Source organism: Acipenser ruthenus, chromosome 1, assembly GCF_902713425.1.
Source record: "Acipenser ruthenus chromosome 1, fAciRut3.2 maternal haplotype, whole genome shotgun sequence".
NCBI classification, from domain to species: Eukaryota; Metazoa; Chordata; class Actinopteri; order Acipenseriformes; family Acipenseridae; genus Acipenser; species Acipenser ruthenus.
The window spans coordinates 83,309,178-83,370,125 of NC_081189.1; the positions used below are offsets into that span (position 1 = coordinate 83,309,178).

Sequence of the window (60,948 nt, forward strand, 5' to 3'; positions counted from 1 at the left end):
GATTAACCCCAATGTACAATGTCCTTTTAAGGGAGCCTAAAAATATATACTTTTAAAGCCATTAATAAAGAGTTTTGTCAGGTTCGGTCTGTAAACCCTGCCGCCAGATCCATGGAACGAATGCAATCTTCATGGAACCAGAATATTACAAAAATGTGTTCAGAAGTAGAAGTGCATTTTAATTGCAATTTTACATATCACACAACTGCCAGTACTTTTTGTCATACATTGATGTGATTATAAGTCATTTTCTTACAGTTGTATTCAACTTCATGAACCCAGACTGTATTAAAAATGATACACAAAATGCATGGTTTGTATGATGTATGATTTTGCCTTTGGCTGTTTAATATAAAGGTGGGGGTGGTTGGAGGTGTATCTAGTCTTCTCCTGTTTATTAGTATACTTGTATTAAGGTATCCCAATCAAATTATCTGAACAATCGACTGTGAAAACTTGACATTAAAACAATAAACAAACCAGGCCTAAAAAGTAAAAAGGCAGGTATTCGCCAAAATTATTCATAAGTACTTTCATACATTTCACTTACTGCATTCATCATTAATGCACCACATTCCTGCCTTAGATGGCTTTTTTTTTTTTTTTTTTTTTTACTGAAACATTCCGGATTGGTTAAATTGAAGCTGCATATAGAACAGCATAATAATACCTTCCTGCTAGACTGTACAGCAATGGTATAAGGTTCCCTTTGTGTAGACCTTTTATTGGAAAACTGCCTGCATAGCAAACAGAATATTTATTTGTCCATTTACGTGTCCATATTTTGTTTGCTCAACAGACCCCCAAGTAAGCTTTCCATTCCTCGTTATGTAGCTAGAAGGTTTGTATTTTAACCTGAATAACAATTAAATGTGTGATTTAATTTATAGTTCAAGTGTGATAACAGTATCATCATTCATCAGCACTGTGCATTATTAGTGGAATTTGCAAGCTGTTTCTAATGTAATCACATTGGTATGCGTTTGCACATTTCGACAGTACTTTAGTATTACTATGAAGATCAAACTGTTGGGTCTGTTTAGAATGCAATGTGACAAAAGCGAAAACCAAAGAGTTACCGGTACCTTTATCTGAAATAAATAAATAAATAAATAAGACAAAGGACACATCTGCTGCAATGCATGCATCTAATGAGGCATTGACACTGACTGTGTGTGGTACAGCATAGAGGTCTTCTTTTTATGTATTCCTTACATAAAGGGCGCATAATACTGCGATATGTTTCAAAAGAAAAAAGAAATGGAACGTACTGGACATTATTATAATTATATGAGTTATATTACAATGGTTGCCTTCATAATTGTGCTTTATGAATTTAATATGTGTTTTCATAACACTAAATATTATATATTTATTTTTGCTTTGAATCTTTATTGTGCTCACCTGGTTCATGCTCTCCGGGGTTGTCAGAGATCTCAAGGACAAGCAGCTCCCTTCCTTCATAGCTCTGGCCGATGGAATGAATCTTGGTGATGGACGGGCACTGCAACCATACCGACACGAGAGCTTCTTTGAGCTCTTCGTAACGGTGATACTCAAACGAAATGCCCCCTTCTTTAATAAATCTTTTATTTACATTCTCGTTCGTTTCTTCTCCTGATGCCAGGACAGCCAGCGCCCCACACATCGTTAATAAAAGAAGCGATTTCATTATTTTTTTCTGTATCTCGGACGCCTATTCTGCAAGCATAAATAGTCTCCAGCGTCCACAACGCTCTCTCTTACAGCACCGCCCTGAGTAACGCTGTACCTGCACAACACTTCTACTGAGCGCTGAGAATGAGGGATGTACGACTGGATCACTGAACAGACCCTGCATACATCTTTAAAATAAATGTTGGACAACCCCTAAGGGTGGAGCTAAACTTAAAACATAGTACATGTAGTACCGTTACATAAACACTAATTTGTGAGACATTTTACTGTATGCATGTGCGCTTTGCAAACGTGAGGATAAACCTATTTTTAAAATAATTGTTATGTTCTGACAAAGATGTATGGAATGGATGATTTGTTACGGTGCTCCACAATTAATTATGTTAATAGTATGGCCAGAGCTCGGATTCTAGTCAAGCTATTATTGGACTAATTATTTCCACTATCAATTAATACGGTACTAAAAAGTATTCTAATTGCTTAGAATTTGGTTTTCTGCATCTTTGCGATTGCCATAACATTAAAACGTTTTTTCAGGAAACAGACATTTCAAATATGACTAAAAAAAAAGCTATATATTTGCATTTAAAAATAAGTTATTTGTAAGAGAGTTAATCTTTGACACAAAAGGAAACAGGTTTAAACGGATACATGTGAGAGCTCAGGTAGAGGGTGGGCCTCTTAGGAAATCCCCTCAGCACTGTACTTGAATTTATTAGGCATGCTAGATACATAACCACCACCTGGAAGTTGGTTACTTATTCCGAAGACCACCAAATGAATGTCTGCATATTATTTTCCAATTATTAAATCAATCACCAGTACATACCACCTGTGTATATAAAGACTGCTTCAGAGGTCGTTTGAGTGGACGTTGTAAGCAGGTTTGAAAGTATTTCCCTTGTAGGGATTAAAACATATCTAAACATCACAGCAGGGTGGTGTGAACTCATGTGACTACCACTTTTTATAAACACCCAATTGTGTCTCATTACTACTAACACAATATCTGACAGTCAATTCAACGGCAACATTGTTCATCACAAGCCCTACAGAGGCAAGCACAAAAGCAAACATACTCTGAGTTTTGAGTAATCTACACTATTTTGTTGTCAAGAGAACATTCCCAACTCAATTGGGGGTAAAATGCAATGGTGGAGAAAAGGTATTGGACAAAGACCCTAGAGCTCTTAAAAAGTTGGAAAGTACAGCGCTGTCATGTGAAGTGCGCCTTAATTTTCTCTATTATTGCCTACTGCGCTTGTTTGGAACATTTTTCATAATGTTTCTGGTTCTTGTCTCAACCCAGACCAGTATTGCTTTAAAATATTCACTAAGGCTAGGAAGCTTTAGCACATTATTCAGATTGTCTTTAAACACAGAGCTGCTTCTGGCATTATAGACAAGTCGGAATTAAAAATGTTGCAGCTGCTGATTGTCAATTTTGTACATTTTGCAGAAGCTTGATAATTTTACTATATGCATCAGTAATAATGGTGTTACGAGTCCACATTTTATTTTTTATTGTTGACATATAACGTACTGCCTACTGCAATGTGACACATTGCTCCCTCTGGTGGATACATACAGACCAACAGTTATTACAGTACGGTTACAAACATATAGATTACATTTCCTCACCTGACAGACTTTGATGGACGTCAATTACAGCTTATGTGTTTAAGATTTAGAGGGGTAGATATTACCAATAATCATATTTTAAATATCAAACTATCAGTCCATATGAATTCTCTGGAGCTATTAAATAAATAAATCAGTCTTTGTCTCTAGCTAAAAGTGTAATATCATTATTATAGACTTATATATACATTTATGAACCTTGCTTTTAGGGTGGCGTGGTGGTTAGCGCTGCTGCCTCACAGTTCCAGGGTCCTGGGTTCGATTCTGGCCTCAGGGGTCTGTCTGTGTGGAGTTTGCATGTTCTCCCCGTGTTCGCGTGGGTTTTCTCCGGGTACTCCGGTTTTCTCCCACAGTCCGAATACATGCTGGCTAGGTGGATTGGCCTCTCTAAATTTTCCCCTAGTTGCCCTGCAATGGCCTGGCGTCCCATCCAGGGTGTAGTCCCGCCTTGTGCTCCTATGTCTGCCGGGTTAGGCTCCGGCTCACCGCAACCCTTTATAGGATTAAGCAGTTATAGATAATGGATGGATGAACCTTGATTTTGACTTTGAAACTGATCTAATGTCTATCTTAAAAGAAAAAAAACACACAGCTGCTTTCTCTGTATATAAATCAAAGGTAGTTGCCCAGAAATCACATCACAGTACTGCAACATGCAAGTGTATGTAACAGCATTTTTTATTAATCAACTTGCAAGAACTAATAAAAGGATATGTAGGCCCTAATCATCCTATTTTTTATGATTCTGCTCCTCGCCATTTTACATGACACTGTTCCTAATGCATTAGGATACAGTAAATGGACTGTAAACAACATGAAATATGAAATCACATTATATTCACATCAAATTTGCCAGCAAGATTGGTAAGCTGCACAGTATACTTACAATTACAGTGTTATTGAGATGTTATTTTTTAGCCACGCGAGTTTAAAACATTTTTTTCCCCCATGAAAACTAAAAATGTTGACTTGTTTAATTTTATATACTGTATCTCAATCACCTTGTTATACATTTTTTAGACAAGCATGGAAACAACCTTTTAATTTACAAATCTGATTTGAATCACCATGTTAACAACATAAGAAGAAAAACATACCCATCACAAATTTGATGCTGCCAATTGGGCAACCCTGGGTGCATCAATATATATTTATTTGTTTTTTAAATAGACAAACACACACATTATATATATATATATATATATATATATATATATATATATATATATATATATATATATATATATATATATATATAGTGCTAATCCGTTATAATTGGGTGAACGTTCCAGATACACAGCTGACAGCAAAAAACGAACATCTTTCACTGTTAACATGAAACTCGATGCGGTGGACAGAGCAAGAAAAGGTGAAACTCAAGCAGCAGTTTTAAAAGATATAAATGTTGCAGAATCTACATTGTGTGGATGCCTAAAAGAGGAAGAAAAACTAAGAGGTTTTTCTTGATAAGATTGACTCCAAAGAGGGCTGCTGTAGGAAAAAGATGCACTGCACTAGACAATGAATTAGACTCTGCTTTATTCACTTGGTTTCTGCAGGAACGTCAACAGGGAGGCGGGGACATGAAAGCATATAGGGGGATGCTCACATCAGCGTGGGCAGAGCCGAGCGAGACAAGCTTCTGTGTGAATGTGCTGCTGTGGGAGTGCAAAACTGTTGTTTTTGGTGTGGCCCAGGCTAACAGGGGCCGGGAATAAACATCCCAAAAAACAGTGGATTCGAGTCCCTGCAAATTGTGTGTGTCTCCTTCCTTCATTTTCCATCGTACACTAAAATATTAATTTGGCTTGTGGGCATTGTAAATCATTTCGGGAACAAAAATGCCAATATTCATTATAAGGTGAAACACAAATAACTCTGTCTCCTAATTATGGGTATAATGGGTAGCCATTATTAAGACACCTTGACCTACTAGAATATCACAGTCACTGCATTGTACAACGGTTTGTGTTTTCTCGGCTGCTGTATCAAATTTTATGTGCCATACTAACAAACTGGTCTACATCTCACTTATGTATCCAGACAAACCTATATAACACCAACACAAAGTCCCTTCAACTGTTCCTTGCCTAATTACCACTAACCTCAAGACATGGCTTGATTGGTGGCTTACTTTTGTACATGAAAAGGCACTGTTTTGTCTTTGTAGGAGTGGATTACAGTACTTAGAAAGTTACACATTTAAACAGACAGATGGAGACAGGGCACTAGAGAACGTACAAGTATGTCAGACATGTTTTTTGTTTGTTGTTTCAAAAATTGACATTTAGTAGTCATAGTAGTAGTACACCAACATTGCCCAGATCATTTAGGTTGATTTTGATCAGTTTCCAGTTTAGATTTAAGTCCCAGTCCCACAGGGAGAATTTATTCCACCCAGGTTATCCCAACAATTCAGATGGAATGCATGCAGTATTACCTTAAAACACACTGTGGAGCAAAAGAGAAAGAAAATCAAAACCAGAGTGAGTAAGATATCTGTTTGTTCCAGTACTATACTGTGCAAATAAGTAAAGTAGTCAGAGTATATGTTTATGTGTAGTTCCGGGAGCGAACGTATAAACTGTTTTGATTTGTATTTGTTTAGTTGGGTAAACGGCGTATCTGTCCTGACGTCAGACAGGGACCACACAAAGTATTGTTTAGTTAGTGCTCCAACTGAGAGCTAGGTTTATTTTGTTTGTTTTGTTTGGTGTATTAGCAGTTGTTTCCCCACTGCCTGTAAGAAATAAAACCAACACTGGTTTTAAACTGTAAATCAAGACTCCAGCCTGATCATTTACACTGTCCTCGACCACATCACATTATAATTAGCAAAAGTGCCTCCATGCATCATCAGTTTAAATACAGTATACAAATGTCAGTGGTATTCAATCACTGAGAACAATACATTAAAACAAGTCCTCGTGGGTAAGCAACTTGTTATTTGATCACAATTATGTTTACTCAAAGCTGCAGAATCCTATTTTACTACAGTATACTTGAGAAGCGATCGTCTCGCGAGGGTGCCTAGTTTAACTGTCGTGTGGTGTTACGTGTAATGGCCTTTGAATTAAAATGACATTACAGTACAGTATTTTACTGTCAGGACTACCACTGCATTTATGCATCTGTGGCTTACTTATTTTCAGTTGGGATGCAAATCTCAGTTTTTCATTAAAACAGAGATGCAAAGCTCTGCAATCCCACTCCCTCTACATGCACATCACACAATAACACTGCTATACTCAGTATGTATTCAATGAATGTGTGTTCACTTTATTGAAACACATTTTCAGAGAACACAAAAAAACATACCTGCAGAATGCAGTGGAGCACTCACAGTCTGATTGCAAACAATGCAGTGTTTCCTGTATCATTGCACGATCTATGCTGCATACGTGCCTAATCACGCGAGATGTGATCAAATTCAAATTCAAAAATTGCTTTATTGGCTGTTCACGTCATTGCACATGATACAGTACCGTATTACATGTAGTCAGTTTGCTCCGAAATTATTCTTATAAGCGTTGAGATCCACATGTCATTAGGTATGCAAATAAGGTGTTTCTAAAGTATATTAAAAACACTTGTGTTATCAAAATAAGTGCAACAAAATACACTAGATCACCGTTGGGAAATGCAGCAAGAAAATGTATTTCAAACATTGGCGAGCACTCCTTTTTATTTGCAATAATGTGATCTGTTTTTTTTTTTATTTACAACATCCATACATGTCTCACTACAGAAACCAAACAAAGGCTTTAGGACCAGAGAAAGGCTAGTAGTGCACGAATTCCACTGTCACCGAGGTCTCTTTTTTTATAAACCTATTAACTTACTGTGAACTCATGATGAACCTTGTGGATGTATTTGTAGATTCTTTTGTGATGATGCAGTCTGTGCAAGAAGTTGTGCCACGCAATAAAAAAAAATAAAAAAAATAAATAAAAGTCAAAAATACCAATCTAAACTTTGCTTGTATACTATTAAATATGTACAATTATAAAATAGATAATTTACTGGGTAATTGCTTACAAGTTTTAGTTCCTAACTTGTTTATTATATTCAGAAAATGTGGCTTTGCTCTTGCACTATTTGCTAAATAGGACCTGTTATTCATTTTTGCCAACAGATCTGGCTCGCTTTTTAATTTGAAAAAACTGTCTGTTCTTCAGCAAACAATTATATTATTATTACTAAAAATAATTACAGAAACATTGGGCTGTTTTAAAAGTAGGGCTGTGTCCGAAGGTTCGTTTGCTAGCCAGGGATTCGAAGATTGTTTTAAACCTTCGAAGGTTCGTCAGTCGCCATTCACACACTGTTTTTTTTTTTGTTTTTTTTCCTGTTCACAGAAACTGTTTGACAGTGTGTGAATACTATAACTAACACATTAAATAGCACCCACGTGCACAATTCGATCTTTTGATTTGTATAATGCATAGTAGGTAAACAAAAGTTGTTATTAAAATCTGCTACCAAATTGTTATACATATAGCAATTCTACATGGTGCCACTGCCGAGTATGGAGCAGGGTATAGTATCCAAAGCAGTGGACGGCTACCTCTAGTGGCTGTATTGCTTCAGTAAAATATGTGCCGAGTACCTAGTGTACAAGACAATGTAAAATGAAAAATTATGCAAATGAGTACCATCAAAGGTTTGAACGTTCCTTCGGTAATGTGTTCCGAACCTTCGAAGGTCAAAATGTACCCTTTGTGGCAGTCTATGGATATAGTAAATTGGAGTTATCATCGCAGCATTGTATCCCAGTCATAAGGAATGCCGAACTCAGTGAAGTGGTAGATTCCACAAATCATGGGAAGCTGAATGAAAAAGTGATTAAATAGCAGCATTATGAAGCATTTCCATTGTTTTTCCCATGTTTCTGGTTTATCCTGGAAAATATATAAAATACAGTATATACATATCTTTATCCATATTACCAAATATACCGTAAGCTTCAATGAACATAATATTTGTCATATGATAATCAAACAATATGAAGAAAAAAAAAAAAACACAACAGGCATACCTGTTGTACTTTATACTTTTGCATAAAAGGAACAAACTGGAAGAGGAATCCAGGAAGGCAGAAGAAAAAGTATATAAACTCATGAAGTATATAAACTCATGAACTATAAGGGAACCCCAAGCGGCAATCTGAAACTTGGTATAATTATTGAATGTAGTCCCAGGTGTTTTTTAAAGGCTGCTGGAGTGGATTGTCTGGTAACATGGAATCCACATCGTCCACAGCAAGGTAAGCGGAGCTCAGGACATTGTCATGCACTGCTATTGCTGCACTCCTAGCTGCTGTACTCTTTCCTTTGCCCTTCTCACCTTTCTGTTCCTGTGGAAAAGTACATCTGGTAAATCTTCTGTCTTAAAAAATAATTGATATACCGCTCAAAATGTTACTATACTTAAAAAACAAAAAAACAAACAAACACACATCAAAACAGTTAATCAGCATAACGGTGTACAGTAGAGTAATTACATTAAAACATAATATTTGTTTCATTGCAGTTCAAAATCAGACTACTGGCAAGCCTTATAGGTTTTGATGATCAAACTTAAAGCCTTTTAAAAAATTACATAGGATGGGTAACTTCTTTCCAACAGGACTCCTTTTACCATTAGAAAAAACATGAATTGTTAATAATAAAACAACAACAGTCGATAGGAAAACTTGTGTAGCATAGCATTAAGGAGACTGTGTGGTCCAGTGGTTAAAGAAAAGGGCTTGTAACCAGAAAGTCCGCGGTTCAAATCCTGGCTCAGCCGCTGACTCACTGTGTGACTCTGAGCAAGTCACTTAATCTCCTTGTGCTCTGTCTTTCAGGTGAGACGTAATTGTAAGTGACTCTGCAGCTGATGCATAGTTCACACACCCTAGTCTCTGTAAGTCGCCTTGGATAAAGGCGTCTGCTAAATAATAATAATAATAATAATAATAGCACCTATTAAACAGAGTCGTAATTCTGTCTGGACTCCCTCCCAGCCAGAAGTTTACAAACGAGAGGAGGCCATTCAGCCCATCTTGCTCGTTTGGTTGTTAGAACCTTACTTGATACATAGCACACTAGAACTTCATACAACTGTAGAATTGCATTTACTGTAAATATGAAAATGGTCCATACAGTGTTGTTTAAAACTATTAGCATAAGAATATAGATATTTGCAATTTAATACTATTAATTTAAGAGTTAGTAAAATACTAAACCTAAAATGGCAAAATACTCAGTATACAAAACACACAACCCTAGGACAGTCCAGCCACCACATTAATGGCTTCACTTTGGTCAAATAGTAAAATCTGCAGGACCACAAAATACAAAGACACCACCAAATGTCGATTCATAATCTTAATTTGTGTTTAAATAAAATTGACAAAAAAAAATGCTTGATGTTATTGAATTCCTAATTCCAATGCTTTATGTATTTATCATTCATTCTTTTACCAGGATAAAAAAATGAGGCATTTTTTTACATTAAACTTCAGTAAAATTAAACTCACAAAATATATCATTTAATATCAATTTCTATTTTCCTTTTCGTGCAAAGCATATTTTGCCACTTATTGCAAATATTCAGGCTGACATCTCATTACTGATGAAAAAGCTCAAGCTAAACAAGGCGTATATACGGGTACTTTCTGAATATAGTTTGTAGTTCATTCATCAAATCAAACACAACATAAGAAAGTTTACAAACGAGAGGAAGCCATTCAGCCCATCTTGCTCGTTTGGTTGTTAGTAGCTTACTGATCCCAGAATCTCATCAAGCAGCTTCTTGAAGGATCCCAGGGTGTGGTAACTAACCAAGTCATTATCCTTCCTATACTGCATTACGTTAAACAAACACGTTACATATTATAGTGGTGAACATCAAGTCATTGTTTACGATTAAATGCTACACCCCGGACACTAGCTATTTTGTGAAATTCAAGTAAATAACTTCTCATTTTGAACACCTGTTATAAATTAATTGTACTTCGATTCAATGATTTCGATGCATCACGCATTAATTCCAAATAGTCACCTCGACAACTTCCACAGGTAGGCAACTTCTACTTGAGCAGAGCTCTGCCGTAGTCAAAATATTTAAATCGGTTGCAGCAATGATTGGTTGGAGAAAAGTGGCAGACTCTGACGTACCTTTACAGAGTACGAGCAGTGATTGGTGCATTGTATGAAGTGACGCTAATAAGACGGCGAGACTCTGGAACTTTATCCAATCACCTTACAGAGATGTTTGTCGACTGCAACAAGGACTCGATGAAAAAGAATTCTGGATCGACAGCATGTTAGGTAACAGGAAGCTGAATCCAGTGTATTTACTGGGTGCGTATTTCATTTTCATAAATTAGTAGTTGATTTTATTTTAATATCTTTAAAAAGACACTGCCTAAAAAATAAAACAATTAATAAAAAGGAGACTTTTTTTAAAATATATTTTAGGAATTAAACTTGAAACGAAAAAACCCCCGCAAACTTGCAACGTAAAACATAATTACTCGTCTATTGTTATATTTTATAACCCCCAGATTATGATACTTAATACCTTGAGCTAAAGAATGTGCAAGTCTTAGTAAGTATCATTACAACTGGACAAGCTAGAATATACAGCACCTACACACATTATGGAAACGTTATTGATTCCTAATTGTGCAATTCTTAACATATAATAGCTGTTGAACCATAGCACACCTGCATAATTGTAATTGGTTACCCGTTCAATTGTGCATTTATTTGTCATTCAGTCATATTTTCAACCACTTTTGGTGACCACATTTGTTTGAATATATATATATATATATATATATATATATATATATATATATATATATATATATATATATATATATATCTTGGCTATTTAGAATAAACACGTTAATGTGTATAGTTGTTTATGTTACGTTTTAGTGTAATTATAATTGAACACTAGCATTCTAATTGTAATTGCAATTACAGCGAACCATTCTGCTACCATTGTAATTAATTGACCCCAGGTCTGTTTGATACACTCAAAGACTGGAGGTGGTGAGTTTGTTGCTCATTTTTACTCACTCAAGACCTATTACTTAAATATCCTGTTATTCCTGAACAGATCATCTCCTCCTCTTTAAAAACATAAGCATGCCATCTCACAAGTAGAATGATCCCTTTACTATGAATGCTGAATGACTAGGTGGAGCGTTTGAACTCTATTTCACCCAGTTCCTGAATGGTGACTGCTACAGTATTCAATGTGGTGGTGGTGGTGTCCTTAGCAGTTCTCAGCCAGAAACTACCCATTTCCAGCTGGAGAAAAAATACTGGAGATGGCACATGAGAATTAAAACTATCAGAAAGTAAAATCCTCATGACCTATATCCACTGTATGCAAAAAGGTTTGACATACAGATGGCTCCATTTGCCCCAATATACTGCTATTATCAATAATTAATGCTAAAGAATGTCCCATTTAAGTAGCATCTCAATTAAATAAAATCCTGTCTTAGTTATGTAAAACACACTGATCGGATGACTCCCCAGCTTCTGATACTCATCATAATAACTTGAGCTAAAAATATCCTTTTGAGGTTTCATGATGAATTAAGTCAAATACTAGGTGCTGACCACATAAGCTTTTAAGCTGGGATTTTAGTGGAAAGTCATTGAGGTTTTGCAAAATCACCCACTCCAGAAGCAATAAACTTCACTTGTCAAAACGCTTAACACCCATACATGTGTTTGTATGCATGTATAAGCAGTATAGTACAGTTCTCTTTCTATTAATTGTTGAATCAAAATACAAGCAGCATATTTATTTAAAAAACAAACAACAACAACAACTTCTTAAGTTAAGAAACATTGGTTCAAAGAGCATTGCACAACATTCCTATACACATACAATAACAGAAATAAGACCAATTTTATTGAAAGAAAAGCATTTTGGTCATTTTTATAAGAGATCCAATCTGTGATTCTGCACATCACAATCAGCATTCACTCACATACAGTAGTAGCAAAAACAGCAGCTAGAAGTAAATTAACTGTTTATGATAGCATGCAGATTAATTTCAAATCCAGGCAACCAATGTAAATCTGCATTTGAATTCATGCCATTGCATTCTCCAATTACATAAAAGAAAGGAATGCATCAAAACATGACCAGAATATGAAAGAAGGTAAAATACATATAAAAAATGCAAATATTAGATTGCATTTTTTGTTTAAACAATTTTGGCATTAAATTAATTTAAAATGTGCAAGGTTTTGCTCATTCTTCTTCACAACTGGCATTTAGTGTTAGGCAGACTCAAATAGCTACACATATATTTAAAAGAAAACACAATTATATAGGTTGATATTGTTTGCAGTACTGTGCCCCTGAAAACTGTATAAAAAGTCCACAAATGGTGCAAGGGATTGCCACTTAACAGCTTCAGCTGATTTTTTGTATAGAACTGGCTTCCTCTACTGTGAATACTGACATGTATTAGCTCATTGAGAGTTTATAAAAACGTTACAACTGTTAATGGTTATTGTCCACGTCTTCTCAGATTCTTCTGCATGATAAACCATCCTCCTTCAGATCTCACTAGGTCCATGTACAACTTTAAATAGCTGTAATTACAGTTGATTTTTTTCAATCAATGTGCACCTTCAGACTTATGGTATTCTTTTCCCACAAGATAAATGTCTGTGTTAAAGGCTAATCCCATGTAGTGCTCCCATTAAGTGCAAATCTTAAATGTCTCCACTCCTTGCCTGACATTTAAGACAGTACTGTCGTCCTCCACACTGCCTCAGAATGAAGCAGCTCAGCGAAGATGCTTTAGACACCAAATTACTTCAGCAACATCTTACTTCAGATTCAGAACAGCAGCAAATCCACGCCTAGTCATAACGGCTTGTCAAGTATTGCAACACCTAAAAGGAAATTCAGCATGAAAAACCATAATGCCACTGTTCAAGTTTCATCAACTGTGTAAGCGTTTTTTTTAGAAATACAGTACAGTATATAAAAAAAAAAAATAATGGACTAAACCTTGTGATTATGATACACTTGTAACTTGAGCTAAAGAATGTCCAATAGCAAGCTTCATCACAATTGGACAATAAGATCTCTTGAACTCTACAGACAGATTGTTGGATTGACTCCCTATACTACCAGAATATTATACACTCAAAAGATACTTAGCAAGGTTCAACACAATTTGACAATTTGTTCTCTATATACAGAGAATTGACATAAGTACAACTGTTTATTCTGGAACCATACATAGCACTGGAAAAATATTAGTAGGGTTAATACTTTGTGGTGCCGCCCTATACTTGTTACAAGGCAGCAATGGCTTACATATAGTATGGATGAGATCAACAATCCTGGTCTGCGGGATTGCAGTCCATTGCTGGCAAAGCATCTGTGTTAGGAAGTGGGTATACTGGGACACTTTCACAGTGAATTGGTTAAGAATAGCCCACATGTGCTCAATGGGGTTAATGTATGGTGATTGCCCAGGCCACGATACAGTTGTGATTCTCTAACGGACAAGGGATGGTCACAGCTGGTGGTCTGTGACGGTACTGTAACCAGCAGACATGAAAAGCAGCTTTTCTGTGATGAAATAGGTGAAGAATGACTTTACATCTTGCATCCAAGGCGCAAGGCAGGATTACACCATGGATGGGACGCCAGTCCATCGCAGGGCAACTAAGGGGCAATTTAGAGAGGCCAATCCACCTAGCCAGCAAGTCTTTGGACTGTGGGAGGAAACTGGAGTACTCAGAGAAAACCCATGTGAACAGGGGGAGAATATGCAAACTCCACAAAGACAGACCCCTGAGGCCGGAATCGAACCCAGGACCCTGGAGCTGTGAGGCAACAGCACTAAGATCTTGCATGACTAACAGAAATCTAAATGCTGTGGAGTCTTGCTATGGATTAGAGGGATGTGGCAGAGCTTCTTTTTTACAAAATATAAAGCAGGGAAGCTTGATTACAAATATGGGGGTGACTTGATATGGAGTACACTGTTAAATATTTAGTGTAACACCTAACACTAAAAACAAATTGAAGAGTGGGGGAGGGGACTTGATTTGGGTGGGGTTTAATCATTTAGCACCAGTAGGCTCTCACCTTTCAAAACAGTTTATCACCAATCTTGAAAATGATTTGCACCCTGATTCTCCAAGAGGGGCCTATGCCAATGTTCATATGTCCAAAGATGGCAGTATTTTTATGGAAGATTGTGCCCCAGCTCACACCGCCCATACAACGCAAAGATGGAAATGGCATGGCATCACAACTCTGCCATGGCCTGGCCAATCACCAGACATGAACCTCATTGGTCATGAACATGCTACCCTCGACAGATTCCTTTGCCAGTGCCATGTACAGTTCCTGAATAAACAGGTGTTATCAAACTTTCTATTTACTTATGTAAAGTCTCTGTATAAGCAAAATGTGATAGATAGAGATAGAGATATATATGAGGGACATACATACAGATGAAGATATACATCCCCTGTGGAGAATAATGTTGTCATTGAATTTCATTCTCAGTTTTAATTGGGCCACTGCATATCTATGTACATCCTTTTAGGCATTCTCTTCATGAGACAACTGCTTTTGGTTGGCGACAACCTTTAAGCAAATCAGGGGTCTAGATGGCATTACAAATTAATTTTGATAACCTCTCATGTACTTCATCTATGCAGGCCTAGATTTGATTACAGATCAGGTCATAGGCAAAAAATACTTTTTATTTTGCTTAACCTATAAAACCTTGAAAATGTATTTGTAGTTTTTAAATGACATGCTGTGCATCTTGGATCTAAAAAATGCTGATGAAGTCATGATTCTATATATATGAGAATAACTTCCCCAAAAGTCAGTGCTCAGGTGAATAAGTTATCGGTATATTAAGTTTGAGAGGTGGGATATAAACCTTGTTAATTTTGCTCTCTAGGTGGTAATATTTTAACACATTAGATCAAGGATGCTCTCTTATTTCTTCATCAAAATATGACAAACAAATTAAAGCAATGGCTATATTTAGTGACTTTCAGCAAGCCAGAACGGACCGTTCGCTTTTCACAATGCCCTGTTTTGTTATGCACTTCACTTATCTTTTTGTGAAGTGTGTGATCAAAATTTATTTTAAATACTCACAGATTTAATAAGGTCTAAAAGAATCACCGTTTCCTGGCATTACAAGGAACAGGCGTTACTATATATGCGCACAAATGCCTACTGTGTATCTGCAATCTATTTCATAAAAGCTCGTACAGACAAGGTGATATCTCACATGCAATCTTCCTCTAATGCAGACCCGTATGATGTCCGGGTTTGTAACAGGTAGGGTTTTGTGCATTCTTTAAAGACAACAGTTGGTACAGTGTTAAAATAGCCATTGTTGAGGGTTCAAGTTCAAACTTACTCTGGGACAGGATTCGAACCACATACTATGGGGTAGGCTATAGCTTACAAACACTGCAGCTTTATAGAATGGGCAGAATGCTACCGGTTTAAAGCAAGAGATTTCAAAGAAGACTTCACTGGTGAGTGAGAGATCTGGAACCATAGCTTTTATGGTGGTCCCAGTCAAGAATTAAATCTATGTTCTTAATTGTCTATAATAAATAGATATTGGACTATGAAAAGCACTGGTCTGACGTAACTGGTCTGCAAGGTGTCCCTTTTAAAATGGATATATGCCCCATCCTCAATAATTACTGCCAAAATATCAGAAGTTTACTTTTTATAACAAAATCAAGAAGCATGTACTTTTCAAAGTAGTAACACAAGCAAATATCCCTATTAAACCATCAAACACAGACTGATTCAGTGCTGATGCATGCATGACCTGTTGGGAATCATGTGGATACTCCCAGGTTACCTGCATAACTCCTTCCTGTACTCATAGAAGCAGGCAAAAGGGTCCATTTGTCAGCTGAAGGGTTGTAATACTCCACTGATGACAGGTTACAGGAGCCATCATCTCCACCAACTACATACAGAAGATTGCTTACTGCACAGACACCTACCAAAGAAAAAAAAAAGCCTCATGGTTGATACTTTTTTCATTCAGAATAGGCAGCATACCAATTTTTTCCATTCAAATCAAAAGCCAAAAAAAGAACAGAGCTTCGACTACAAACCTAGGGCCCTATGAAATCTGTGTTCCATTAGAACACGGACGGAATCTCGGAATTCAGAGGGAAAAAAAAAACAAAAACATGGAATTAGGCACCCGAGGACATCACCACAAAATCAGTTTAAAACAAACAAAATGTGTATATATTTTAAAAATTACATTGAAATAGCATGGTGTTTGTATGACAAGTGGCTTCAAGAAACACACGTCATGGGAACGCATGAAAAAAACAATTTTTGCACCTCTCAGCCACCATACACGACCGTGATTTTAACTGTAAAAAAGTGTTGCCTCTCGTGCCACTTCAGTTGCTAACTACCGTTATCGCTTGGGGGGAAAACCTCTACCTACAAGTTATTCTAAGCAGATAATACTGTAATGACTACTGCAGAATGTAGGTTCTAGTTGCTGCATTATCTCCAAAATTCTCAGGGAGTTATTACGGTAACACTTTATATTGCGTGGCATAAATTAATATTAAATAGATATGCAATTGCATATTAAATTAATATTTAATAGATATGCAATTGCATATTAAATTAATATTTAATAGATATGCAATTGCATATTAAATTTCCGTTCAATTATTCATTGTTACTTTCCAGTAACATTTAAGTCAGATTAACTATTTTCAATTAAAAACATGTAAACTGAGAAATTATTACATATTTTCAAGGGTAACAAAACATAATATAAATGGACGTGATATGCAATTACATTTTCAATCGACATTTGGTTAACATTTAGCAAGAAATCAGCTATTGCATATTTTTTAAATATTAATTTAACATGCAATTGCACATCTATTTAAAATTAATTTGCCATGCAATATAAAGCGTTACCGATATTAGTAAGTGCCTTTTTATTAAAATTAGAATAAATCAATATTTAGGCTTTTATTTACATTGTTTGTTATTAATTATTAATGAAAACATTAAATCTATTTTGAAATGTTATAGTTCAGCTTGTGTTGAAAAGAAACTACTAAAAAAGCCTACATATAGATTTTTTTTTTTTAATTTACAATGTTCCTAGTTTGTTTCGATTACATTGTGCCAATTTGTACCTTTTTTTCTAAAAGCACTTATTAAAACCGTTTAGAAAGGTTTTCTTTTTGTAATTTTGTCATGCATTTCTAGCTTCATTATTGCTGTCTATGTATAAAAAACAAAACTAACAAAATTACAGATTTTTAAAACCGAAAAATCCTAAAAAATAAACTTAAAAAAAACAAAAAACAGGAAGAAATAAACCCAAAAATTCAAAATAATAAAACGGATTTCATAGGGCCCTACAACCCCCCCCCCCTTAAAAAAAAAAAAAAAAAACTTAAAATACTACTGCACCCCCTTGATAGTGACTAAATCTAGAGGCTATGTGTTACCTGCATTTCTTCTGCACATATTCATATCTGCAACCTGCTTCCAGGAATTTGTGGCAGGGTCATACACCTCACAGCTCTTTCTCACCAGTGGCCCATCATGACCTCCAACAGCATACAATAATCCTTTCAAAACCCCAACACCTACAGATTAAAGCAGAGAAACAATATTCAACCGCCAAAAACCACCAATTACTGTTTTTTCAAACTAACTTAAGATATACAAAAAGTATATGTCACGGACAGCTTGTGGTGACTTCAGTCCAGGAAGGAGACACACAGTACTGCAAGGTATGAAGCTCTGATGCACGTGTTTATTAAATACAACAACATTTAAACAAACAAAACACTGATGATATGAAAACAAAACGGCATGGTGGCCAAAACAAATAGACAAACACAGTGAACAAGTATTGTGCTGGTGTAAAGCCAGCACAAGTACAATTGTTATTTATATTTGTACCTTCAAATTTACATTCCTCCTCTGAACAAAACCCAACCTCAAGTGGGTGATCCCGGCCTCTTATGCAGCTGTGCCTGGGCTCGATTGCATGTTAAATCATTCAAATCGGGCCCAGGCACCTTCTGCATGTGAACTATTTTGGCAGGGAAGGCAATTGATCCTTCCCTGCCAACCTAAAACACCTGTGCACACATACATTATTATTTAATAATAATAACAACACCACAACAGACAATACAAAATAATACAATCTAAAACCAAATACACACAGGGGCGGGGTGTACCTCATCACAGTACTAAAAAGAGAAACGTAGTGAAGAGCACCTGAGAAGATTTTTACAAAATTCCAGGTCTGGCAGTCTAAAGAGGAACAGTGAAGTCAAAAATGGTTACGATTTAATTGATTCAGTACACGATGTTACAGTGATATACAGGAGGGAGGAAAAAAAGGTCAGACATTAAATTAAGCAGAAAATCATGATAGCATACTACGACTAATTGGTCTACTACTAAAATGATCTGTTGTCTGGCAGTATGTGTGGTTTTTCTGTTTGATGAACAAGTGTTCTCTAACCACATTCCTAACTATTGTATTCCTGCAGGGCCTAACCAGAAAGTCATGCAACTTTCAAGTCAAACCTTAACCCCACAATCAGCCAGACTACCAATAGAGACAATATAATGTGGCAATTTCACACTGGGGAGAAATGTCAAACAGAACCCTCTGGAAGCAAATGTCTGACCTGCCCCACTTCGTCTTGTGCTCATCTCTGCAACATAATTCCATTCGTTGGCGTTGGGGTGGTAGGCCTCCACTGTGCTGAGGCATTGCCTGGATGCACCATCATAACCTCCAACTGCATAGAGCAATCCTTAATGAGGAACAATTATTGCATTATTATAATTATAATGTAATGTTTATTTTTTTCTATTAAAAATTCTAACGATTTAGCATCTTCATCAGACTAGTAAATAAATCTCTAAAATGTTCAGTTCTCTGACATAGAAAAAAAAGTTGCAAAATAAAATAAGTCAATTCTCCCTAAAACGAACTTGGACGATACTACAAGTTTTCTACATGGTCCTGGATAAATTTAGGTGTTGCTTACTGTACATTACTTCTTCTAATACAAATTCACTTAACAAATTTCCTGTTAGTACAAATTATTTTGGAGACCTCCCAGGGAAGAAATTAATACAATAAAAGATCACCCTAGTTCGAACAGCTGAGTGTAAAGGATATTGGAAAATGTTTTAACTTGCATTTAGATTAGTGCCTCTGTAGTGTATTTTGGTCCTGTTTTGGGACTACAAATCCTATGATGCACTTACAGTTGTCATAGTGCTCACACATCATATCCTTGCAGACAAAAGTGGAGGTGTTAAACTGTGGATAATGCAGCACCATACAGAAAAAGAAAGATGTTGCAGAACTCAACATTACCACAAACACTTTCTCAACCATTCTGAAAAAAACTGGATACAATACAGGCCTACAAACAGCAATCTGTGGATATTAGTCATCAGTGTTTCCAATCTGCTCAATACCTGATGTTAAGGACGTCTTTAGTGGTTTAAAAATGCATTTGATCAGAATGGGACAAGCATAATAATTATTTCTATCAGTAAGCACCAGAATATGTCTGTTACCTACTCTCATGCTACCCCTCTGCTTCACACTCTCCACTGGCTACCTGTCTCTGCTCACATTCAATTCAAGACCCTTGTTCTTGCCTACCGCTCTCTTCACCACACTGCCCCCTCCTACCTCTAATCCTGCATGTCTCTGCACCTCCTCTCACCCTCTCTGCTCCTCCTCTGCTAGCTGATTGGTCATGCCTTCCCTCCACTCTCCATCATCCCATGCCCGCTCCTTCTCTTCCCTAGTCCCTCTATGGTGGAAGCCGCTATCGGAGAGCTTCAGGACTGCTCCGTCTCTCACTGCCTTCTGCCACCTCCTCAGGACCCACCTGTTTAGACTGTACTTGTAGATCTCTTGATCTATCCCTCCTACCATGCACTGGACTTGCCTGATCAAAGCAACATATTATTGGACGCTCAGTTGATGCACTATCCTTGCACTAGTATGTCATTGTAGATACAAATTGTCTTAATCCTAAATTGTTACTTCTTATCTTATAATATAATAGTATTAGCACTTACTGTAAACTATACTATTTAAATATTGCCCTGTAACACCTGTAAGGTTGCCTTGGATAAAAGGTGTCTGCCAAATAAACTAAGAATGTATAGTATCAAATAAAATACACCCAAAAGTACTGTTCTGGTGACATTTGTGTTCTCATGGCATTGATAAAAGCTTAATCCTTCAGTTGAAAAAACAGTTGTATGTAGTTGGTTATGAGAAATCCCCCTTCATCTCAACAGGTTAAAAATACAAAATGATCACTTTCTATTATATGGATACCCAAGAACTGTTGGATATCATTTAAGGCAGAGACCCAAATGTAGACAAGAAAGGAGGCATTGGCATGTTTCACAAAACTGCAATGAGACAGCACTTAAACTATAAATGTGGCTCTAGAATAGCCCTGTGTATGTACACCAACAACACATTTCAGCACTCACCTCCAACAACACCAACTCCCACACTACTCCGACGGGTGTTCATAGGTACTATGTGAAACCATTCATTTGTCTTTGCATTGTAGGCTTCTACAGTTGACAAACCTGCAGCAAAAAGTCAGTATTTAGAGAAACAAACAGGGCATTTAACAAACAGCACTTTATTCACTGCCTGACATGCAAGTTTACACACTGAAGATTCCCTCTAATTTTAGAACAACAAAACTCAGAGAAGATTGCCACTCTCCTTCAGGGAAGCCTGATCAGGTCTGTATTTTTAGGTAGGTTACAGGGTGATCCACAGGGTAGTAACCGACACCAGAGATTTTGCCTGCTCAGGCAGAAGAAACATGTTCATTTCACACATCTAGTTTATGGGGTGTCTTTTTACTTCTGACATTTGTAAATATTTTCAATAATTCATGTTTTACATAAAAAGGGTGTTTTGAATGTAATTATTAGCAACCTATCCACTTATCCAAGGGAAAGGGGACAAGGGTTATCAGGGCTACAATGAAATAAGCCACTCACCCTAGAGCAAGTAATGCAAGTGGGGGAAAAAAAAATACAAATACAACACACCTGTACTCCCATCAAATCCTCCTACAGCATAAAGAAGGCCATTTAATACAGCAGCTCCCAAAGTGCTTCTCCTGTCCTGCATGCTGCCAACACATGTCCATTGGTCCTTAACTGGATCATATGAATCGACTGTGCGCACTCTTAAAGAGCCATTGAATCCACCAACTGCATAAACAAATCCTCCCATGCAGACAACACCTAAAAAACAATAGGAAACAAGACCTTGGTTGACTTTGGAAAGCAACTTATACTGATAATGCAGAGCCCGAGCAGCAAGTCTGCAACTAAGTGGTCAGCATCACATGGTTAACACAACCCATTTTAGGAATGGCATTAAAGGATGGAAATAGTCCCATTCTATAGATATTTGAGTGACTCTATGTACTATGAGCTCAACCGGTCATACCTGAGCTCATAACCTCTGTGGATTGAAAACTTGTAAAACTGACCAAAATGTTAAATTGGAGTTGTTATTATTTCCATCAATTATACATAAAATGATTGAGTGACTGAATAATTTCTATCAAACAGGACTTCTTAAATTAAGACTTGCATATTAAAACAAAAATCACTACAAATGAAAAGAGAGTGAGCTCAAACGTAAATAGAAAAAACCTGCGTTTTCAAACTCCACTAGAGCGGACATTTTGAATAGGATTTGAAACAGACTTTACAGTTATTAGTGTAAAAAGTTGTCAGGGTGTTAACAATAAAAAAAAAAATGACAGGTACGTTATTTAAACAGTTGTATCAACATGTGGGGACGTTGTCACGAGTGACCCTAAAAACCTTCCTCCCTTGTACAAGGTGCAAGCAGCAGAGATGCATGGCTCTTTGATAGAACCAACTTCATTTCTTTGGGGTTTCCCCATTGATGATGGGAATGAGAATGTAGAGATGGGAGCCCGGCTAACGATGTTTACATTTATTGCAGGTATCAGGCTTTTGAAGACTGTCACCCACACCTGTGATGTGCAGAAATTGGTAAAGGATCGTGTGGTGGCTTTGACAGACTCACTGAGAGCAGAACCTGACACAAGACTGTCATTGCTGCTGGAAGCTGAACAATCTTTGGGATACAATTGAACCTTTGTGAAACTGCAACAAATGTTAAAATATTGCAGTGCTGGGACGAACACAGGATTTTCATGTTCAGATATTCGTTCATAATTTAAATTTGTTCGGATATTCGTTCATTTTTCAAAAAGTAAATCAAAGCCATTACATTGCTCTGAATGCAGGCAGAGACAGCATAGCAACAGCGGAAAGGGGCGTGGCCATGGCCCCTGTGTGTGTGCCTTTATTTTACAGCAAGACCTTACAATATGCAACACATTAAAACAGAAATATATTCCAGGGAGTAAAGACTAAGTTGTGTAGGACTTACTTTACCCCAGTGAATTAACTACAAAAAAAGGATGCCAAATAACAGTTCAAGTTAAACATTGTTTTGTTTTCCTGAAAAACAGTACAGACACATTTTATTTTTATTTATTTTTTCATTCCTTGCCATTGCTGTATCTTCACAGTGAACTGTGGCCACAGACACGTTTTCATAAACTAATAACACAAGGTTTACTTGTGCCTTTTAGTAGCTGAACAAGCAAACAAAAACTGAAATTTAAACACTTAATAAAACAAACGTGGAAACGGCATTGTAAAATGAAGGTGAAAAAAACTCACTGTTTTATTACATTTTATTACATTCCACATAACAGAAAGTCACAACAAAAAATATATAATATCAAGACTAGAAGTTATTTTTTTAAGGCAGTAGTGAGGATTTGCTACCTGCCTGGAAAGTAGGTAGCAAAATGGTCTTATTTCAGTAGCGGTTTGTTCAACTAATAATTATATATAAAATAATTTTAAAAAGAAATGTCTACCTACTATTTTAAATATACTAAACAACGCTAACTATCATGTAGGCCTATATTTAAATCATAAAAGTATTTAATGAAACCACCTTGTGCTCAACTAAGTAATGGAACTAATGCAATTCCTTCTCGAAATGTATTTTGTTTAATCCTTAGGTTCTACAAGAATGCAACAATATCTGTAATCTAAGCATTTGATATGCCATCAGTACGGTTAACCAGGTTATGTTTCATCGGTGCAAAATAAGTGGTACGAAATTATCCTCTTATGCCTTCAATTGTTGACTGAGATTTTGGTAACTAACAAATCATACACACCTATAAAAGGCAGCAATTAATTTTTTTTTTTTTTTTAATTAAACACGTGCCACAATATCGTTGAATCCTGCATTGTATGACCTTATAAATTATATGGTTATAATCACAACCAAGCTGTTTTGAAAATGAAAGCTAATTCCAGCACAGTACCGCTACATTTAAAATATTCATGCAACGTGTTATATATACTAACTGGTTTATTCATAAATGTCAGCTCGCATCCTGCCTTTTCAGGCATTAGTTAGCCATGTGTGTAATTATTTATATATATATATATATATATACAGTGCCTTGCGAAAGTATTCGGCCCCCTTGAACTTTGCAACCTTTTGCCACATTTCAGGCTTCAAACATAGATATGAAACTGTAATTTTTTGTGAAGAATCAACAACAAGTGGGACACAATCATGAAGTGGAACGAAATTTATTGGATATTTCAAACTTTTTTAACAAATAAAAAACTGAAAAATTGGGCGTGCAAAATTATTCAGCCCCCTTAAGTTAATACTTTGTAGCGCCACCTTTTGCTGCGATTACAGCTGTAAGTCGCTTGGGGTATGTCTCTATCAGTTTTGCACATCGAGAGACTGAAATTTTTGCCCATTCCTCCTTGCAAAACAGCTCGAGCTCAGTGAGGTTGGATGGAGAGCATTTGTGAACAGCAGTTTTCAGTTCTTTCCACAGGTTCTCGATTGGATTCAGGTCTGGACTTTGACTTGGCCATTCTAACACCTGGATATGTTTATTTGTGAACCATTCCATTGTAGATTTTGCTTTATGTTTTGGATCATTGTCTTGTTGGAAGACAAATCTCCATCCCAGTCTCAGGTCTTTTGCAGACTCCATCAGGTTTTCTTCCAGAATGGTCCTGTATTTGGCTCCATCCATCTTCCCATCAATTTTAACCATCTTCCCTGTCCCTGCTGAAGAAAAGCAGGCCCAAACCATGATGCTGCCACCACCATGTTTGACAGTGGGGATGGTGTGTTCAGGGTGATGAGCTGTGTTGCTTTTACGCCAAACATAACGTTTTGCATTGTTGCCAAAAAGTTCGATTTTGGTTTCATCTGACCAGAGCACCTTCTTCCACATGTTTGGTGTGTCTCCCAGGTGGCTTGTGGCAAACTGTAAACGACACTTTTTATGGATATCTTTAAGAAATGGCTTTCTTCTTGCCACTCTTCCATAAAGGCCAGATTTGTGCAGTATACGACTGATTGTTGTCCTATGGACAGAGTCTCCCACCTCAGCTGTAGATCTCTGCAGTTCATCCAGAGTGATCATGGGCCTCTTGGCTGCATCTCTGATCAGTCTTCTCCTTGTATGAGCTGAAAGTTTAGAGGGACAGCCAGGTCTTGGTAGATTTGCAGTGGTCTGATACTCCTTCCATTTCAATATTATCGCTTGCACAGTGCTCCTTGGGATGTTTAAAGCTTGGGAAATCTTTTTGTATCCAAATCCGGCTTTAAACTTCTCCACAACAGTATCTCGGACCTGCCTGGTGTGTTCCTTGTTCTTCATGATGCTCTCTGCGCTTTAAACGGACCTCTGAGACTATCACAGTGCAGGTGCATTTATACGGAGACTTGATTACACACAGGTGGATTCTATTTATCATCATTAGTCATTTAGGTCAACATTGGATCATTCAGAGATCCTCACTGAACTTCTGGAGAGAGTTTGCTGCACTGAAAGTAAAGGGGCTGAATAATTTTGCACGCCCAATTTTTCAGTTTTTTATTTGTTAAAAAAGTTTGAAATATCCAATAAATTTTGTTCCACTTCATGATTGTGTCCCACTTGTTGTTGATTCTTCACAAAAAATTACAGTTTCATATCTTTATGTTTGAAGCCTGAAATGTGGCAAAAGGTCGCAAAGTTCAAGGGGGCCGAATACTTTCGCAAGGCACTGTATATATATATATATATATATATATATATATTATATATATATATATATATATATTACACATACATACATACAGTGCCTTGCATATGTATTCACCCCCCTTGGACTTTTCCACATTTTGAAGTGCTACAACCTGGAATTAAAATGGATTAAAACAAGTCTGGGATAAAGTTCTGGAGAAGCACCAATCAGGGTTGGGTTATAAAAAAATATCCCAAACTTTTAACATCCCCCGGAGCACCGTTAAATCCATTATTAAAAAATGGAAAGAATATGGCACAACCGCGACTCTGCCTAGAGAAGGCCGTCCACCAAAACTCCAGGTAAGGAGGGCATTAGTCAGAGAAGCAACCAAGAGACCAATGGTAACTCTGAAGGAGCTGGAGAGATCCACAGCTGAGATGGGAGAAATCGTCCATGGGACAACTATAACCCGGACGCTCCGCAAAGCTGGGCTTTATGGAAGAATGGCGAGAAGAAAGCCATTGCTGAAAAAACCCCATATCAAATCCCGTTTGGATTTTGCCAAAAGGCATGTGGGAGACACAACAAACATGTGGAAAAAGGTTCTCTGGTCTGATGAGACCAAAATTGAACTTTTTGGCCTTGTGTGGCGCAAAGCCAACACTGCTTATCATCCTGAGAACACCATCCCCACGGTGAAGCCTGGTGGTGGCAGCATCATGTTATGGGGATGCTTTTCATCGGCAGGGACTGGGGAAACTGGTCAGGATTGAGGGCAAGATGGATGGAGCCAAATACATGGAAATTCTAGAGGAAAACCTGTTTCAGTCTTCAAGAGACCTGGGACTGGGGCGGAGGTTCACCTTCCAGCAGGACAATAACCCGAAACACACAGCCAAAGCTACACTGGAGTGGTTTAAAAACAAGAACCTGAATGTCTTAGAATGGCCCAGTCAAAGCCCAGACCTCAATCCGATTGAGAATTTGTGGCAAGATTTGAAAATTGCTGTTCACCAACCAACATGCAACCAACAAATGTCTTTTGTTTTTGTTTAATTTAACTTGTGTCACAATAAAAAATATTTTGCACCTTCAAAGTGTTAAGTATGTTGTGTAAATCAAATGGTAAAAATCCCAATTAAATCCATTTTAATTCCAGGTTGTAACACTACAAAATGTGGAAAAGTCCAAGGGGGGTGAATACTTGTATATATACTGTGTATATATATGAAACATTGTGTTGAAGCACATGTTTCACTAGTTAAGTGATAATCTAGTCCCGAGTCGGCGGGGGGGTTGCGAGCGGTGAGCAGAGGATACAAATAATAATTGGGCATGCTAAAAATTGGGGAGAAAACCGGGGTAAAAAAATTGGCGACGACTAAATTAAAAAAAAAAAAAAAAAAAAAAAAAGTGATAATCTAGTATAAAAAGAAAACAGGTTAAATTACTCCACCTCAAGATTGTATTTCGTCTATTATTCATATTGATAAAACAAGGAAGACGTTACTTGGATCATGGTAACATTATAGCTAGCTATTTGCTCCCGTTTTTTTTTTTTTTTATATAGTCTATCTACCTATTATGTGTTCATTTTTAGTGTGGGTGAAACCAGGGTTAACATTATAACAAAATAATCTCCATGACAGTTTCAATTAGCATTTTATAGACACTGAATAAACTTAATATCCTATTAATAAAAATCATAATGTCTTTAACCACTTCAACACCATGATGTACTCACGTACGTCAAATGAAAACACACTTACAGTACCATGCCGTACGTGAGTGTCATGTTTCCCATTCTCTCTCGCTCTCTCTCATATATATATATATATATATATATATATATATATATATATATATATATATATATATATACCCTATCTATCTATCTCCGCCTCTAACCACTTCAACACCATGACGTACACACGCACGTCAAATGAAAACCCACTTATAGTACCATGCCGTACGCGAGTACGTCAAGTTTCCCATTCATTTCTATGATCGGTTTCTCAGTCTAGCGTTTCAGGTTTCATTCTCTAAAGCAGAGCTAGTACTGTGGAATGTGCAATGAAAGTCGGGGGAGGGTCAGGTGACATTTGTATCCAATTGCGTGTCATGTAGCGATTCCAAACTAGCAGTGGGCATTTAGAAGACTGAGATATTGCAGGAAGCCATTCAACTTTTACAAGTATGTGTATATTACTTATATATATGAGGAGGCTGTGTGGTCCAGTGGTTAAAGAAAAGGGCTTGTAACTAGGAGGTCCCCGGTTCAAATCCCACCTCAGCCACTGACTCATTGTGTGACCCTGAGCAAGTCACTTAACCTCCTTGTGCTCCGTCTTTCGGGTGAGACGTAATTGTAAGTGACTCTGCAGCTGATGCATAGTTCACACACCCTAGTCTCTGTAAGTCACCTTGGATGAAGGCGTCTGCTAAGTAAACAAATAATAATAACAAATAATAATAATATATATATATATATATATATATATATATATATATATATATATATATATATATATATATATATATATATTAGTGTTTAATTGTAATGTTTTGTTTTATTATTCATTATTATTAGTTGTACTTGTCTAGTTGTAGTTTAAAAACATGGCAACGTACGTGGAGAGCGACAACGGGAGCGATGAAGATTTCGAAGTTGGTTCGGAGGATTTCGATACCAGTGACAGTGATGCTGACTTATCAGTCAGCGATGATGATGAAGAGGATATGGAGCCATGAACAGCAGGGGACTGAGTGTTTATTACTGATCCCTACCATGATGCCAGTCCTCCATCATTTGATTTTGCTCCTGTTTACACAGATGTGCACCCCGCCGTGGAACTTGACAGTTTGCGTTCTCCATTGGAGTGCTTTTTGGCTTTTGTTCCTGAAAAGCTAATCATTTACCTTTGTGACTATACAAACAAAAGAGAATGCAGCTACTTTACAGGTAAGCCAGCTGCAAACGGGAAGCTGTTTGGTTTGAAATGGCAGTGCTGTGACAAAATACTATCAAAACACAGCACTGGGTACAGGCAATGCGGCAGCCAGATCCATCACAATGCCAATGCAAAGTAGCCCTGTACACGCATTTGTGACTATCCGTCCAACACAAGGGAAGCAGAGACCGCAAAAAAGGTGCAGGTTCTGCTACGAAAATGAAAAGAAAAGACACAAGAAAAACATGCAGTGGTTGTGAAGGCAACCCCGGCACACATTTTGATGTTTGATAACTACGGTTTACTGATTATTGTTATTACCAACGTTTTTGTTTTCATTGTTCAAACAAAAAATAAAATTAAAAAAAAAAGTGTTTTTATCTCTATATTGAACATGGGTGTGTAGTACACAGGAACATAAAGGGTTAATGAAAAACATAGTTTAGGTCATTTGTTTGTGTTTTATTCATCATATGTTAACATTTTATAGCAATTACAGGTTTGAAAACATACTTCTTATTTTCAAAATCTGGTACCTGGGAAGGGGTTTCATTTTTACATCTGGAGTTGAAGTGGTTAACAGTTATTTCATTTTACTTTTGGTCTATAAAATATACTTCATACCTAATCTGTAGTGTTGTAGGTATTTGTACTCCTGTCCAATACAATTTGAATTGTGGGCCTCGCGCGTATCTAAATGGGGCGGAACAAACCTCAGTTATCTATCAGGAAGCTCCATTAGCAATGGTTTCCCGCTTGAAAAATACTAATAATGTACGTGTTTAAAAAAAAAAAAAAAAAAAAAGAGATACTGGTAATTATGTAGGTGTTCACTCAGGGTACATCATATACTGTAGCATAAGGTATCAGAAAAATGCTACTGCAAAAAAAAAAAAAAAAGTAGCAAATTAAGAGTTTTGTGTATCAACATGCTACCAAATACACGTTAACTTCGAGCCTTGACAATACATACAATCTATATAAAAATCACTACACAACATTTTCAGGAAGTTGGATACTGTTAAAGTGAGGATTGCACAATGGCGGCTTTCCATAAAGAACACCGAGTGCACACCCATAATCTGGTTTGCTTACTTTTTGCTGTCAAACTTTTAAATAGAGGCTCAAGAGCTGCTGTGTTGATCCTTTTTTTTTTTTTTTTTTAATACATTAAATCTCAAATATCACACAGTGCCCTTTTTCATTTGCCTTTTTTTTTTCTTTTTTAAGTGCAGGTATTTTTGTCATTTGTAGCAAATATGAATATTTGATTTTTGTATCCGAATACATGTCCAAAAATATTTGTTTGAATATTCAGATGTTTGTCCCAGCACTAAAATATTGAAATACTATTGCAGCTAATTATGAGCAGGATAACAGGATTCGAACTAAGAAAAGGGAGAGCAGGCATTGACCTAATGTTAGAAAAAAAAAACACGTCTGTGTGCCAATGCTTATTAGTTCTTGGAAACTGGCCACACTTAAAACGGGCCTCCCTTATCCGAGATCTACTTGTGTTGTTAAACTGTTAAAGCACACTGTTCAAGATAATGTTATGATATACTCTATTAGTTTATACATAATGCTGTAGGGTTCTGTATTTAAATATTCTAGTGTAATAATGGACATTAATATGGGGTATGTGTGAGTCTGAGTAAAAGGAGCTGAATGCAGGTCATGCTAACCAGTAACACCTGAGAAATAACTAAGTTTTCCCTTATCTGAGAGCTGCCAGAGTGGAAGCCTGTGTAACCTTGGGAGAAGCAAGCCCTTCATTTAATTGCAAGCCAAAAACACAAAACCTCTTAGGTATGCAAAGAAAAAGCAATCTTTGGAGAGAATTACATTTGAAACTAAAAAAAAAAAAAAAAAGTGTTGCACCTATTGAAATGTTACTGTAAATCGAAAACAGAAGTATTTATTACAGGATAACTGGTTTAAAAGTGAGACAATTTAACCAGATTTAATAAACTCAGGCACAAGTAGAGTTACTGTGGGGTACCCCTCACTCTGCTTGCCTGAGTAAAACAGTATTAGACATTCAAAGTTGGTTTGCTGGTCAGCCGTGTCTCCCATTCAAGGCCCTTGGCTATGTATAAACTGTTACATTTTACTAACAAGAAGTACTGCATGACCAAGGCAACATTGGACATTAGCAGATAAGAAAAATAAATCTTGGCATCCAAAGCAGGATTTTTCTTGTTAGATGTTGTTTCCAATTCTAGGTTCCTTCACTGTGTATAATCTTGCATGTTAACCAATGGAAGGTACTTTATAGTACAAGAAAACAAAGTTAATTGTCTTATTCTCATTATCTATCTATAAAATCAATGAGAGCTTAGTAAAATTAGGATGTAAGCTTGTCTTATCTCTAGAAATACCGGTCCGAGAAGTCTCTTGAATCTAGCAAAAGTATGACCTAATGAATTTAGGGAAGTGCTTCCAGTAGAGTTTTTTTTCCATTAATTAAAAGTAAACTCTGGTTAGAAAGTGGGCCCCACGAATTCTAATCTATAAACTGTCAAGGATTACTGGAAGCAGGGGATATTTTTGGCTACAGAAAAGTCAAGTTTGTTAAACACATTTATACATAAAGCAAAACCAGTTTATTGAGAAAACACCAACAAGTATGTTTTTACTGTTGAGAAAGCAATATATTTTAGACCAAGACTGGAATAATTAAACAGAGCTGGTGTTATATATTGAAAACATCTCACTTGTATTCTTATTACTTATTAAAACTTTGTGGTAACGGAAAATATGTCCAGTCTGAAGATTACCTAATATTTTAGAGATCAGAAAGGTAGAGGACATGAGATCATATCCAATTAATTTTAGAAGGAGTTATTCAGACTATTTAAATATATTATTAACTTAAAAAGAAGAGCTGTCAAAACAGACCAAATGTTTAGATGTAATTAAGTCTTCTGATGTACGAAGCAGAGGACAAGTTCTATAAAAAAGTCAAGGCAAGACTCCAGCCAAGTATCATTCAACTTGGTAACACAAGCTGTTTGGTCCATTCTCTGAAGATCTCTGAAAAAGCTGGTTGCTGTTCGGTTGTATTCAGAAGCCTCTGCCTTCGAAGACAGCTCTTGTCTATACATATATTCTATACAAAACATCCATATATTGGGAGGTAAGCACAATCTTGAATTTATCTCTCACTTACATTGAAGCATTGCTAGAAGGGATAGAAATTATATTTTAGCTTTAGAGAGTGACATATTGGATGCTTTAGGATTTAGCGGTGAGCGCTTTAGTGTTTTGCATGTCTGGTCTAAGGGCAAAACATGTGATAACCATAAATGTATCGAAGTGTTTACGCTGTCAAAATTGTAAAGGCACTGGGTCGCCCAGATTGTCTATTAGCAGGGATCCGACGTGGTCTGTAACAACCACTTGATCCATTTTTAAGCATTTAATAAACCAAAGGAGTACTGATACTGCTCCGATTAGTTAAAACGTCAAACCTGAATGGGTCTGTGCGATTTTCTTGATTACTTAAAGTTGTCTGGATATATTATTATTATTATTATTATTATTATTATTATTATTATTTATTTCTTAGCAGACGCCCTTATCCAGGGCGACTTACAATTGTTACAAGATATCACATTATTTTTACATACAGTTACCCATTTATACAGTTGGGTTTTTACTGGAGCAATCTAGGTAAAGTACCTTGCTCAAGGGTACAGCAGCAGTGTCCTCCACTGGGGATTGAACCCATGACCCTCCGGTCAAGAGTCTAGAGCCCTAACCACTACTCCACACTGCTGCCCCCATATTGTAAGCCAGTGCATGAACAATCCACTTACAGGAGTCCAAAACATCTGTGTCCCCTCTCAACGTCTCCCCTGAGTTTAAAACTTCTTACGCCCCTCCTGTCCCGCGGGCGGAACATGGTACTGCAATTACACATTATATAAATCATTTGTAATATTATTACAAAAGCAAAAGAGAAAAAAAAGCTGATTCAATATCAAAATCGTTGTTTTCCTACCGTCAAACAGCAAAGGAATTTTTCGAATCCGTCATTTCACCGCTGAGATATCCCCTTGGCAATGTGACTTGTATCACATGCTTCTAAAACAGCTGCAATCGACTAGCTGTGCGTTTTGCTGCTCTGGTCTTACAGCTGTCTGATGATGGTGAAACCTCCCTGATTACGTTGTAGGGGAGGTCACAAGCTGTCCAATGATACCTTGACTTTGTTTGTAGCCCAATCCATTACAGAGTAATCGATCTGCACAGTAAACATACCCCTATCTATTGCAACCGAGTGCGCAGCGTTACGCACAACGGATCACGGTTTTATAACATTTTCTGATCATTTTTCAATTTATAAAATCGAACAAAATGTCGAGCAGTGTTCCAAAGCATCCTAAACAAAGTAGATTCAGTCTTTCTGAAGTTTTGGAAGAGATGGATAGGAGTGAAAGTGATTGCGAAAATTATCAACTTCCTGGTTTGGAGAGTGCTGATTCAGTGTCTGAAGCAGCATTGAAGATGGATTGGATCCTCTTCAGCATTTGTAAGTATAATGGATCCACACTATATATTATTATTATTATTATTTTTTTTTTTTATATATATATTTTTTTATTTTTTTATTTTATTATTATTATTATTTTTATTATTATTATTATGCATAATTTTCAATATGCATTTTTTTACTGTAAGTATGTTATTAGAAAATGCAACCATTTGACTCTCAAGGGACACATAGAAATAACGTTTTTTTAATAATTTTTTAGCAACACCATGTCTCAACTGTGCTGTGCTGCTCTATACAGTCTCTGATCTTTACATGCAATAAAAGTTGCAAGAAATAATTGTTGCTTCCTGACCGTTTTTATTATTTTCTCATTGATGTTCACTGATTTATTGCATGAGAGTGTTTAGCAAACTTTTTTTATATATATAATTCCATGATTACAAGGCGTGGTGTTACTCACCTAGAAACAGTGTAGGTTTTCTTATCCTTTCAAGATAAGCTGTCTGCCTCCCCCAACAGTCACTCACCCAGTTCCTTTGTTTGCCACATGTCAATCAAAGTAAAGATGAAAGGAACTGAGGTGTTTTTAGTCTGGCAGCTTGATTTGAGAGCAGCCAAGTTCTCTGCAATCTCATTATTATTAGTATTATTATTGTAGACATTTGGCAGACACCTTTATCCAATAATCAATGTTCACCTCTCAGCAGTGCAAATACTGTGCTTGAATCTGTTGCTCATTGATACTGATAATGGAAATGTTATTCTAATTTTCAATTTATTTCACTTTTTATTTTCAGTGAGGACACTGAAGAAAACCCTCCCCCCTCAACAAGTGAGAGTTTTGATGTTTCTCAGCAGAAAAGGCATACTCATCATGCATACTCATCATGGATACATTTCGGGCACCCCAAAGCTCTCCAAAAAGGCCACCTTTTGAATGAAATATTGGACAAAAAAAAAAAAAGGGGGGGGATTACAAAATCTAATTCATGTGGCAATGGATAGCATGTGAGGTGCCAGAAGTTCACATTCCTTTTAGAACTTGCTCAAGAAACTAGTGTATCACTGGACATAAAGATTTACACAATGTTCATTTTTGGAGAGGTTTGGGGACCCTTTGTAAAAACTCCTGTAGAATTTGATCCCTTTATTCAAATAGTTCCAAAAATCTGGCTCTTTTCATATGCTACAAGTTGAAAAAATGACTATAGAACATAAAAAAATGAAAAGCGTTTGTTGTTTTTTTATGTATTTTTTTCTGGATATCTCCTTCCAGTGTGGTACTGAGCAAGACTTTTATCACACCTGAGGTTTTATTCTTGATGCCCAAGGGGTTACCTTGAATTCAAGCCCTGAACCATGCCTGTGCTGTCTATACTTTGGAAGATATTGTGATTTATTTAAGGGCACAGCCCCCCAGGCGGAAATTGTCTGTGAGGGGCTGGGGTTTTGAGAGGTTAAGCGTGTGCTTCGAGCATAAAAGAAATATCTGGAATCTGACAATGTATAATGCTATATTTTTTTGGAACCGGCTATTTAATCTTTAATGACCCACAGTCCCAACTCCCAGTTCCCATAGCAATACACACAAATTATATATATTCTGGCTCTCAAAACATTTGGTCAATTTGACCAAATGTTTTGAGAACCAGAATATATATAATGCCTGTTAAACCATATCATTAATTGGGGTACCATGGTCACACATATTATTTGAGATACCTGATCTACATCTTCGTGAAGGCAGTTCAGCTACTTGGTACCACCGCTCCTCTTTGAAATCATAGCACTCCACACTGCGGATGGCTTTAGGGGCCTGCCCACCAACAACAACCATTACCTGAAATCACAATATTTGAAAAACATTTTTTATATAAAAATACTGAGATAATGGGGTGGGCGAACACATGGAAGAAAAAAACAAACAAACAAACAAAGAAGAGAAATTAAAACCATAGAATCCTTAGACCTGATAAATAAAGCACTGGCTGTTGCTTCACTAAGTTTATATACCCTGTTGGACAGCAGTGCTGAGGCTGGTATTTCAGTAATAAGGTTAGAATTTAAACACATAGCCATGTGTTGTCTCTAAATTATATAAAAAAAAAGGTTTAGCATTTTTACACTATTTAAGAGGCTTAATCAACTAGAAATGGGAGTTTTTCTGAACAAAAATAAAAGCAGAAAACAAAGTACTTTAAACAAAGAAACAGAAAAGTGAAAAAGATCTGTATCATTTATATTTTGTTATGTTAAAAACAATGTGATTGGGAAAAGGTTAATTTCTAGCAGCGGCAGGTTTGCAAACTCATACAAGCTCCCCATGGAATGCTTAATTAGTTTCTTACCTTAGGAAGATTGATGGGTGTTCTCACTCTGGTCCTAATAGTTTTCATCATGGATCTCTGGTCAGCAGGAAGCAGATGATACTTCATGGCTTCAATAAGGTAATCTTTACATGCACTGCTATTTTTAACCAGGGACTCCTCTTCTACTCTCTAAATGACAGATAGTGTACAATATCATGTTGCAGGAACATCCATATAAATGTCAGTCTGTGTCAATTTAAGTGCACATTTCCTAAAGCAATCAGCCTGTTTAAAAATATAATTGTATTTACTGATTATTGGCATATTTATTTTGTTATATAAAATACATGACTTAAAATCTTAAATGGTAACATTTCTGTTTCTTATCTGTCATGCTTCTTTTAATTTGGGTAACATTATTGGGCAATTTAACACCTGCACTTCTGAGAGGCTACATAAAATGGACTACTGAATTCAACTTAGATAAAAAGTGATTTGAGTTTAATTTAATATACCTGGACCAGGTATTCTCGAGAAAGCAGAGGCAGCCGCACATGCTCCATAAGATGGGCCATGTGTTCCTGACGGACATCCTTATCATGATTTACCCAGGCAATAACCGCTTCAAACACCTGTAATTATACAGCAAACTGCTTTAATACAGAACTGCCATTGTGATGAAAACAACAGTTTCATTATTTGAGCCAATTGAATTATTTTTTAAAACCTTCATTACTTTCTTCGGAAGCTTTGTTGCTCTGTTGTAGGGCTGTGTTTAGGCTGTAAAACCTGATCATTTACACAAAACAATTTGCATCTACCCATGAATACAACAAGAGATGGTTATTATAAGATGGCTGGCAGATTCTCCATCCTCCTCCTCATTGTTCTTTTCCTATGTTCTTATTATTAGGATTTCTATGCTAATAAAGCTCTTTGGAACTAAATCTGATGTCAGACCGCCATCTATGGACTGTAACTAAAACACTGCATTCATACAGTGGAAAATTATTCAATATTGTTTCAAAATATCAGTAACATTCCGTTGTGGATTATTTATTAATTATCTATTTATTAAATCTTTCTTCATCAATATCATATCTAACTTACCACAGGAGCATTGATTTGGTTAGTAACTGTAGCAACTCATAGCCCAGTAATATGCATTTATCATTATTATTATTATTATTTATTTCTTAGCTGACGCCCTTATCCAGGGCGACTTACAAATTGTTACAAGATATCACATTATTTTTACATACAATTACCCATTTATACAGTTGGGTTTTTACTGGAGCAATCTAGGTAAAGTACCTTGCTCAAGGGTACAGCAGCAATGTCCCCACTGGGAATTGAACCCACAATCCTCCAGTCAAGAGTCCAGAGCCCTAACCACTACTCCACACTGCTGCCCTATGACTGTTGACTGTGTGTCCAACTGATAACTGAAATTGTTAGACCAGGCTACTTTCAATCTCACCTTCTCCTCAGATGGTATTGTAAGCTTATCGCTGGCTATCAGGCTGCACACCTGCTCAATTCCCAGGTTCAGGAATTCCTCACTTTGCACCACCTCTGCAAAGTGCTGCTCTGTATATATAAAAAAAATCAAAACCATTAACCTCTCTCGTTACAATGTAGGGTGTAAATGCGTTGACAAGTTTAGTTTTAATAATCAATTTAAACAGTTGTATATAAGGTTTAATTTAGGTTTGAGAAGTCTGAAGGTAATATTAGATAGAGCATGATTAGTGGACAATTCCATTATAAAGTGACCATGGCCATGGGAAAAAAAAAAAAAAATTCCTCTATTTTTACTAAAGGGTGTATATTTATGCATGCTGTATTATTTTTGTTCAGTTTGTGCCCCCCCCAAATTTTTTTATGAGGATTAAAGTGCTTTCTTTTATTTGGTGAACTTACATTTTTGTGTTCATGTTAACGCTCCTGAAGTAAAACGTCTAACAACTTACTGTGCCGCTAGTTAAATTGACAAAGTTAGTGTCAATGTGCTAAAAACACATGTATACTAGACGCAAGTTTCATTTTAAACGTTCTGTCATTTTCATTGATTTAAGATTGCCCGTAGACGTACCTTTAAACGGAAGTGACACAGGGTGCTAGTTCAGTCACTTCATTCAAAGCACTTGGATTGCACTTTATTATAACAATTCAGGTCGCACTTCAATCCATTTTTTAAAATATTTTTTTTATGTGTACCAACATGTTCAGTGCCGGTGCTAGGATTTACTGTGAAGTGGAGGACCTAGGACCGAGGACCCCACCCCCCCAAAAAAGCACAGCACAGCCAAAGACAATCTTTTGAAAATAAATACATCAGCAGCAAAATCTGAAATTGGTCAAAAGCATATTATTTTTTATTTTCCAACAAAACATATTCTAACATTATTTTATGACTGAACAAGACAGTAAATCAATCAAGTAACAGTACATCCAAATATTAATAAATCAATTACGTAACAAGATTAATCAATTTGATTAATTACTCGATTTAGTTCATATTGAAGCATATTAATGGCTTCAAATTGGTCACAAAACGCATTAAATCATAGGCTTTACAATTAATCGTATCAAGTACAAAACAAGTTAGTATGAAAACGCTTCTATTAAAAAAAAAAAAAAGTGCGCATCTCAAAAAACTTAGCCCACAGTACAAATACATTCGTTACTCAAGCGAAAACATCATTCTATGAACACAATTAACAAAATATTTTTTTTGTTTGTTTGTTTTTTTAAAAGTAATTTTTTACCATCCGTTAGTGAAGGCGGATTTTCGTGAGGGAGACGCACTCCGACACATTCAGCTTGTTCGATGTGGAAATGGAACAGGTTTTAGCCTTTTCGCTAAATCATTTATTTCCACATCTGTTCTAGCATCATGGCTGACAGTGATGTGGTGGTGCTGTTTATGCATTGTTCATGCATGTTTCTCCGTGTGCAGATCGGGCTGTTCGACCGAACAACATGTCCCACGGCAGGAAGGTGGAACGGTTTCGCCAATTCAGGTTGTTCAGTCTCACCTTTAGGATCACATCCCTCAACAGAGCATTCACATGGCTTTAACACTGACCTATTACCAGTGCGCTTGCTGCGTCCCGCCTCCAGATAAACAATCCGTTAGCTCTGATTTGAGAACTTGAGTTTTGATTGACAGTCCACCAATACTACCTTGCTCCGATTTCTTTTTCTAATCGCAGTAGATTAGACCTATATTTTTTTATGTGTAGTCATTAAAAGTAGGCTCAGAAAAGCAAACTGACTCTGGGCTGGGCCCTTGCACCCCCCCCCCCCCCCAGCTCTGAACATGTTTTTATTTAATTCAAGTTTTGTCTCAGTTTTTAGTTACTTTAGGCACGTCCACTTTTTTTGTCTGCACTGATGTTCACATCACAGTCAGCAAAGGAGGAAAGGGGTGTGTTAGGAATCCGATTGGCCGCAGTGTTTAAAAAAAAAACTTTCCCGATGTAGTTTTTCTATCCCTCACTGTCACTGCTGACAGGTTATGTGGTCATTTATCAGTAGTTCAGAAAGCTGTTAGAGAATACTGCATTAGAAAATCCTTCATTCAGCATTGTTTAGAGAACCTCATTAGGTATATTTAAATTATATTCTTATATAAGTATTAAGATCTAATTATCTCCTATTTAACAATAAGTATTATCTACAAACTCAAGGTACATCAATGGGGTTGTCATTTGCACCCAACTATGCAAATCTATATGTGGGCTATTGGGAAAGCCTATTTATAAATGACAGATCCTCTCACCCTCCTTTACAAAACATGTTATTCTGGAAACTATATTGATGACATTTTGATGGTATGGACTGGTTCTGAAGCGGATTAACTTTTGTTTAGCGAATATGTCAATAGAAATCATTTTAATGTAAAATTTATAATGGAATACAGTCAATCAGAAATACATTTTTTAGATCTGCTTGTTTTGATTAATTGCAATAGCACGCTAAATATTTCTATTTTCAGAAAAGCAACCGACAGAAATATGATTCTGCATGCGAAAAGTTATCATTCAAAGCATATGATTTCTAATATACCTTATGGGCAATTTGTACACAAGATGTATTTACAGTGATACATCAGATTATGACATTAAAGCTGTGGGCATGCAGAACCATTTTCAATCCAGAGGGTACAACAGTACAACGTTAAATGGCTTATAACAAAAGTGGAAACATTAAAACAAATAGACTTAATAAAACCTAGTAACAATGACCAACCAACCAAAGAAAGAATGATGTACACTATGGAACACAATCATCTCTCCAATGATATTTTAAAAAATATTTTGAAACACTGGAGAACATTAGAATGTGATCCTCAGCTTGGTTCACTATCTGCTACCCTCCCGAGATTTTGCTTCAGACGAGGTCGAACTATAAAAGATTCAGTAGTGTCTTCCATGTACAGTTGGCCAACGACAACAATACATGGAAACTACCAGTGTGGTAAATGCGTACATTGTTCCAATATTCAAAATCCAAAGCATTTTAACCATCCACATACAGGTAAAAAACTTACTCCTGTTATATGCATGTTGAAATGCCCATGTGGATTGGTATATATTGAACAAACAAAACAAAAAACTTAAAAATTAGAATAGCAGAACATAATCCAAATTATTGTTAAGAATGGCTGCCTTATGCAATTGCCAGTCACTACCAAACGATGAAACATGGCTCAGTTTCTGGTTTTAAATGTACTGGCTTGGAAAGGGTGGTAGTACCCGAGAGAGGAGGAAATGTGGTTAAACTGCAGATTGAATATCTACATTGAAAACAATGGAACCGCACGGTATGAATGAAAATCTGGATCTTAGTCCATACCTGTAATTGACATCTAAGAGGTAAATACATTAATGCAAAATACAAGATTTAATAAAACTAATATATTATATATATATATATATATATATATATATATATATATATATATATATATATATATATATATATATATATATATATATACACACATACACACACACACACAGTACTGTGCAAAAGTTTTAGGCAGGTGTGAAAAAATGCTGTAAAGTAAGAATCCTTTCAAAAATAGACATGTTAATAGATTATATTTATCAATTAACTAAATGCAAAGTGAGTGAACAGAAGAAAAATCTACATCAAATCAATATTTGGTGTAACCACCCTTTGCCCTCAAAATAGCATCAATTCTTCTAGGTATACTTGCACACAGTTTTTGAAGGAACTCGGCAGGTAGGTTGGCCCAAACATCTTGGAGAACTAACCACAGTTCTTCTGTGGATTTAGGCAGCCTCAGTTGCTTCTCTCTCTTCATGTAATCCCAGACAGACTCGATGATGTTGAGATCAGGGCTCTGTGGGGGCCATACCATCACTTCCAGGACTCCTTGTTCTTCTTTACGCTGAAGATAGTTCTTAATGACTTTCGCTGTATGTTTGGGGTCGTTGTCATGCTGCAGAATAAATTTGGGGCCAATCAGATGCCTCCCTGATGGTATTGCATGATGGATAAGTATCTGCCTGTACTTCTCAGCATTGAAGAGACCATTAATTCTGACCAAATCCCCAACTCCATTTGCAGAAATGCAGCCCCAAACTTGCAAGGAACCTCCACCATGCTTCACTGTTGCCTGCAGACACTCATTCGTGTACCGCTCTCCAACCTTCGTCGAACAAACTGCCTTCTGCTACAGCCAAATAGTTCAAATTTTGACTCCTCAGTCCAGAGCATCTGCTGCCATTTTTCTGCACCCCGGTTCCTGTGTTTTCGTGCATAGTTGAGTCGCTTGGCCTTGTTTCCACGTCGGAGGTATGGCTTTTTGGCCGCAAGTCTTCCATGAAGGCCACTTCTGACCAAACTTCTCCGGACAGTAGATGGGTGTACCAGGGTCCCACTGTTTTCTGCCAATTCTGAGCTGATGGCACTGCTGGACATCTTCCGATTGCGAAGGGAAGTAAGCATGATGTGTCTTTCATCTGCTGCAGTAAGTTTCCTTGGCCGACCACTGCGTCTACGGTCCTCAACGTTGCCCATTTCTTTGTGCTTCTTCAAAAGAGCTTGGACAGCACATCTGGAAACCCCTGTCTGCCTTGAAATTTCTGCCTGGGAGAGACCTTGCTGATGCAGTATAACTACCTTGTGTCTTGTTGCTGTGCTCAGTCTTGCCTTGGTGTATGACTTTTGACAGTAAACTGTCTTCAGCAACCTCACCTTGTTAGCTGAGTTTGGCTGTTCCTCATCCAATTTTTAGTCCTCCTACACAGCTGTTTCTGTTTCAGTTAACGATTGTGTTTGAACCTACATATTGAATTGATGATCATTAGCACTTGTTTGGTATAATTGTTTAATCATACACCTGACTATATGCCTACAAAATCCCTGACTTTGTGCAAGTGTACCTAGAAGAATTGATGCGGTTTTGAAGGCAAAGAGTGGTCACACCAAATATGGATTTGATTTAGATTTTTCTTCTGTTCACTCACTTTGCATTTAGTTAATTGATAAATATAATCTATTAACATGTCTATTTTTAAAGCATTCTTACTTTACAGCATTCTTTCACACCTGCCTAAAACTTTTGCACAGTACTGTATTATATATAATGATTTCCATTACACGAGAGTAGATGTTAAAACTTCATGCTGATTTGAACTCGGCTCTCGCCAAGATAAGCACCAACTAAGACGTAGCTTTACAGTAAACTAATGTGATCCATATGTGTCTCCATCCATTTGCACTTCCTTTCATATGATGTAGATATCCTTCTGTCTGGTGTTGATGGCTGAAGTGTAATGCTGGCTCCAGGGATCAGCTTATTGCCTCCCTAGCGCATCAGCACACACAGCGGCTGCGATGCTGGCTCCGTGGATCAACCACAGTGCGGTCTCCCCAGCGCATCAGCATGACAACCGTCTGGATTGAGCTAAGTAGGGTACATCTCTGAGGTCTTCAAGTGGGCACCTTCCATCCTCGGTGTTTCGTTGACTAGCCCACGACACCTCAAGAAGGATCGACGGTGATTCTGGCGTCCCAGCATCACCCCCATCCGTCCCCACTCAACTCAGCCCAGCTTACTTACCCGTACATCAGCATTTCTTTCTTTCTATTGTGCTTGAGATCTTCAGCCAGAATCTTTCGTCTCAACCACAGCCAGTTGCTGCTCTTCTCTGCTGCTTCAGATAAGTTCTTCACTGTGCGACGCAACTCTTGGTCATTGAATCCGGGTTGTAGAGTGTGCCACAAATCCTCGACAACCCACCTCCACTGGGTAAACCCGGACTCTCCATCCTCGCTGTTCTGCTTCAGTGGCTAGTTGAGCATACCGCAGTTTCTTCCTCTCATACGTCTCATCTACAGCATCCTCCCATGGCACTGTTAACTCTACCAGGTGAACAAGGCGTGCTGATCCAGACCACAAGACAATATCTGGTCAAAGGTTAGTGGTGGCAATCTCGGGTGGAAAAATAAGCCGTTGACCAACATCTGCCAGCATTTTCCAGTCTCTAGCAGCTTCCAGTTGTCCTGGGCGAGGATTGGTTTTAACACCTTTTCTTGGTGGTTACTCTCCTGGGCGGAGGAATGTTGTCTTTTGTGTGTAATGTTTTGATGGAACAGGTGGCAACTTATTGGTCATGTTACGCTTGTCTTCCAGTGCCAAGGCCAAACATCGCAGCACCTGGTCATGGCGCCAAGTAAACCGTCCTTGGCTAAGAGCCACCTTACATCCTGTCAAAATGTGCCTTAATGTTGCAGGTGATGAACACAAAGGACATGAGGGATCCTCTCCTACCCAGAGGTTTAGGTTCTGTGGTGATGGGAGAACATCATATGTTGACTTGATGAGGAAACTGATCCTGCTTTGTTCCATTGACCATAGGTCTAGCCAGGCAATCTTGCGTTGTTCCACACTCTCGCATCTCATCCATTCTCCCTGCATGGCCTGGGAAATGGCCTGTATGCACCTCATCCTCTCCTCCTGCTTTTGCACCTCGTTGACTACCAGCTTCCTCTTTTGAGCTGGGGCTGCCTTGTGCCATGTAGAAGGAGCTGAACTGAGACCAAGACCCCCTCTTCCATGCTGAACTTGCCCCATGATATCACCAGTTCGAGGGGTAGCCTTTCCATCCTCCACAGCTTTCTTTGCCGCCCACTTTCTACCAGTTTTCAACACAGGTGCTACCTCTCTTACGCATTTGTTGCGCGACTACTAATGTCATTTCCAGTCGAACCTTGGCGCACTTAAACTCCTCGGTTAGAGCGGAGACTGGTAGCTGCAGTATTCCTTTACCATAAAGTCCCCTTCTGGTGAGGCAGCGTGGAACTCCCAACCATTTCCTGATGTATGAACTGATTAAAGCTTCCAGCTTCTCTGCTGTTGTCAAAGAAACCTCGTACACAGTCAGTGGCCACAGCAACCTCGGCAGTAGACCAAACTGAAACCACCAGAGTTTTAGTTTGCCTGGTAAAGCGCTGCTGTCTATGCTCTTCAACCCTTCCACTGCTTGTTGTCTAACTTCTCCCACACGAACGGTGTCTTTTAGATCCCCGACATACCATCTCCCAAGACTCTTCACTGGCTTTTCAGACACTGTTGGTATTGCCTCACCATTAATGAAGAACGTTTTATCTACTACATTGCCTTTAATTATAGAGATGCTCCTTGATTTAGTGGGCTTGAATTGCATTCGTACCCACTCAATGTTATTGGTTAATTTGCCCAATAACCGATTAGTGCAGGCTACTGTTGTAGTCATGGTTGTCATGTCATCCATGTATGCTCGAATTGGTGGTAGTCGCATTCCAGAAGCCAAGCGCTCTCCTCCCACTACCCATTTTGATGCCCTAATGATTACTTCCATTGCCATGGTAAAAGCCAGTGGAGAAATGGTGCATCCTGCCATTATTCCAACTTCTAGGCATTGCCATGTAGTGCTGAATTCTGAAGTTGAAAAACTAAATTGCAAATCTCCAAAGTAGGCCTTCACTAAATTTGTTATTGTCATCGGTACACTGAAAAAATCAAATGCTGCCCAAAGACGTTCATGTGGCACTGAACCATATGCATTAGCCAAATCCAGGAATGTCACATGGAGCTCCTTCCTCTCCTTTTTAGCCGATTGAATTTGTTGCCAGATCACACTGATGTGTTCTAAGCATCCTGGGAAACCTGGAATGCACGCTTTGTGTATTGAAGTGTCAATGAAGCAGTTCTTTAATAGGCAAGTTGACAATCTCTGAGCAATAATGCTGAAGAAAATCTTGCCTTCTACGTTTAAAAGGGAAATAGGGCAAAACTGACTGATGCTTGTAGAATCTTTTTCTTTAGGTATAAAGACTCCACCTGCACGGCACCATGCTCTTGGTACAACCTGTTTTTCCCATGCCACTTTCATCAATTTCCACAGGATTCGTAGAACTCCTGAAGCACTCTTGTACACTCTGTACGGAACTCCATTAGGCTCTGGAGATGAAGCCCTTGCTTTTTTCACAGCTCGCTCTACTTCTTTCCACTTAGGTGCACAGTCCTCCACATATATATAAAATAAAATGTTAATTAAATCAATTTTAGATTTTCTGACATTTATTTATTTTAAAAAAAAACAAAAAAAAACACACTATATATTATTTTTTGGAAAAATGTCCATTTAAATGTTAAAATACCGTCACAGCCATAACGCTGTGTCACATCCATAATGCTTTAGAACTAACAGTCCACTGTAGAAACAATTTCTATCATCTTAAATTACATATTTAACACTAACTTAAATAGACATTAAAATCAACAAATCAAATGGTGCAAGGTTTTAAGTTCAAAATGTAGTTTTATTTTAAAAGAACCAAACTCGAATAATAAGTCTTTCAGACAACCCCTCCAGAAAAGACACACTGTAGTAACTTAAGAATAAACACATTTAAATAAACAAACAAATACAAATCACAATTCTCCATTTTACCAGCTTGTTCGTGGACATTAGAAAAAGAAAAAAAAGACTGCAAAATCTACATTTAGGCCTAAATCAATCAGTCCTGGTCTGAACTGAAGTCTTAAACATATGCAAGCAAAAGCCGTTTTCACAATGAAAAAATTGTCACCCAGCTGACAGGTAAAAAGAAAAGAAAAAAGCTACCAAGAGAAATCAATGCACTCTGAACAGCCATGTCTGCAGGTTTAGCTGGTTGCTAGGGAAACCTCTAGATTGCAAAGGCTTGGCAACTGAATACTGCTATTAGTTGACTTGACATAATAATGCTTGTATTTTAGCCTAGAGCATTCTTGGATAAAGACACATTTATATAAACTTGGGCTCACAAAAACAAACGTGGTCCCCAAAATATTTAAACAATATCAAATTAGTTTCCATTTGTCACCTGTTTACAGGTGGTAGCGTGGTTGCCAATAGGCGAAATCTGTCACAAGGAATATCTGTTACATGAACAATGTAAAATAAATCATTTTGTAAAAGCATGGATGCACTCTCCGTGTGGATTGTTCATTAAGTCTGAGATTCACAAATCATATCTGACTGAGGTGTGATCCCATTCTCACAAAAATATGGTTCATCATACAGTACATTTTAAGTACAAAATGTAACCAAGACAATACAAGGGTTAAATTCCATCCCTTGCAGTTACATGCTAAAAAGAAAAGAAAGACACTGTGTGTGTGTCAAGTTAACTGAAGAAACACCAAGCAGTTAGGACTCAACTGGCAGTATCTGCCTGCAGGCAATAATCTAACCATTATCAATGTCAGGATTGATTTATTTATGTGCTTATATATACATTTTATGCACACTCCAGTTACATTGGGATAACAACAAATCATATGTGGGCATAACTTGAGTGTTTTAAAAGCCTGCCAGGTCTTGGTATGAAGACACTGATTATTGTATTCCATAGGACAGACAAGGTGCATGAAAAAAAAAACAAAAAAAACCAAAAAAATCAGCAATGCATGCATTCACACCACCTTAGATGCAAGTCAAATTGCTCTTCAAGAACTCAATTTGTAGGTAAATTATGTACTTCTGTACTTTACAAAATTAGTTACTATGTGTAGTACTTACCTGCAAACGTGTTGGCTCTATTCAGCAGCTGTGTACATGCATGCATATCTGCAAAGGCTCTGATCCCTAAGCAGTTGGTGGAATGTAGCTGTGATTCCAAGAATTCACAACAAGATTTTTTCACATCCTGTAGCTGCAAGAGACTGGCAGCTGGAAGCAGAACCTTAAAAACAAGAGGAAACAGTTTGCTAATGATGGGGGATAGAAATTGTATTAAGAAGAATGCAACCTGCCTGGGAGTCAAGGACTGCAAAACAGCTGCAACAGACAAAATTAAAAACCTAGGACATTTGTATTACCGTTACTAGAAAGGAATACAGTTCTTCCCCATGTTCTATTTAAAAGTCCCATTACTTTGGTAGTGGCATATTGTCAGTGGCATATTGTGTTAATATGTCAGGTTTGCTTTTTATGCTACAAACAAACCATTAAGACTACCTGTAGTCAGGAGTGTAAAAATCTATGCATCATTTTCATAAGATTTTTTGTATTGTGTGTTCTATATAGTTCTCTATTATTTTTGCCTAGGTTATTATTTGCCATGTATAGTAACTGTTCCAGGCACAATAGGCTCAGCTTAGTACCAAGTATACTCATTTTCACACATACCTCTTTGTCTGTCAGATCTAGCCACCCACACACAGACACAAACTAAATCTGCTTTAGGAACAGCTGCAGAACAAAGTCAGCAGAAATGATTGAATACTCTGCTGAAATGCAGATCTTGACAATGTCTGTCTCAAACTACTTTTCAACAATTTTACTATATTGGATACTAGGAGAGGGAACCAAACTCCTTGTCTAATTCCAGTAGCACATCTCCCTCAACCACAACTGCAGATGAAACAGTAAGAATATTAGTAAAATTTCATGCATATATATATTTGGAAGCCAGGGTTTAAGTGCCCTTAAAGACAAATGTATACAATATTGAAATGCCCTTGTGTGAATCTACATTTAGCCTGTTGGGTTTAAAATAAAACAGGATAGATAGGAGGCTGCAGGATGCTTTATCAAGCAAGGTACCATTCTAATATGTCATGGTAACGTGTTATCTTATATTAAAGAAAAAAAAAAATCTGTATACTAGGTCACAAAAACTGGTGCCACAAAATGTTGTTTACGATACCATTTGTACTGCAGTATCTTAGAACTTATATATATATATATATATATATATATATATTATATATATATATATATATTGTTTTTTAGTTTTTTTTTTTCTGTAGTTCAGAAGTAGGAATTTGATTCCTTATTTTTAGAGTTTAACAAAACTAATATTTTTACTTAATTGTCATGTATTAAATTCAACTGAGAGTGGGAAAGCTTGTCAAAAGAGTCAGCCAATTCACACAAGTATGATTCATGGAAATCTGAGTGATGGTGGAATGCTTTGATCAAGAATGACTTTTGAAAAAAACAGCACTGCCCAGTTTCAACCACAAATACTATGAAAAAAAAATATCAAGGCTGGAATAAAACATATAGGACTGCATCCTTTTGTGCAATAATACTCTTAGCCCTAGATATTCTTTCCTTTGTTAGGCCAAAAATGACCGATAACCTCAAAAGGAGGCACTATTTATATATTCTCTTAGTACAGCGTCATGTGCTTGTGGTAGAACTAGTTGGTTAACCAGTTGGTTACTGGGAAAAAAAATCTGTTACATAAATGAATCAAGCAAAGTTTTAGCCTAGTTGGTAAGTGTTGAGGATTCAGAGCTACGTGATTGGGGTCCAGATCAGGCATTCACCAAGGGAATCAAATCACTTTTCCTGCCTCAGTCCTACCTAGCTTTAAAATCATTGCAATAAAAAAATCCAAACTAAAAGTGATACTGAGCCTGATATTGAAGTGATGCAGTTTCATCATTTCCAAAATGTCTAAAAAAAAAAAAAATTAAAAAAAAAAAAAAAATGATATTATAAAACTAACAAGTAACAACATCGTATCAAGCAGAAATCAGTAACATTGTTGAGAAGTAATACAAATTATGCAATAATTATCTATATCATGCACAACCCAACTGTGATGAAAACCAGAAGAATATTTCATAGTTCTGTAAAAATGTACAGCGAGCATGTTTCTATGGACCACTAATACTCTGTACAGATTTCAATAACACTTGATACATGATTTGGAAGAAGCATTTCTTTGTTGTCATGGAAACAGTGGAAGTCAAGCTGGAGAATCAAATGTTATTTTGAAATCATAAAACTGTTGAAGGAAGGTTCCAGAAAAACACTGCAGATAAAAGATACACACTGGGCTTTAATACTGTTCCTACCAGAAGTTAAACTAGAAAGTAACAATATCATATGAAAATTCTTGATATACATATTAACCAGATGTACTCCAAATAAGAAAAGGGATACAGATTGCAAGGCTTTAATAGCAACAAAACAATTTAAAACCAAACACATGCATTGTATGATAAGCCACCATTTACTATGTCCAAAACCATGGACTAAAACCACTGTAACCTCCGTCAATATGTCAAACACAAGATAATAGTACAACCTGTACATTCTCCTCTGTGACTTGGATTTCTGCTGTATAAACATAATCAATGAGCATCCCCAATGTCCATCCGTCCATTTCCTTTATCCGGACTCGCTTAGCTCTGCTCTCACTCATCTCACCTGCAAGGTCAAAACAATGATTGCAAGCAATTATCAGTAGTATACACACTGTAGTAGCATATTTTCTCTACCACAGGTGTAAATGCAATAGAGCAAATGGTATCATGACCTACATCGCCAAGACCTATGGTGCGGCTCACCGCGCATCAGCGACCCCTGTGGTCTGGCCGGGTGCCTGCAGCCCTGCCTGCAAGCTGCCCAGAGCTGCATTGTCCTCCGACGCTGTAGCTCTGAGGTGACTGCATGGTGAGCCTGCAGCGTGTAAAGAAGCTGGCGGCTGACGGCACACGCGTCGGAGGACGGCATGTGTTCATCTTCGGCCCTCCCAAGTCAGCGCTGTTGTGGTAGCGGTGAGCTGAGCCTAAAAATAATTGAACATTCTAAATTGGGAGAAAATAATAAAAATAATTGGCGACTACTAAATTAAAAAAAAAAAAAATGTTAAGTGGTTTTCTAGATAGAAGTAAAAATGTAAGTATGACATACATGAAGAATGTCCTTATCAAGTTTCTTAAACTGGATACGTAGCTCTCTGCATACATTATACAAAACTCTAAAGTGCAACTTATATACAGGTGCCTCTATCTTATACCCATTGCCAGAAATAAATAAAAGTGAATAAAAGTGTATTACGGCTACCCTTTACACTACCTTCCAACAATGAGTTCTATTTTACACTGAAGTCTGGTTTAAAAAACATCATGTGTCAATGTAACAGTAGGAAAGCAGGTCTCTCACTGAAACCAGTGTGTGAAAACTCACTGTATTTAGAGAAAATTCATTGCACCTTCCAACCTTGACACTTGCAGTAATAAAGGTAACATTCACATTACTGCTAAATGTGTAAATATTACCAACGCAAAACATTTAATACATATTTGCTATTTAAAGGCAAGTCCTGTTCCGATTTCTTATCACACTAGGAGCTATTCACAAACTCACAATTGTTTGTTTATAGATTAAATCATTTTTTGTATGCATGAAACAAATATCAAACTTTATTTAAAAAGGATCCCTTTATATCATCCACATTTTCCTAACATTTAATTAATCTCCTGCTTAATATTGCATTATGTGTTCTGTTTGATTCTCTATTATTGTTTCTGCTAACATCATAACTATTCCAGAGAGAAATTCCTTCTTTTGAGTGTGTGTGAAGCAGTGTGCAGAGAAACCTGTGCAATGTTAATATGCTTCCCCAAAATCAGACAAGTAGTGTTTTAAGAAGAAATTTATCAGGAATAGAATAGTGAAACATCATTAAAATAACTAATGAAAAAGCTTTAAAAAGAACTAATGAGTTTAAAAGTAACCTTTGTGAATAGGCCCTAATGGTGCTGATGACACCCTTTTTGTATGCAGCAAGGTCTTTCAAAAAAGCCAAATACCTGTAAACATTGCATGGAAGTAAGGACTGCAGGCTGCTAGGACCACTCTGTGAGCTGCAATCTCCACATCCTCAGCAACAATTGTCACGTCACACAAAAGATTTTGACTGAAAACAAGAATGTACATAAATGAATTAATAAAAAATATAAATATGTATTTGGAAACACCCAAGGAATCATTCCAATTTAATATTTTTCCGGTCAGAAGAGTGGCTTTATCTTGGGAGCTGTCAAGGTAATGGACTGAAATAATTTCTACTGCTTTATATACAAGGATTTTAGCACAACTTTAATTCCATAACTGTACACATATTAAAGTCAGTACTTTTAAAATGTATTGCTTATTTTTTACATGAAAATGAGCCTACTGTATTGTTTAGTGAGTAAATCATTTAAAAAAAAAGTATTAAATAATGTCAATAGACACTAAGGTAGCTTCTAAAAAAAGATGCAACATTACATAACTGATTACAAATTTTACACACTACCTAACATCACTGCTGTGTTATTGAACTGTTCCCACACTGTGAACAAGAGGTGTTGGACTGAATGATTTCTTAAATCAGGGGTTCAGAACTGGGGGTATGCAGCAGGATGATTCAGAAATGCAAAAAGAAGAAAAAGAAAATAATGACACTGATTTTATTTTTTAAGCGGTACTACATATCATCTCTAAACCACTGTGCATAAATATTACATTTTTATTTAGCAGCTCAAAAGGTTAGTATAGTACGGTTTCAAAATTATCATCCACTTATACGCATGCATGATTTCGATTTCACAGATTTTCACTCTCATATTTGGTGAAGCAGGTGTCTGGCGATTTTGCCTATGGAAACTTCTGTGCAACTCATGAACTTTGCAGTTTTCAACTAGTCGTATAATTGAATACTAAATCAGTGAAGCACAATCTTTCTGAATTTATAGGGCAGCAGTGTGGAGTAGTGGTTAGGGCTCTGGACTCTTGACCAGAGGGTCGTGGGTTCAATCCCCGGTCGGGGACCCTGCTGTTGTACCCTTGGGCAAGGTACTTTACCTAGATTGCTCCAGTAAAAACCCAACTGTATAAATGGGTAATTGTATGTAAAAAAAAATAATGTGATATCTTGTAACAATTGTAAGTCGCCCTGGATAAGAGCGTCTAAGAAATAAACAATAATAATAATAATAATAATTTAAGTATAAATGCTCCAGTAAACATAAATAATACCCACACTTTGATGGTCTTTGTTTTATTTATTTATTAGGCGTAGCTGAATTTTGGTGTTTGAGTACATCCAGATTATTCTGTGTATCAATTTCAGTAAAAAATAGATGCATTTCTTACTTGGAAAAAAAGAAAGGAGAAAAAACACAAGAGTCTGCAGAAAATGCAAAGCGACAGAACAGTATACCGATTCCAATAGGATCATTTTCATGTTTGCTTTAATAAAAAGTTTATCACTGTTAGTTATAGTTTAGTCTTGAGGTTAATGTTTATGTTGTAAACATTTGAAAAATGTCACACAATTGTGCTCAGATGGGAAGGTTGAAAACCCCTGTCCTAAGTGTTTAACTTTAGGATTAAACAAGTTTAAACCGCTTTAACTTTTACATATTTGGGAATTACTGTAATCAATCGAAAAAAAGTTGAGTTATGTAATTTGTTTTTATTATTATTATTATTATTATTATTATTATTATTATTATTATTATTATTATTATTATACAGTGTATATCCTGCTATACAACAATGCTGTGCATGAAACTACATGTGTACAACAAGTTTACAGAATATGGAAAGATACTTAAATAAATAACCTCACCCTGTACTGTCCACAACCTGCTGTATGAACACAACAGTAGCGGACATCTATATTTGACAATGGTTAGAAGTTTATGAAATTCTAAGCTTTGAACACTTAGAAAAACTTTAATCATTTCAACTCTGAACTACTGTATTAACTTCCCTACTCTTCACAAAAACAGCTATGGATTTTTTACTGCAGTGTACCTGCGTAAGTCGTTCATCACTTTGAAAGCTTTTTTCATATGACGGGGATTCACGGTGACTGAACACTGCTTCTCAGATACATCGTCTTTCAGATTGTGGGGCTTGTGATGGCACAGCTTTGTGCATCTGTAAACAAACAAAACATGTTACCGTTAATACAACCTGGCAGATCAGCAGCCGTTGACAGTATCAAGTACTACAATCAGGACTGGCAGGCAGATTCACAAAGTAAAAGACCACAGACAGAGGTGCTGACACAGGGAGTGCAGGGATACCTAAACCAACTGATCCATTGATTTTTCTAAATCCTAGCTGGCTAAATGAGTAGTGGATAGACTACATAGCCATCAAACCAAAAGATATTGGAGTGGCTGTGTCATCTCAAACCACTTACTGTATTAGTAATACTAAAAATCATTTAAAAAACATGGTTTTATTATGATAATTGTATTTTTATTAAAATGTTTAAGTGTTGTAAATTTAGAATCACATTGATTTTCCTATTTAATTGCTTTTAACCATAGTTGAGCAACAACACTCTGAACTGGAGTTTTATACTAATACCGTTTTGTAGTTGGACTAAGGAATAAACTGTTTAAACAAAAATAAATAAATAAATAAAAGTGCTGACCCCCCCCCCCCCCCCAAACAAAAAATCTGTAATAGTAACCAAGTGTAATTCCATGTGTATTTTTTTTAATTGCAAACCCTGAACCAGTGCAGCATTGTTCAAAACCGCCATGGGCACAGGGAGCACTCATGTATACCTATCTACATCACTACCATATTGAGTGCAAGATGAGTGATAGTATTAGGATCTTGATGCAGAGTTAGCTGGGGACGCCTCTGCACTCCTGTATAAACGAGGACAATCAACAGGGTATAGTTTGCCTCACCGCACTTCAATGACCCCAACAGGGAGTCTCGTCTCCACAATATTAAAACAATAACTGGGTATAAAATTTCACATCATTATGGTACTTCAGATTTTGTAATCATGGTACATGGAAGAACTTAAAGTAGCACAATGCAGAGTTTTGTCAAAGTCTGGCAGATGGTTCAAAAGGTCCTTCAATAGCTTAGTCAATCAGGTCTCAGTTTTGTGAAAGTTAGATGTCACATCACCAGATATCAAAATGCAACTCAACAGCAGGGTAACAAAAGTGGCCATTATAGGATGCTACCCAGGAGGTTGAAGTCGCAGATAAGACAACTGACTACTTGAGAGGACTGCACAGGTGCACATACTGTACTCTACAATATAATTAAACAAATAATAACAATAATAATACATGTTTAAAAGTGGGGGTAGTGGTCATACAACAGCAACAGCTATAAAAATCGCATTTAATAATTCAATTCATTTTGAGGACTACAAGGTATAGTGTATTTGACCATGCACTGTACCAGAATAAAACATTGAGACTCATTGAATAATGTTGTTATTTCATCTTTAGCAAGAAAGCAGTGTGTGCAGCAGTGTGGAGTAGTGGTTAGAGCTCTGGACTCTTGACCGGAGGGTTGTGGGTTCAATCCCCAGTGGGGGAAAACTGCTGTTGTACCCTTGAGCAAGGTACTTTACCTAGATTGCTCCAGTAAAAACCCAACTGTAAAAATGGGTAATTGTATGTAAAATAATGTGATATCTGTATAATGTGAAATAATGTATAATGTGATATCTTGTAACAATTGTAAGTCGCCCTGGATAAGGGCGTCTGCTAAGAAATAAATAATAATAATAATAATAAAAGACTGGATTTTTCAAATACAACAGTGCACTAGCTCCTAAAACCCCACAAATGTTCCCAGTGCCATGAATACAATGCCTGCATTTATCTTTCCTGTGACTGATGTGCTCATCTGCATGTGGTAAGAAATGAGATGCACAGTATGTGCTTCTATGGTAACAGTGCTATCCCAGAACGGTGTCAGGCATACATCTTTTTAAACTACTTTATCTACTGTCCTTAACTGAAACAAAGTATTGCAATTCATAAAGTTTTACAACTGTAAATCTTTCTTGTTCCTTTTTTTACAGACACTACCATAATTAAACTTAGTTGTTTCTCACTGTATGTTAAATCATTTTCCTGAAGCCAATTAGGTACTGTACCTTGTTAAATCTCTACGCAGAACTTGATGAAGTAGACTATATTCCCTTCACACAACCTACATTACAATAAGTGCTAGTTTAAATGCTGTAGACATCTGTCTGCAGAACTAATTCATATTTAGGTTAAAAAAACTGTCACCTTGAAAAACAGAGAAAAAGAAAGAGAGAGACTTGGCTATAGCTATTGCATATAGGAGACACAGACACATCAAGCAATCCTGAAAAATTTTAAGTGGCACAGAACAGAGAGCAAGGGATGGTTGAATTCCTTTTGTAAGTTAATTATCAAGGATTCCCGGAGTTCAGTTGCCAATAATTATTACAGAAACGAGGAAGGTGCCAGAAGGCACTTAACCAATTTACTCCAGTGTTTCTCAACTCATACCGTCATGATCTGTAACAACCAGTGGTAGAAAATGATTTAAAAAAAAAACAAATGACAAAAGAACAGGTACATTTTGAGATGCATGCAGTACATGCAGTAATTAATAAAAATAAATGTAAAGTGTGCTATTAACCCACTGCCAGCATAAGCCTAGTCTTTGGAAAGTTTAATCTGGTTGGTCAGTCATGTGTGCCAAATTGAAGGATTAGTCTCACTGTTAACAGTGCTGATTAGAAAGAAACAGAAGGCTGGTTTTGGAAAGGTTATTAGACAGGATATCTAAGGACACTCTACTTTGATACAACAGAAGGAATTTGAAAGCCCAAATTTAAAAAGTTGTGAAAGTTTCAGCTTGTATGTAGCACAGTCGGGCACATTCCATGTAAAGATAACATTTGTTATACTGGATAAGTAATCAATATCAGACTACTGACAAGCTAGGTTAGTACCGACTGCTATCTGAAAGTTGTTTAAAAGGTGCAAAGGTCTGTACATGTCCCCTGTTCTCAAACCACTTGTGCATAAGTCTGCTGTGGAATGAACAAGAACATGGGGGGTTTACCAATGTATGTGATGAATACAGCATGGCAAAGCAGTCTCAACATTCTAGGGTAATCTTGCACAAACATACTAACCCCAACTAAAACAAGGTGTGTCATTTCAAGGGAAGCCAAGTATACAATTCTCCATTGTAGTAGTAGACCCAGCTAGGGCTAATAAAGAATACTATTGCTTTACCTTTTTAAGCTGTCTTGGCTTTGTCACTGAATCTTCTTGTTTGTGGTGAAAATGAATCAACTACAGGCAAACTTATTGTAGCACCTTAACACATAGTAAACAGTAGACTTAGGCCTATATCAAGCCTAATTAAAAAAAATACCAGAGTAATTACAATACCATTAAGAATGATTGTGAACATTAGAAAGAGGTAGGGGACAGTCGGGGGGGTCATGATAATGTATATACCGGTTAATCTTTTGGCTATGTACTGGAGTTGCATCATAAAAACAGATAATGGGAGTGGGTATGCCTGTCTTAAGGCTCAAGCCAATGTACATAGCAGTTGCAGGTTTTTTCCCCTCATCAGGTAATTAGTAGGAGCTTGTAGCTCCCAGGATATATCTAATATAACAGTAACTGACTTCAGATCAGTGTAGCCTGAAATGGCTTAAACTGCTATGCACTGGCAACCAGAGTTGAATGTATTGAACGGCCCCTTTCTAAATCTAATTTATTTAATAAAATAACTTTTTTTGAATCACAAAACCTCTGACTTCATCCATATGATTCAGGGTTTGATTAAAATTCACAGAAAACTGCAAGAATCTGCCACAAGTAGATGAAGCTTATGAACACAACAGAATCACATTGAAATTCTTATTCACTACAGTAAATGCAAAATAAGGACCAGTTACCTTTCAAGCGGTGATACTGGAAAGAAGCTGGATTTACACATCAACACATGCACCAACAATAAGCTGGACAGTCATCCAGCCTAAATCCATGAGCATCAGTCTGCCCAGGCAAATATCACCACAATCATCTGTAACGTTTAATACAGCAGTTTCAAGTTTCTTCAATACCAGGGCGATATTTAAACGACTGTGAAACCAAAGCGTAACAGCTGTTACAGCCCTAGCATACTATACTTGCCTTGAAAATATCAGGGTTGAATTACTGGGCAGATTAAACTAAAAAAGGTTTGTCAACTGAGTTAATTTGTTGCATTTATGAATGTTATGCTGAACATTGAATAAGAACTGCTTTAATGCCAACTTTACTTTCAATTAATATGAAATAATAACAATAAAAATTACTACTGATAAAAAACAAATCTACACAGATTTTAAATATTTTTTTTTAACCACCAACGTTTTATTTCTTTAAAAAAATAAATTTAAAAAAAAGCCTCATTTAATGTTCTATTCTGTAGTTGTTTTGGCTACAAATTAAAATATGAAAATAAAACGCAGGCAGATTATGCGACATGCGATTGTCATATACATATATACAAAGACAATGCGATAATGTTGTAAATTATGCGTAAGGAAGAACCAGAACAGGATACGTTTGCATATAGGCCCATAATGTTAACTTTATAAGTACGTCCTGTATTAACATCTTTTGTGTTGTTATTATTACGGCACGTTATAGTGTGTGCCCCCTCCCCCATACAATATTTACAACCACATCACCACTAGATATATCAGCACTTGTATTTGTGAACACATCGATAGTACAATACAGTAGTATATTATGCTGCTTACATTGGATGTATCTCCATTGTGTTTTCTCTCTTCACAACGTGGAAACTGATTGCTGCAGAATGCACCATTCCATCTCAGAATGTAGTCTTTTTTTAAATCCTGAAACAAACACACCATTCATTTATATCCTGTGCCGGTGGAAGGGATTCCAATCGATTTCGCCAACCTCCTCCCATAATTAGAAGTATGTCAGGGTGATTAGAGTCACTTCAATCTAGAAAATCAAAGTATTTGGCAAGAAGAGGTAACGCCTTTTGTTTTTTCTCTACATTAACACTGCAGCTATAGGCAAAATCCACTACTGAACAAATAAATACCATCTAACGAACTAGACATATTGCCGATTCAGGTTGAGAATGAGAGGGGCTCGGGAAACTACCTGTTATTTCCTTTTGTGACTACAATATAAACAAGGATATAACAGGAAAGACTATTTCAATGACACGGGCTCATGAGAGAAAATAATACTAGCTCCCCCCTGCTTGTGGAAGACTCAAGCAGTCTATTGTATGTATTGTGGGACGCTGGCTTTTTTTTTCTAAGTAAGCCTGATTTTGTTTTATACATTTAAAATAAATTAAAAAAAAAAAAAACAACAACAACAAAAAAAAAACCACCCGTTCTTGAAATAACTATGGAGGTGGTGGTGAAATTATATATTGTCAAATGTAGGTAGTTGAACCAAAATATGATATAAATGTAAATGTTTTAGTACAGAAGTGTTGTTTCCTACATTACATACTTTCTTCAAAACAAGACCAAACAAGACCAAAACAAGCCAGCCCATGTTAGAGTATGCGTTAAAATGCAAATTCCAACATCGACTCAAGCCCAATCCGCTTATTATAAGCGGACTTGGCAACTCTGATCAGGTGGCGTTGTCTGTATTACCATCAGCTGCCAGTCATACACTTAAATGTCATAAATTGATTTGCCTTTTTATGTGAATGTTGCTTATTTTGCTTGGTGCTGAATGTGTTTTACTACAGTGAGCCAGGATTTGAACTGGGGACCTCCTGGTTACAATCCCTTTTTTTTAAATGCACTGGACCACACTGCAGCTCCTTCAGCTACACTTCCGGTGGCTGCTGATTTTCACCTGCTTACAAGCCTCCAAACTGAACTAATAATGTGCTTAATTAGACCTTTTTAATTGTTCTCCGCTCGTAAATTTGCCGATTTCAAGTTACTTATAAAATTGTATAATTACTTCAACTCCCCAACTGTTTAAAAGCTGAAAACAATTAACATGTCTAATTAAGCTAATGAATAGTTAAATTAAGGGTTCAATTAAAATTGAGAACTAAGTTGGAATGAAAACCAGCTGACACAGGGGTCCCCCAGGACCAGGATTGGGAATCCTGCCCTAAGGGAACTACAGCTGAGCATTCAGAAGATCACTCTCCATCCTCCCGTGCCCGCTCCTTCTCTTCCCTAGCCCCTCTGGTGGAACCAGCTACCAAAAAAATTCAGGACTGCTCCGTCTCTCACTGACTTCCACCGCCTCCTCAAGTCCCACCTATTTAGACTGCTCTTGTACAGTAGATCTCTTGATCCGCCCCTTGTACTATGCACTGGACTTGCCTGACCTAAGCAGCACGTTACTGGATCCTCAGCTAATGCACTATTGCACTACAATGTCTTGTAACTGTACCTAACTTGTTGCATCCTAGTTCATATTGTATTCTAGCAGTATTACTGCACTCATTGTAAACCATACTGTATTTAAGTATGAATCTTACATTGTAACATTCTACCAAATAAATACATAAATAAATAAGACCCTGGAACCACAGTAACTTCACCCCATATGTTTACAGTGCTTGAGGGCACTTTTGTTTATCCCCATTGATCTTTTTTTTTTATACATTTTTTTTTTTCATACAAGGGAATATCTCTATTTATCTAAAAGAAATGACGTACCTGACTAAATAATCAGTGTTACTGTAAGTTTTACATGTGTGGGTCGTCACTGAATAATACTGAAGCAGACACAGAGCAGTTTGTGTTGACATGCAGCATGGGCGTGCAGATTTAATAACAACACAGGCTGTCACTAGGGTACCAGCAATGGTAGCCCTAATAATAAATAAATAAATAAATAAATAAATAAATAAATAAATAAATAAAAGTTTCCCCAGATGTTGAGCGCTAGTCCAACTAAAAGGAACGTCCCGCTCCAGGAACCTACTACACTACTAACCCTCACTGTATTTAGTTTGGGATTAAATCCCCTAAACTGACCTACTTCTGGGCTCCCGGAGTCCTGGCATTCTCACAACGAATCATGCCTCTTCAAACGGCCGCGGCTGGGCAATGCCTTCACTTCTGGGCTCCCGGAGTCCTGGCATTCTCACAACGAATCATGCCTCTTCAAACGGCCGCGGCTGGGCAATGCCTTCACTTCTGGGCTCCCGGAGTCCTGGCATTCTCACAACGAATCATGCCTCTTCAAACGGCCGCGGCTGGGCAATGCCTTCACGTTTTGAAGTGGAAGGATTTCATGTAGTAGTTCTCTTCTTGGAGCAGGCACTCCTTGTTGTCAACAAGCATCCTGTGTACCTATGGCACGCAGCCTCCCCCCCCCCCCACCCAGCAAATCCGGACCTCCCGATCAGGGCAGTGTCAGGCGAGCCCAACTGCTCAAATGGTTGCCTGGCAACACAGCTGCACACATTTGCGCAAGAATCGGTGACAGGGCTCTCACTGTCACAGTTACAAACAATTTAAAGCAAAACGCCTCTTTAAATAATCCTTAATTTTGTATGATTTTTGATGTCACTGAGTAAAAGTCTGCATTACCATTCCATACCATCCCAAAAACACACACACACTTATACAGTACCCCTCATGCACGTGCATCCCTGGGCACAGCACATATAAAGTTCAGAGCAAAAAAGGTGGAATGCTAAATAAAAAAAGAGCCTTCAGAAACATAAACTATTTCTACATTCTGAATAATCCTAGTTGTACAGCACATCAATGAAATAGTACAAAAGCTATAATCTTGAGTCATTGATTATTTTAAATTCGGAGGACGCCCACTGACCTTCAGATATCCACAGCAGAGGCAAAGTTGCAGTACTGGAGTTTCAGTTAGGGACCAAGCAGGCTTGGTTAGGCTAGTCTACCAACAACACATTTTACAGGTGATCTCAGCAAACAAAAGGTATGTTTTCACAATGTATTATGACGCATTGGCAGCCTCTTTGACAATTAAGGCAGATCTTTTATATTTTTTATTCCGAAAGTCAATTAATTAGTGGTGTGATATTTGTGGCTTTGTGCTGGGATAGCACCACAACTTGGAACCGTCATTGGCCAATCGTAGATCCAAATTTCTAACAGCTCTATTTTTGTATAAACTGATTTTACAATAGATAGAGTATTTTCTTGTATTATCAACAATATTCTTTATGGAAAAGCACAGAACTCACAACTCACAAGTGTGGCCAGCACTAATGTTGAAAGTACCGTAATTGACTTTTGCAGATCATTTTGTAACAGCAATTTAAAGTCAATTGAATCTATCTATCAGTGGATACATTTTAATTGACATCAATGTTTCATAAAGCACCATTGTCTCTTGACACTCTCCTATGGGAGTCTAAAAATAGAGTGCTCTCAATTATACCTGCCAACAGTAGATCTCTCTAAACAAAGTAGTTATGCTTCAGTGATGACAGACCCACTAGGTTATGGAATTTAGATCATTGCAATGCAAATTGTTCTGCTCATTGTCTTTGTTATTAAA

At 37.1% G+C, this 60,948-nt stretch overlaps 2 protein-coding genes across 2 annotated transcripts in view; both read right to left on the minus strand.

The window, feature by feature from the left end:
- Positions 1–1,830, minus strand: part of LOC117420719 (carboxypeptidase E) — a 49,167-nt gene extending 47,337 nt beyond the window's left edge. Inside the window, exon 1 of the mRNA XM_034034284.3 lies at positions 1,405–1,830. Within this exon, the coding sequence (XP_033890175.2) occupies positions 1,405–1,672 (268 nt within the window). The 5' untranslated portion in view covers positions 1,673–1,830. The remainder of the gene's footprint in view (positions 1–1,404) is intronic.
- Positions 1,831–12,118: 10,288 nt separating this feature from the next.
- LOC117421278 (kelch-like protein 2) lies at positions 12,119–60,306 on the minus strand. Its single transcript, XM_034035468.3, has 16 exons — positions 60,244–60,306; positions 57,195–57,293; positions 52,430–52,555; positions 50,437–50,543; positions 48,927–49,048; positions 46,403–46,565; positions 36,793–36,902; positions 35,828–35,944; positions 35,352–35,501; positions 34,726–34,843; positions 21,484–21,681; positions 20,905–21,006; positions 19,059–19,187; positions 17,856–17,996; positions 16,214–16,357; positions 12,119–13,241 (listed from the first exon to the last, which is right to left on the minus strand). The coding sequence occupies exons 2-16, from the start codon at positions 57,260–57,262 to the stop codon at positions 13,213–13,215; spliced, it is 1,824 nt and encodes a 607-aa protein (XP_033891359.1). The 5' UTR covers positions 57,263–57,293; positions 60,244–60,306; the 3' UTR covers positions 12,119–13,212.
- Between the last annotated feature and the right edge of the window lie 642 nt (positions 60,307–60,948).

Excerpts from the sequence above, each read along its gene's own strand:
- LOC117421278 (XM_034035468.3), bottom strand. The coding sequence starts at position 57,262 with ATGGTGCATTCTGCAGCAATCAGTTTCCACGTTGTGAAGAGAGAAAAC. Across the intron at positions 35,945-36,792 it reads CAATACCATCTGAGGAGAAG|GTGTTTGAAGCGGTTATTGC; the intron begins GTGAGATTGAAA and ends GTATAATTACAG. Across the intron at positions 35,502-35,827 it reads CTCGAGAATACCTGGTCCAG|AGAGTAGAAGAGGAGTCCCT; the intron begins GTATATTAAATT and ends TCTGTCATTTAG.